The 72,089-nt window shown below is 43.0% G+C and overlaps 1 protein-coding gene and 2 long non-coding RNA genes across 3 annotated transcripts; 2 read left to right on the top strand and 1 right to left on the bottom strand.

The window, feature by feature from the left end:
• Positions 1 to 21,035: 21,035 nt before the first annotated feature.
• On the top strand, positions 21,036 to 23,154 carry LOC134444293 (uncharacterized). Its single transcript, XR_010033914.1, has 3 exons — positions 21,036 to 21,155; positions 22,397 to 22,466; positions 22,664 to 23,154. It is a non-coding gene; the product is annotated as an uncharacterized LOC134444293 (long non-coding RNA).
• Positions 23,155 to 23,225: 71 nt separating this feature from the next.
• Positions 23,226 to 24,709, top strand: LOC134444278 (uncharacterized). The gene is made up of 4 exons (XR_010033910.1): positions 23,226 to 23,296; positions 23,401 to 23,510; positions 23,832 to 23,936; positions 24,541 to 24,709. It is a non-coding gene; the product is annotated as an uncharacterized LOC134444278 (long non-coding RNA).
• Positions 24,710 to 42,485: 17,776 nt separating this feature from the next.
• LOC134444285 (verrucotoxin subunit beta-like) lies at positions 42,486 to 63,137 on the bottom strand. Its single transcript, XM_063193637.1, has 5 exons — positions 63,115 to 63,137; positions 62,541 to 62,577; positions 47,504 to 47,626; positions 45,776 to 47,366; positions 42,486 to 42,636 (listed from the first exon to the last, which is right to left on the bottom strand). Exons 3-5 carry the CDS (start codon positions 47,607 to 47,609, stop codon positions 42,486 to 42,488), a joined length of 1,848 nt encoding a protein of 615 aa, XP_063049707.1. The 5' UTR covers positions 47,610 to 47,626; positions 62,541 to 62,577; positions 63,115 to 63,137.
• Positions 63,138 to 72,089: the final 8,952 nt, after the last annotated feature.

The raw sequence follows: 72,089 nt of genomic DNA, 5'->3' as shown, positions 1-72,089 counted from the left end.
CAAGTGACCGGCGTATGAGGGAACACTGTTGCCTTTACTGTGGAAAGCCTGGACACTTCCGAAATGCCTGCCCTGAACTAATGGGAAAAGCCAAACCCCGTCCAGCACCAGGAGACCTGTGACGGGGGTGAACTCCTCTCCTGAGCTTCCAGTCTCTGGCTTTTTAACGCCTCTTACCATATCCTGGGGCCACAAGACACATTCGCTACAAGCCCTCATCGACTCCGGTGCTGCTGGCAACTTTATGGATATCTCTCTCGCACAACACTTGAAGATTCCAACATCTACTCTTGATCCTCCTCTTTCTGTTACCGCTCTGGATGGACGGCCTTGTTGAATTGACCACCTCTACTATTTGTCTGCAGATCGGTGAACACGAGGAGAATCTCTCATTCCACTTGATCCAGTCTCCTGAGTTTCCGGTAGTCCTGGGATTCCCCTGGCTCACTCTCCACAACCCACATCTCGATTGGAGTTCCTGCACTATCCGCGGATGGAGATCTACTTGTCACAAAACCTGCCTTGTCTCAAGCTCCTGCAGGTCATCTGTTCATCCTCCCAAGTCAACCCGGCCTCCACCCGAGCCAACCCATCGTCCACCCGAGCCAACCCATCGTCCACCCGAGCCAACCCATCGTCCACCCGAGCCAACCCATCGTCCACCCGAGCCAACCCATCGTCCACCCGAGTCAACCCGAGCTCCTCCCGAGTCAACCCGAGCTCCTCCCGAGTCAGCCCAAGCACTGCCCGAATTGTCCAGAGTACCACCAGAGTACCATCATCTGAAGGAGGTGTTCAGCAAAAAGAAAGCAGCAACTCTACCGCCTCACAGGTCTTATGACTGCACCATTGATCTGCTGCCAGGCACCTGTCCTCCAAGGGGGCGCATCTTTTCCCTCTCTGCGCCAGAACGCATTGCCATGGAGGAGTACATCAAAGAGGCACTGTCCACAGGTTTTATCCGACCCTCTTCTTCACCAGCAGGGGCAGGCTTCTTCTTCGTAGGCAAGAAGGATGGAGGGCTGAGGCCATGCATTGACTACAGGGGCCTCAACAAAATCACTGTGCGAAATCGTTACCCTCTACCCCTCATGTCATCAGCCTACGAACTTTTGCAGGATGCAACCATATTCACCAAACTGGATCTCCGTAATGCGTACCATCTTGTCCGTGTCCGTGAAGGAGACGAATGGAAAACTGCTTTCAACACCCCCAATGGCCACTACGAGTATCAGGTAATGCCATTTGGCCTCACAAACGCCCCAGCTGTTTTCCAAGCTCTCATCAATGACGTCCTTCGTGACATGCTGGACAGATTTGTTTTCGTATATTTAGACGATATTTTAATATTCTCCAAGAGCCTCCCGGAGCACATCCAACATGTCCAATTAGTTCTTAATCAACTCCTCAACAACAACCTTTTCGTTAAAGCCGAGAAGTGTGAATTTCATGTCCCTACAGTCTCTTTTCTTGGCTACATCATTTCCGAGGGCAGAATCATGATGGATCCTAAGAAGGTGGAAGCTGTCAAGGATTGGCCAGTACCCAGTTGCATCAAAGAGACACAGAGATTCCTGGGGTTTGCGAATTTCTATAGAAGATTCATACGCAATTTCAGTTCCATCGCTGCCCCCATTTCTGCTGCCACTCGAAAGGACAATTCCCCCTTCTCATGGTCCCCTGAGGCCAACCAAGCTTTCAAAAACCTCAAGCAGCGCTTCACTTCAGCTCCTATTCTCTGTCAACCAGATTCCACCCGAGCTTTCATTGTTGAAGTCGATGCCTCCAATGTTGGAGTTGGAGCGGTACTGTCCCAGAGGTCCCCTGATGGCAAAGTGCACCCTTGTGCATTCTTCTCAAAGAAGTTGTCTTCATCTGAAGAGAATTATGATATCGGCAACCGGGAACTCCTTGCTGTTAAACTGGCTTTGGAGGAGTGGCGGCACTGGCTCGAGGGGGCTCACCACCCTTTTGTCGTCTGGACAGACCATAAGAACTTGGAATATATCCAACAGGCTAAACGGTTAAACCCCCGGCAGGCACGATGGGCCCTCTTTTTCAACCGGTTCAGTTTCACAATCTCCTACCGGCCAGGTTCCAAGAATGTCAAACCTGATGCTCTGTCTCGCCAATTCCAGCCAGCCAACCAAGACAGCCCCCCAGAGACAATCATTCCAAGATCCCAACTTGTCGCACCAGTCCGCTGGGAAATCTCCTCTGTTGTCCAGCAAGCCCTAAACAACGATCCTGCCCCTCACACTGCCCCTGCAGGCCTCCTGTTTGTTCCTCTCGCTGCACGTGGACAAGTCATTCAATGGGGTCATGCCTCCCATCTCACTTCCCATCCTGGATCCTCTAGGACACTTGAGTTCATCGAACGTCGCTTCTGGTGGCCAACTATGAAAAAAGACATACAAACCTATGTGGCCAGCTGTCCAAACTGTGTCCAGGGAAAGGATCCACGTCAGAGACCCCAGGGTCTTCTTCACCCACTGTGCATTCCTCGTAGACCTTGGTCGCACATCTCTCTAGACTTCATCACTGGCCTACCAGCCTCAGAAGGTAACACCACTATTTTGGTCATAATTGATAGATTTTCTAAATCATGTCGTTTCCTGCCCTTGCCAAAATTACCTTCTGCCAGTGAGACTGCTAGACTTGTGTGTGACCATGTTTTTCGAGTTTTTGGTCTCCCCCAGGATGTTGTCTCTGACCGGGGGCCCCAATTCACCTCCTGCTTCTGGCGAGCCTTCTGCAAACTCCTGGGTGCTACTGTGAGCCTGTCCTCCGGCTTCCACCCTCAATCTAATGGGCAGACCGAGAGGCTGAACCAGGACCTGGAAGCTACCCTGAGATGTGTAGTATCTGCCAATCCATCCTCCTGGTGTTCCCAGCTTCCTTGGGCGGAATATGCTCACAACACCTTGAAGTGCTCTGCCATTGGTATGTCACCTTTTGAATGTCAATTAGGCTACCAACCATCTTTGTTTCCTGAGCAGGTGGTGGATGCAGGGGTCCCATCAGCCCAGCAGTTTGTGCGACGATGCCGGCGCACCTGGAAAGTGGCCAGGCGGGCCCTACTGAAGGCTTCCCAGCAGTATCAGCAGCAGTCCAATCGGCACCGGAGGTTGGTCACCTTCAGGCCCGGCCAAAGGGTCTGGCTCTCCACTCGAGATCTTCCGCTGAGGGTGGAGAATCGCAAACTGGCGCCCCGCTTCATCGGGCCTTTCAAGGTGATTCGCCGGATCAATCCTGTGGCCTACACCCTCCAACTTCCCCGCTCCATGAAGGTCCACCCGACCTTCCACGTCTCCCGCCTCCGTCCGGTGGTCACTTCGCCGCTGCTTCCTGCCCCCAGGCCGCCGCCTCCTCCTCGGCTCATCGACGGCCAGGCCACCTACACCGTCAATCGGCTCCTTGATTCACGCCGTGTCAGGGGGGGGCTTCAGTACCTCGTGGATTGGGAGGGGTACGGCCCTGAGGAGCGGTCTTGGGTGCCGTCCAGGGACGTACTTGACCGCGCTTTGGTAAGGGACTTTCATCGCCTGCACCCTGACCGCCCTGGGATCGTCAGGAGACGATCTTAGGCGGGGGGTACTGTGAAATCCTACTGACTTTTGTGCCTGCCCACAAGATGCCGCCATTCTGCCACTGTGTGCCTCTGAATTCCTTTTGTGCCTGCCATGTACTTACCTGCCCACAAGATGTCACTCTTCTGCCTTTGTGTGTTTTGTTAATTTGCCGAGGGTGATTGGATTGGGTAATTGGATGATTGGATTATTGTTGATGATGTACCAGCCTATTTAAGATCCTGATTTTTCCTTTGTCTTTGAGTTTTCCTGCGAGCCACAGTGTGAGTATCCTTTTTTCTGTGCTGCCAAATCTTGAACCCTGGTTTTGAATTTTGACTTCTGCCATCATTTTTTGAGAACTTTAAAAGCCTGTTTTTTTGTGCCGAAATACTTTTTGTTGGAACTTTGAATTTTGACTGAAGATTTTTGTTGCCATTGGACTGCTGGCTGTGAACCTTTTTGTTTTGACTCTGGGAACTTTCACTGAACTGAATTGAACTGAAGAACTGCCTTTTTGTATCCTGTGTTTTTTGAAAGTAAAGAAAACTTATCAGAACTCATTGCTTCTCTGCATGTCTGTCCAAGGTCAACCACCCAACAAAATTCCTGACAGAACCAATTCACAAAATATTATACAGACAAATATATTACCTCACCTCTCGATTAGAAATATGGTCACCAAAGCGTGTTTGAAGCCGCTGCCGTAGCCGACATCTGTGTCCAAGAGTGTCAGGTCCCATTTCCAATTTTCAGCCCGTGTTGGAGTCTGGACTTGCGAGTCCGATGACTATAATCCAAGGGAGTATGTTATCCTGACATGGTTAGTCCAGTGTTCCAAAAGCCAAAGTTCTTCCTGTAGCTCTGCAAAAGCCACCAAAGTTTCCAAGTAGCTCAGCCTGCTGCTAACTCTCGTTACCTTGCTACTAGCCGAGTGATGATGAGCCTTGTCGCGTGTGCATGAATGATGGGGGCGGGGTCGGTCAAGTTCACGAGTCGGTGAACGCGCAGGGAGGAGGGGTGAGTGCTGGCGGTTGATGGACGTGTCAGAAACCAATAGAAGTGATGAGTATTACTTCTATTGGTTGCCGTTTTCTTCTGACTACGCCCTCTACACTGGACCAAAAGATTTCGTTTTTTTTTTCAAACACTCTATTTCAATGGGTGCTATGGCGTCATGAGGAGTTTTTCAGATGATATGGTAAAAAATGTGCCAGAAAAACATCTATCCCACCTTTAAGCACCTTGATGCAAGTCACCTTGTATGCCGGATATTCAGGAGCTTTAGCCCAGTCCAGAAACAGCTAGGTAGAGGGGTCGTCATCCCTCTGCTGGTGTATTGCTGAAGCTTGAATCTTCGGTGAATGCTAGTCAAGTACTACTAGTTTGGTTAGCCGAGCTAGAAGAAGGCTAATTAGCGCTTCTAGCTGGCTAACACAGCTAGTGGTCTCGTTGTCTAGTCAGTGAGTAAGCAAAAAAAGTTTGGTAGCACGGTGGTGGTATTCCAACTAAAATAGAAAACAGGTATTAATACCGCATGAAGACTCAGAATATCAACTCTTTTGTCGAGATAGAGCTTGCAGAACCTGAACGCCTGGTGAACGCTTTTTACGACTGTTCTGGTAGACGGTTAAGTCGCAGGATCTGGCAAACGTCATGGGCGAAGAGAGGTCAGTATCAAGTATCAGTATGAGCATCAGGTGATGTGCAGAACATTTTCGACTGTTGGCAGGCCCGTCCACATCGCAGCTCATTGTCCTTACGCCGTGATTGAATATAGCTTCGGCAAATGGTCTGCACTGAGAGCGCACTTCCCATAGGAGATGTTGAGTGAGTTGAATGATAGAAAACTTAATAGTAATTGAATGTTGGATTTTCAAAAGAGTGAACAATATGCTGCCTTGTGCAAGTGCTTGTGCAGGTGTGTGTCAGGTGGTGGCTGGTGTTGACAGCACTGGGCCTGCAGCTCATTTCCCCATAAGGAATGCAACCTGCAGTCATTCCTCTCAACCCCTTACAGGAACATTCCGTTATTGTTTTGCAGAAATGTGTTAATTACTGTGTGGTTCATACCAGAGACTAAGCTCCTCATAGCTTTTAGCTGGCAGTGAGCCTTGTTTTGCAAAAACTTCCATGCTGCCTTGTGCAGGTGCGTGTCAGATGGGGGCTGGGGTTGACAGCATTAGGCCTGCAGCTCACTTCCCCGTGAGGAACGTAATTTTAATCCGATCCAGTCATAAAGCATCCTCATTCCTCTTCACCTCATGTCGGCAGCAATGGGACTGCAGACAAGAAATGCTTCCTCATACCCTTGTCACGTCTCAGAGGAACATTCTGTTATTGTTCTGTGGAAATGTTTTCATTGCCGTGTGGTTCACACACCCTTTTTCTGAGACCATTCCATTCAGGGCTTAAAGGGAATGCAATTATTCCAGTCATATTTCATTGGAAGTCGATGCGTTGACATCAGGGGCTGGCAGTGAGCCTTGTTTTGCAAAAAAATCCTTCTTCCTGCTCTAATTGGATCTTCAAAAGAGTGGACAAGCTGCCTTTGTGCAGGTGCGTGTCAGATGGGGGCTGGTGTTGACAGCATTAGGCCTGCAGCTCACTTCCCCGTGAGAAATGCAACCTGAATTCAGTCATAATGCATCCTCATTCCTCTAAACCTAGTGTTGGCAGCAATGGGACTTCAGACAAGAAATGCTTCCTCATACCCTCGTCTAGGCCTGGGAGATTCACACCCCCCCCAAAAAATCTTCGATTTTTTCATTGAAAAAACTTGATTCACGATTAGATTCAATGCCCCCCCCCCCCCCCAAAAAAAAAAAACCCCACAAAAAAACAAAACCATAGAAATAGTATGTAAGTAGCCAATTGGAGTCAATTTTGGTCCCCTAGGGGAAATTCTTTCTCTGCACTTTATCCCATTTGGCCTAGTGAATCACATTGAAGTACACACACTAGTCCGTAGCAGTGGGCTGCCTGCTGAGCGGCGCCCGGGGAGCAGTGTGGGGGTTAGGTGCCTTGCTCAAGGGCACTTCAGCCGTGGTCCAGTCGGGCATTGAACCGGGAACCCTTGGGTTGCCAATCCAGTGCTCTAACCACTGAGCCACGGCTGCCCAAATGATACAGCTCCAGGCCACTTTATTAGAATAGCATGAAAAAGTTGATTTATTTCCATAATTCCATCAATAATGTTAAACTGTCATGGATTATAGATTCATGGCCCAGTTCTTTAACTATTCCAATCATTCAAGTTTTTCTTTTTACATAATTTGGCCTTCCAGCTCAAAAAACCCATGAATTGGGAAATTCGCATTATTAGAATATTGTAATAAAATCACAATTTTCTTCATCAAAATTCGTTTCACATCAGTGCACATCAAATCAGTTGAAATTTGGTACTTTCTACATAACATGCAATGTTCAATACTTGGTTAGGACTCTCTCTGTCTCAACACCATTTTGGAGCCCCTATGTGGTTGTGGAAGAGAGAGAGAGTGAGTGAGTGAGTGAGTGAGTGAGAGTGAGAGAGAGAGAGAGAGAGAGAGAGAGAGAGAGAGAGAGAGAGAGAGAGAGAGAGAGAGAGAGAGAGAGAGAGAGAGAGAGAGAGAGAGAGAGAGAGAGAGAGAGAGAGATAGAAGGGGAGAAGGGGGCTTGGCTGGAATTTACCAGTAGGGGGGCTTTGTCATGGTAAATTTTGGAACTCGTGGCCTATAGCCTAATGTGATTTTATCTCAGAACATTGGTAATAGAAATCACAGATTGGGACAACATTAAAAACATTTCAGTGAAAGAACAAAAAGAGTGAGGGGTAGTTCTGTGCCATCCCCACAATATATTATTGATTTTCAAGCATTATATTACGGATCTATGGAGGATCTTGTACCTAATGAACAAATTAAGCAATTGACCTTTCCGCGGGCAAACCCCCAAAAACGGTAACTGACCAATCATAGCATAGCAACAGTTACTAAGCTTGGGACCTAGGTCAAGCCAGCCATTTTGATGAATGGAAGTCTATGGCTATGTCTCAAATTACGCACATTTGTCAGTGCACTGACAGTCAGTGCACAGTGCACACAGTGCACTGAGGTCTTTAGTGCATAGTGTCGTGGAAAAATTTGAGCACTATGCACTGTGCCCTCGCTGGAAGTGACGGCTGAGCATGGCATTAGCTCGCCAAAATATGAGTTGGCTACTGTTTACAATGCACAGCGTCTGGTGCTTGTATTTCCATGTCCTTCATCTCAAAGGTCAACAATCACACATACAATACTTTGGTTGGCATGAAAAGGTTGGTGTCCCATCAACATTACTTACAGAATTAGGAGACTGTTGACCAAACTCTTCTACTGAACTGAATGCCACATTTCCTCCGTGTCATTGTCAACATGGCCGCCGTTTAGTGCGTGCAGTGTCCATCATTCAAGCACTGCATTTTTCCGCCATTGTTAGGGGATCATCCTGGCACTTTCAGTGCACTGGCTCAACTGAAATTTTCAGCGTGAGCGCCCTAGGCACTGAAAAACAGTGCCCGAAGTGCACAAGTGCGGCATTTGAGACATGGCCTATGAGAGAGATCCCGAGTTTAGAAGATAAAATGAAATGTTGTGCGTTTGGCGTGTGTAATTCCGACAACGGATATCCAAAAAGGTCAGAGGGAGGGGTTACATTTCATCCCTTCCCAAAACCAAAGACCGAGATGGAGAAATGCCTGCTGTGGACTAAACAATGTGGACTACCCCACCACCAGCAGCATGTTAACAGAAGCCACTATGCAAGCTAAGGTAAGCAGCTATTGTTACGACCTGGGGACCATTCCATCATTGGCGCTGAATTCAGCGGAGTTTCAACTAACATCAGCTTAAACTTGAGGCAGACGCCGTTCCACCACTGAGGATCAGCTGCGTCTTGGCTAGTTTCACTTCAGCCGCGCTCATCAAAGCTGGCGTTGCGCTCGTGCACGTTGTACATGGGAAGTCCATATCGACGATTGTCGAAAATGCGATCATGTTGTAGACTCGGGCATGCCTTGTCAAATCAAGTCTTTATCAGAGATATTAGGCGACCATCTGTAGGTGAGCGGTAACGCAACCGCACCTTGATTGGGAGACCAGCGTTCAATCCCCACCATGCGTAATGACAGATCATAACTCGAAGGGAGAGTCTCGTCCGAACCTCGACTGCCATCATTTCAATGCGCAAAAATAAAATACTTGCATCATTTAAGGTGTTTTAATTTTATCTTTCAGAAGAATATATTTTATGATAAAAGGCATAGACTAGGTAAAACGTTAGGCAGAGATAATTGAATCATTGCAATGCAAACTCCAAGCGTAGGCATCTGCAAGGTGGTTGTGAATACGTTTTTTTCATTGCCTATGCTGAAAATAGCCTAGACATTTAAGGTAGGCCTATTGGTAGACCTATTGCTTGACAGCAAATGAAGCCAGCCACAAAGCGACATCAAAGGAGAGAATAGGCAATCGTATGTTATAAAGTTTTCATTTCTAACATGTCAACATTCAAGATAATGGAAAAAAGGAGGCGCACACAAGACCCGTGTGAAAAAGTGTACTGAAGCCGAAAATATACAACAGAAGTCGAAGGTTAACTGGAGAGACAGACGCTTCGGAGCTAAGCGTCTGTCNCTCCAGTTAACCCATTGAGGTCTAAGTGCCCTTGAGAGGGCAATTTGACATGTCTCTAAAAACAAATCTGTAACTCTGTGAGTTTTTGTCATTGAAACACATACGTTACACCATTAGAAACCTCAGACCTTCCAGATTTCAAATATATATATATTATAAATTATAAATTATAAAAAATATAAAAAATAAATGATATAGCTGGCCCAATTTAAAGAAAGTGAAAAGAAATCTTCGCATATTCTGTACTCTCTGCCTGTAGCAGCCACACCTATAGCTATTCACATGTAAAGTACCAGTGCTTGAGTGGCTATTCAGAGGTGACAACACGCCCCTTTCAGGTAGGGTAAACACAGCAGACGTAGAGTGACAGGGGGGTTGGGGCTATCAGAGCACATGGGGATTGACAGGGGGGTAGGGCCATTAGAGGTTTTTCACACCTATCTCATTAGTATTCAAATGAGACAGGCAGTGGCAGTGACATAGTCATTCTTTTTTGCATTTTGTATGAAAACAACAAAACATTTCTAAATGCCCTTTTCACTTTTATGCTGCCAACACATTTGTTTACAAGATTCAAACTTCAAAAGTCTTGGCTAGATATATTTATTGTGTGTTTTCTTGAACTTTTTGAAGACGTCTGAACCCTGTTTTTTTGTACAGTTGTGTTTATACTCAATTTAAATAAAACATGTTTGTATGACATCCATTTTTTCAGATTATTTCTTGTCAGGCTTTTCACAATACAACCATATATTCCACTTTTGCATAGATGCTTACTGTTAGCTGAAAATACTTGAAAATGTCAGGGTGGTGCAAGCAGCCTAAAAGCCTCTGAAAGGCCTTAGACCTCAGAGGGTTAACCTTAGACTTCTGTTGTATATTTTCGGCTTCAGTACACTTTTTCACACGGGTCTTGTGTGCGCCTCCTTTTTTCCATTATCTTGAGTGATTACTACTTTTTTGGGAGTGCTCACACCAAGCAATACACGGGCATTAAGTTCAAGGCGCAGACGCCGACCTTTGTTGGTCTTTTTGTCATTCACTGAGATTTTTGGAGGTCTTTGCTGCCACCACAATTCAAAAGTGGTTAAATATGTCTTCTTTCGCCGAAATAAGAAGTCTAACGGACGCGCAAGCGCGCACATTGACATATACAGAGACTGAAATTGAGAACATACTTCTTCCTGATACTGGATTATTGACAAACTTGCCACCGTCCACTGAGGACTTTACGAAGAAACTTAGACATCTTTGCGAGAAAGAGATCAGATTGAATTTGCACGGGGTCACTCTCAGCGAGTATGTGAGAGCCAAAAGAATCCCCCGAGGCCTACGTATCCAAAAGAAACCAACACTAGGCCGCAAAGACGAGGCATTCTGCACAAAATGGTGCGAAATTATGAATAAAGCCTCCCTCGATCTGATGGTGCTCGTTATTGAATATACGAAAACAGAACTGATAAAAACCAAGGAGAAGATTACCGAAGCCTACTGGAGACATTGAGAGTGGACTACCTCCGAAGCGTCTGTCTCTCCAGTTAACCTTAGACTTCTGTTGTATATTTTCGGCTTCAGTAAATCAACACTATAAATGTATTTTAAAATGTGCTGATTATCAGAAATCCCGCGAAATGAAAGACAATGGTAACTATTGTAGTTTTTGCTGGCATTATCACATCATAGACTATTAAAATAGAGTGACTGGTTCACTTTGTACATCTCGTAAAATGATGGCGGGAATCAAGCGGAACGTGCCCGTTGTGACAGCTGTTTCCTACAGGTTCATGTTTTGTGCAACACTGATTCATTTAGCCTGGTGTTAAACCTGGGAGCTACCAGGTTAACGTTGGAGCATAAATTGCCGTGGCAACTCAGCTGAGTTTCAGGTTAGCAAAGCTGATGGAACGGATCTCTGTCTAAAAATAGCTTAGTTTACCGACTTGAGCTCGGATTAGGGGTTACCGCCATTGATGGAATGGTCCCCTGGCTCGTGACAAAAGCCGCAACATAAAAATGGAGACAACACAAAGATTTGTCTATTTGACCTGTTAAAAAAAAAAGCAAAAAAAAAGCAAAACAACAAACAGTGCTTCGTTGGAAGGGTGTGACCCCAGCTGAAACACTCTTCCTAAATCACCAGAGACAACGCTATACCACAACCAACAAAAGAAGCTCACCTGAATGTAGGTCAGTCTATGGTCGTTTCACCACCTGCACCAAATTTCGGACGAGGCCCCAATTTATGTTACGACCTGGGGACCATTCCATCATTGGCGCTGAATTCAGCGGCGCTTACGCGCAAAAGCGGAGTTTCAACTAACAGCAGCTTAAACTTGAGGCAGACGCCGTTCCACCACTGAGGATCAGCTGCGTCTTGGCTAGTTTCACTTCAGCCGCGCTCATCAAAGCTGGCGTTGCGCTCGTGCACGTTGTACATGGGAAGTCCATATCGACGATTGTCGAAAATGCGATCATGTTGTAGACTCGGGCATGGCTTGTCAAATCAAGTCTTTATCAGAGACGTTAGGCGACCGTCTGTAGGCGAGCGGTAACGCAACCGCACTTTGATTAAGAGACCAGCGTTCAATTCCCACCATGCGTAATGACAGTAACTCTATTATCAAAGGGAGAGTCTCGTCCGAACCTTGATTGCCATCATTCCAATGCGCAAAAATAAAATGCTTGCATTATCTAATGTGTTTTAATGTTATCTTTCAGAAGAATTTATTTTATGATAAAAGCATAGATTAGGTAAAACGTTAGGCAGAGATAATTGAATCATTGCAATGCAAACTCCAAGTGTAGGCATCTGCAAAGTGGTTGTGAAGACGTTTTTTTTATTGCCTATGCTGAAAATAGCCTAAAGGTCTACATTTTAGGTAGGCCTATGGTAGACCTATTGCTTGACAGCAAATGAAGCCAGCCACAAAGCGACATCAAAGGAGAGAATAGGCAAACGTATGTTATAAAGTTTTCATTTCTAACATGTCGCCATGCAAGACTTGAACCCGGGACGTCCACTTAATACGCAGCGCACCTGCCCACTGTGCCATTCACGTCTTCAATATCATGGAATGAATTGTCCGATATCATCTTAGTAAATCAACACTATAAATGTTTTTAAAAATGTGCTGATTATCAGAAAACCCGCGAAATGAAAGACAATGGTAACTATTGTAGTTTTTACTGGCATTATCACATCATAGACTATTAAAATAGAGTGACTGGTTCGCTTTGATCTCGTAAAATGATGGCGGGAATCAAGCGGAACGTGCCCGTTGTGACAGCTGTTTCCTACAGGTTCATGTTTTGTGCAACACTGATTAATTTAGCCTGGTGTTAAACCTGGGAGCTACCAGGTTAACGTTGGAGCATAAATTACCGTGGCAACTCAGCTGAGTTTCAGGTTAGCAAGGCTGATGGAACGGATCTCTGTCTAAAAATAGCTTAGTTTACCGACTTGAGCTCGGATTTGGGGTTACCGCCGTTGATGGAATGGTCCCATGGCTCGTGACAAAAGCCGCAACATAAAAATGGAGACAACACAAAGATTTACAGGTCCAAAATAGTAATCTTTTATTTACAAGTTCAAACTTCAATTGTCTAGGGCCCCCATACTCAAATAGCTATTTTTGGCCCTCGAATAATTTTGAAAAAAAAAAAAATTAAAAAATGTTTTGGTCCGATCGCGCTGTCGGCTCTTATTTTCAAATCGCGCCACATACGCTATGAAGAAGCGTGCCGTGCCCCGCCCCCTCAGGCAGTTTCTCCCTTTGTGGTAGAGCGTGTTCCATTCTCCACCCTCTGCACTGTGTACTGTGATACAGTGCACTTTCCACCCTCAACTTAACGGCTAAATTTGAGGGTGAAGTGCAGGTCCAATTCACGTTCTGTCTGATACACTTCACGGAAATGACGGTTGTCGCGTGTCATCAGAGTTTACCAACCGCCAATATACAATTCATCACGGAAGACACTGTTCCTTATGTTGACAATTTTTAAAAGTTACCCCTTTCTCTTACACGGCTATTGTCTTTGGATCAAAGCTATGCTGTCATCACAGAGATTCGGCAGTTTGACCAATCTGACACTCAACCAGAGAGGAAACTACGTAACAAACATGGCGGCCGTTGAGTGCGAAAAGTGTACATAACTGCACACTAAAAACACAAAAAATGGCCGGTTTCAGGGCGTTATCCGGGTAGTTTACAGTACACTTCACCACCGCGATTAGAAATGGAACCGCCCTGCGTACCCATACACAGTGCGGGAAGGGCGGAAAGTACGAAGATTGGAACAGCCTATCAGTCACTGCAGGCTCCGGACAGAAGCACCTACGACGCTGGCATTAGAGGTTGTGAGGGAGACTACAAGGGAAGGACTGTATCAGAGCCTGTTAATAAATTATTCACAAAGTTCTCTATGCATCGTTTTTGAAAGTAATGGTCCACATTTAATTGCAAACAGTGTGTTAGGACTTCGAATTGGTTTAGCAGTAGCTGTAGCTAGTTGCTAACACAAATGAAGGCAAACTGTGTTTGAGCTCTGCTGGCAGCTAACTATTGGTAGCCTATTAAAAACGAATTGCTTAACAAACTTTTCACACTTTTAAACAGTCCCCAAATAGTTCGTTTGGAATACTAAGACCCTCATAAGATTGCAAACAAAGTTATGAGCAACTTGACAATTTATTATTGGCTTTTGCATTTAATCAACCACTGCATGAAAAGAGGAATTTGTGGATGAGTTTTGCACCTTAAATTGCCTCATACCTCAAGCCACAGCATTTGCGGCTCCCCCATGCCCCCCTCCCATCCCCTTCTTAGAAGAGCCTTCAATATGTAAATTCCAGTGATCAGGTCGGGAGCTGCCCCAGTCAATTTCAAGTGGGGTGGGGTGGGGTGAGGTCAGGTGGGTGGGAGGGAGTGGGGGGTCGGCAGGCCTGTTTCTAGGATTTTGGGGTCCCTAGGCAATGGGATTGTTGGGGGCCCTAGGGCATTTTTTGGCCTTTTACTAAAATGTGTGTGTGTGTGTGTGTGTGTGTCTGTGTGTGTGTAGGCTATGTTTTTTCACGCTGCCCAGTGGTGTTTTTCAGAATCACTAACCATTAAACCAGGGGTAGGGAACCTATATGTCTCGAGGGCCCTTGAGGCCGTTTTATCCGGCCCCTGATATCATTATAATGTTTTGCAACTTCACAGGAATCTTAGAAATTACATTTCCAATGCAATTAAGTTAGCCTATATTCAGGGGACCTAGAAAAGGTGGGGACTGTTTTAAAGGTGTCTACCTTTAAAGATGTCTATATGTCTATATAGGCCTAAAGGTGTCTATAGCCTACAGGCCTAAATTTTATGGGGAAATCCTGATTTGTGTTCATAGTACGGCCCCCGGAGGATTTTATGACCATGGTAGGAATTTGAAGTGGCCCCTCGAATGAAAAAGGTTCCCCACCCCTGCATTAAACATTTCTACTAGCCAGCTTTGCTGCCAGTACATTTTATTATGATACTATAAGCTCAGAAATTAAGTTGATCAAACAATTCGATCTGTGCTATAAACATTTAAATGAACCTACAGAATAGGCTATCAAAATAGAATCATCTGAATGATCTTTCTTGGACATACATTTTGAAGTGACCCTTCGAATTAAAAAGGTTCCTCAGCTGCTTTTGAGGAAAAACATCAATGTGCTTGGCCACTCTGGTTTTTAAATGGTATTCTGAACTAAAGCAAGGATTGTTCAAGTTAGTTGAAAATAGACCGTCTCTGGGTAGCCCCTTAATGCGCGCAGTACCTCCTGAGGCACGCTGTAATAGACATTGAAATGTAACTACCATAGCACTACAATACTATGACACAACACAGGCCCTTTAGTAATGCACCACGACTTGGTCATTACCATACTGGTAACAATGAATTTATAAAGCCGCGCCTTAAGGGGTTAAATAGTTCTTTTTCTAACTTCGCTCGGTGTTTCACTATGGGATACGCTTGGGCGTGACCATCTATGGAAGCTCCAATGACATTACGTCTGTCAAAGACAGACAGTCGACGCAGTCGGGCTCCGCCCGCTTGGGGTGTCTACCCCCGTCGACACGCTGAGTCCAGCATTCTCGCTTTCTTCCCGTGAAGATCTACTACAAGCTCCTCGCACCTGCCAAGGCTGTGCTCGCTTAACCGTTCACAGACGGACCGTCCAGGACCCCGTCGCCGAACGCGACCGCGGCCGGTAAGTGCTATATTGTTTGCCTTCGTCAAGAAGTGCATTGAAGGTTTGCAGTTAAGTCAGCTTACTTTCCAACTCTAGTGAAGTGTCCGCGTCGTGGCGAACTTCAAGTTTAGCATGGCGGGCTGCCTAACCCACTACCTAACTTCAGCTTAGCCTGATTTAGCTACCTCTACCTCCACCGAGCACTCGGCTGCCGGTGGTACTTTATTAATGGTAGGCTACACCTTACAACAGGGAGCGAGAACGCCTAGCTCGCTACTCTGACTATTTTCATCTGTTTTCTGTTTGTAACCCACCGCATGTGAATCCACTCGGCGGGAAAAAAGTTGCTAGCTTCGAATTGTAGCTACAAGTTTAGCATGGCGGGCTACCTAACCCACCTAGCTACCTAACTTCAGCTTAGCCTGATTTAGCTACCTCTACCTCCACCCAGCACTCGGGTGCCGGTGATAACTTATTAATGGTAAGCTACACCTTACAACAGGGAGCGAGAACGCCTCACTCGCTACTCTGACTATTTTCATCTGTTTTCTGTTTGTAACCCACCGCATGTGAATCCACTCGGCGGGAAAAAAGTTGCTAGCTTCGAATTGTAGCTACTCCGCACGTGCGGCTAATCTGCTAACACTGGTGTTAACTGAAGTAATCACTTGTTATGACGAGTTCTTCGAGTAACACTACTCTCCTCTCTCTTTTATTCTGAAAGATGCTTCAGGCATTTCCCCCGCCATGGGGAAGAGTGAAAACAAAGAGTGAAGAGCCCGTTGCCTCCCGTGCCGGCGTCACGCAGCCAACCATGGCGGGCGGAGAATCCCAGGTCTGCATGGAACCCTACCATGCACATGCAACGGTTGCAGGCCGCCATACCTGCACCACTGCGTGGACAATACCAGAGGGAATTCGGGAGCGGAGGCTGAATGTGGTGATCGTCACTAACAGCCCCCATGTATTAAAGTCAGACTCTGGATACCATGCCACCCGAGGACGACCCCAGCTTAGGCTACCCCCTCTCACAGGGAGCAGGAGGATACCCAAGCATAAAGCACAATATCAGGGACATCACGTCGCTGCCCCCTCGACCCCAACAGGGTGGGCGACCTATCCTGCAGTAATCAAGGCCCCCCAGTGACCATGCTGACTCGGCGGCCCTCTGCTCAGGATGCAGGAGACAAGGAAAGGGACCAGCAACACTGCCCCCAACCCCCCTCCCTCCTCAAGTCCAACCTGGCCACCCCTCCCAGCAGTCCTGGCCTGTCTGAGAGATGGCCCCCTGTCACTGGAAGCCTCACAAGTATTCCAAATGTGCCCTAACCGACGGGCTGTGTCGACTATGTCCAACATCGCTCTCCCCTGCAAGAGAGACTGATAGGTGGGCGAGCCGGTCCGATTGCTCTCTGATGCTGTCACCAGGTCCAGACGGACACGGCAAAACAGACACTCAGGCATCATCTACACGCTGCACCAAGGGCCCGGCGCTGTGCTGGTGAAGATGAGGGAGACAAGGTCTCGGCAGGCAGAAGGATGATGCTCTCTGGGCGAGCCTGACACACAAGCCGCCCCCAGGCCCCAACCTCCCAGACAGGTCAACACTGCCAAGGTAGTCATCCTATGGAGAGAGAGGCCATAGCCTGCACCCTAAGGGCTAGAACGGTCAGAAGCTCAAGGTGCTTCAACCCAGAACAGAGGCCCAAACTGTCCAAACGGCCTACAGGACCCAGTGGCGGACCTGACAGCCCAGGCTCACTTGTTCCCACGTCCTCGCCCACAGCGGAGAGGAAGATGGAGAAAAGGTTATGTCTTACAGGTGTTCAAAATCTGAAACTGCAGACAAAGTGTCACCAAGCACAAATCACACCCAATCTCAGTGTCCAGTAAATATACATTATTCGCACCTAGGCCGTGGGCCAAAGGCGAATCTGTTGATACAAAATAAACGCCAATGCTACACAGAGGGTAATTTCACCAAACTGTTCAGTATACCAAGGTGTTCAGTATACAAAGATCTTTATCTTCCTAGCAAGGGCCAGGAACGATTTGGTCAACACATAAGATGCACATAATGCATGAGAGCGGTCTCATCTCACTAAGGTGTTAAGTAGACTAAGGTCATTCGCACCAAGGCAGGGCCAAGGGCGAATTTTATTAACACAATATACACACACTGTCTCACCAGACTAAAGTGTTAAGTAAACAAAGGTCATTCGCATCTAGGTAGGGGCCTAGTGCGAATTGTCTTAACACATAACAATGTTAACATGTTATAAACATGCACACTTTGCATCTCACCAGACTAAAGTGTTCAGTAAACAAGGGTCTTTCGCATCTGGGCAAGAGCCAAGGGCGAAATTGTTACTACATAACTTACACAAGTAATGCAAAGCAGTAGCCTCTGTCTCACCAGACTAAACTGCTCAGTAAACAATTATCATTTGCATCCAGGCAGGGGCCAAGGGTGAAATTGTTAACATTATGCACACAGGGGATACTATCACAGTAGTCTCAGCAGTGTTAAGGGAACAAATATCCCTCGCACCCAGGCGAGGGCAGATTTGGTAACACAAAAGTGGCTCCCCTTGCAGCCTAGGGGTAGCCTCAACAGACCAGTGTGCTTTAAAATAAATAAAGAATGCCATCCCCATCCAGGCCTTGGGCCAAGGACGGAGTTGTTATTGAGAAGTCACACACGAGGTGTACAAGTACAATGTACTGACACCAGAAATCTCTCAAAAATAAATACGGTACATAAATAAAGAAAAGGGGTGCACCACTGTCATAACACCACCAGGGCGCACCATTTCCCCTTTATTGGCAGCGGAGACATAGCAGAGATCTCTCCGGTGACGCCACTATTGTGCGTCACGTCACGGCTGCGTGGGTAACGTGACTAGCGTCATATAAGAGCGACGGGTCATGCTCATCCATGACGCACAGTACACAAACGCAACACTACTTTATTCCACTGTAAGTGGATAAAGAACTTCTGTTGATCACAAAACCACCTAGGTTCAGTGGAACACTAATTTAAGGTCAGTAGACTGAGTTCTCGAGTTACGAACGAAGAGATCCCTTCTTTTCTACTCTAAGGAGCCGTCAATGGGCTCTGTTCAACATACTGCGCGATCTCAGCTGGAAAGCGCATTTTACAGACCGCCTTATAAAAACAGGTATGCCACAATCACATACATCTGACAACAAGGTGCTTTGTCAATCATATCATCGTCTCGATTTTGGGGTTGTCACAAGAGTTACAGCAGATGATCTTATCACAAGGCTGTAGCCTGTCTGAAATCAGAATGTGTATTATGAGTTTCGCCGCCACGGCAAAACATACAGCATTCTCGCTGTCTCAACCGGCGATTGAGGACGGCGTTAGCCCCTCTGACAGGCTTGGGATCAGAATACTGTAATTAAGACATTTTCCCCTATTGCTCCCTCTCGAAGGAGTCAGCATTAGATTCCAGGCGCTAAAGCATCGAGTGAATTTGGGTTCAACAAGTCACCGTTAGTAGTAGTCAGACAAGGTCTAGACTACAGTTGGTGTAATGGCATCCGCTATTACGGTAGCGAGAGGTGTCTCTCTATGATGAAGGGCTTTTACAGTAAAGCTTACAGTAAAGCTTACTGGCCACGTTGTTCATGCAGTGGTTTCACCATCGCACGTCCAGGGCGACCATATACATTAAGTGTTCTGGGCCCTGAAACATTTCCAAAACGATGTAGGTGGTTGAGGAAACTATTGCTGGGTCACAGTTTCTGTTAAGTCTGCAGAACAGGGCCAAGGGGAACATCCTCTCTACTCTCAAACATCGGCTTGTGTGGGGCAGGGGTTGGTGCAGGTTTTTGCTATCTCTACACCTTGTAAGGAAACACACAGTGCCCTCTATTCCTCCTTGGCATAAAAGATGCACTAGATTGCTATGGGCAAAACACCCTGCTCTATGCATTCACATCAATAAGCATAATAACCCCCACACTGGTCAGAGTCAGGCAACAGAGCCTGCTACTGATTTTGTTGGCCCAATTATGTCACCCTATGGGGTCACGATTGTGTAAGGGTGTTCGGAGGGCCCTCAGGGGCCCCACCTCTACTGAGAGATCCTCTCAGACAAGAAGCGATATTTATAATTCACACCTAGACAGGCTGGTCCGGTAGGCTCATTCTGTGAGAGGTAGAATTCAGACGCAGTCGCCCTCTCCCAGCAGTCACCGAGACTGTACTAGGGGCGACAGCAGCATACACACTTCAAACTTGGTCATAAATGGCGTGTGTTCAAGGTATGGGGCACACGGAGACACTTCTCCCTAACGCCCTGTTGTTCAGCTTCTTAGCTTCCTACGGGATCTTATACACAGGGTTAAAGTCTTTCCCAATAGGAAAGTTTACCTTGCTGCATTTTCAGCCAGCCACTGAAGTTTTGAGTACAAGCCAGCAGGGTAGTACTCCTTGGAGACTTAGTTCTGGTTAAGTTGAGCTACACGCTCACCCCTCCAAATCACTGGTTTGAAGTTTAGCTTGTCAAGACTGTTCTAATACAGCATTAACCACCATGAAATGAGTGAGTGAACTAAAAGCCTTCCTTGTGAGGCCCTCTTGGTTTACAATCTGACTCTGATTTGAAGAAGGTGCGTCTTCTCCCCATTACAGATTTGTGCCCAGAGCAGGACTTTCTTTAGATGTCGGAGAAAGGACCTGGATGCCCCGCACCCTGCCCCCTCACTCAGAGGAGGGTCAGGAGCTCAACTATGTGTGTCCTGTTAAAGCTCTGTGACTATACAGAATTTAGCAGAGTTCAACTTTTTGTGGCGGCCACACACCATAAAGGACTACCACTGCCACGTCAGGGGTTGTCTCATTGGATTGTGAAAGCTACAGCGGTTGCCTATCAGAATAATGTCTCGCCGGCCCCTTAGGGACCTAAGAGCTTATGCATTAACAGGAATGGCCAATTCCAGGGCACTGTCCACGGGGTTGCCAATGGTAGGCCTGTGCAATGTAGCGAACAGGGCCCCAGGGTACACGTTCGCCCACTTTCATGAGCTATAGGTATCTGGCCGACACTTATCTCACGCTGTACTAGGTTCTGACTCCCCAGCAGCGATCTATACATTCTGACCGATGCTACTGTAATAAGGGCTTTACATAGCGTGCATTCCGGGAGTGGGCTATATCTCCCATAGTGAAACACCGAGCGAAGTTAGAAAAAGAACGTTAGGTTATGGCTATAACCCTCGGTTCTTTGATAACAGAGTGAGGTGTTTCACCTATTTTTCCCTCCTTGCACTAGTTGTTAGGTGGGGAAGAAACCGTTAAGAATGCTGGACTCAGCGTGTCGACGGGGGTAGACACCCCAAGCGGGCGGAGCCCGACTGCGTCGACTGTCTGTCTTTGACAGACGTAATGTCATTGGAGCTTCCATAGATGGTCACGCCCAAGCGTATCCCATAGTGAAACACCTCACTCTGTTATCAAAGAACCGAGGGTTATAGCCATAACCTAACGTTCTATCACCACTTTAGGTGGCAGTAAAACGAATTGGCACAATGCGAATTCCACACACAAGCCAAAGAAGCCATCAGCCGCGGTCAACAGCACCTTCCTGATTGAAGAGAACCACGCGTTGTCTGTGTGGTTTACAAGTTTCTTGGCGATATGGGGGGAAAGTTCCTCACATACCAACGGAAAATGGGCTTCATATACATGTAAGTACATTTTACTCAACTGTGGTTTAAAGTTTCAGTACTCAAGAGCGATTGAATAGCTCCTCTGAACACAGATCCGCCATTGCTAAGTTATGGCACAGCCGCTTTACATAGCTGGTAGCTCAAGTCCCCTCAATGTGACTACACTAGTTGCTGCTGTACGCTAGGAAATTCTGATGACTTGCGAGCATCGTAATGACAAAATGCTGTGGTGAAACAGTGAATATGTTAACTATACTTGTTGATGGTAAATTGTTTGACATTGCTCGTTCTCAGTTGCCTTTCCCCTGCCTAAAGATAGACAAAGGCTACCGTTAGCATGCTATTGCGTTAGCTCATCAACTAGATGCTGGGCACTGCTCATTTTTCACGTCTGCCCGGCATTTCGCTGATGAACTAACGCTTAGACGCCTTGCCAATGTATTTTACAGCGGCAAAAATGCATCTAGGCGACGTTGGAAAGACTGGTGTGCCGTCTGGGTATGTTGGTTTTCAGTGCTGGGCAGTAGCGAAGCGACTAGTTTAATTACATTCTCTAGTAGCTTGGTCGTAGCGTCACCACTATGGTAAGGGGATGGAGACTCCCAACTGAGATCGCTCCCGGACGTGCGGTCCCAGGTGTTTCTATCACTCCCGGACGTGCGGTCCTACCCGATTATATTTCACGTATTATCATATACTGCCACATACAAGCAATTTAGGGTTAGGTTTAGGGTTAAGGTTAGGGTTAGAAACAAAAAACTAACATCAACAAGATAACTGGCTCCGTCATATGGCGGTGGTACCGATAGTCTGGCTAGTGGGAGCGTCCTGGGTTGGGAGCGTCAATCAGGGAATCATACGAGTAGCTAACATCCCTTGAAACACATTGCCCTTTCACCAAACCGACCGATTCTTCCTTGTTGCGTTCTGTATTATGAAAGCTAACCGTGAGTAGTTCTGGCGGCAGCTCTCAGTAACGCGAGCCCAATGTATCAGCGCGAGCTCAATATTGACCAGAGTAGCCATTTGCAACAGTAGGCAACCTGTCCTTTAAAAGTATGGGTCCTCAAAACAGCACTTGTTGCACAAATAAGTGTAGATGGCCTCTTCAAGAAATTGAAATTATGTATGGTCACTTTTTCTTATTGTTTCACGTGGAGGTCTACTGACCTTGTCTAAATAATGTAGGCTAGTTTATGTCCATGTATTATATTAGGACCCAAGGTTAATGGGTTATTCTATTTACCATGTTTTCACAGGCTGCTGTCTCATAATATGGCGAAGACGAGTCACCTGAAGGCCTAACTCGCCATAGAAGACTGAAAGAATGTAAGATTAACTTCTTTGAGACCAATATGACTTGCTTATTGATACATTTGCTATATCAATATGAGGTGCATGGCAAAATATTTAATTTATTTGTCTCGCTTCTAGGAGCTGTAGAAACAACAGGGTGTTCTTTTTCAGGGTATTCTTTTTTTATAGAACTGGACAGGTCATTTATTCGTTCCCCTTGTTTTTTGAAGTGTCCTGCAGGATGCTGTGTCCTGCAATCCTGTGTGCTGTGCTACAGACGCGTGTGGAGGTCAACCCAAAATGGGCACAGTCTCACCACAGAAGAGTGAAAGAGGGTAAGCTTAACCTATAGCCTACGTCAGGGTCGGGGAACGTTTCTCATTCGAAGGGCCGCTTCAAATTCATCCGAGGGGCCGTAAAAGTCCTCCAAGGGCCGTACTATGAACACAAACCAGGATTTTCCCTTTCACTTTAGGCCTATATTGAAGGCAGCCACATTTAAACAAACGCCACCTTCTTCAGGTTCCCTGAATATAACTTAATTGTATTGCAAATGTATTTTCTAAGGTTCCTTTACAAAATATGTCATATTTTATGTGAAGCTGAATAGCATTAAAATTATATCGGGGGGCCAGATAAAACTGCCTCAAGGGTCGCAAACGGCCCTAGAGACATAGGTTCCCCACCCCTGGCCTACATTGTCAATATGACTTGTGCTACTTTATAGATAAGTAATCAATGCTGTGCATTGCTATGTTTTGATTTATTTTCTTACATCCTACAGATCCTGGAAGGGAGATGGTAGTGTCCTGCAGAATGGTGATGGGCCAATCTTACAAGAGACCACAGAAAACTGATATAGTGTAAGATTATCCCTGTTGGGCTCAATAGGTCTTGCTTATTGACATATTTGCTATGTCAATATGAGGTGCATGGGAAAGTATTTATTTATTTGTCTCGCTTCTAGGAACTATAGAAACAACAGTGCCTGCTGCAGTATAACGAGGACACCCTGAGCAGAGAGCTCCAATAGACCCAGGTCCAGTGTCTTGGCAGGGTGAAATGGCACTGATATGGGTATGTACTAATGTCAGTTAAAATGAATTAATTAATTCTCATATCTGAATAATGTGAACACTGGATTTACCACACACACACACACACACACACACACACACACACACACACACACACACACACACACACACACACACACACACACACACACACACACACACACACACACACACACACACACACACACACACACACCCTAGGCCTAGATGATTTGGACCCAAGGTTACTTTTACCACAGCTCTGGCACATCAATTTTCATTTGTTTAATAACTGGTCAGGTAATTTATTCATTCCCCTTGTTTTTTTTGTTTTTTTTTGTAGTGTCCTGCAGGATGCTGTGTCCTGCAATCCTGTGTGCTGTGCTACAGACGCTTGTGGAGGTCAACCCAAAATGGGCACAGTCTCACCACAGAAGAGTGAAAGAGGGTAAGCTTAACCTATAGCCTACGTCAGTGGTGGGGAACCTTTCTCATTCGAAGGGCCAATTCAAATTCACCCGAGGGGCCGTAAAAGTTCTCCAAGGGCCGTACTATGAACACAAACCAGGATTTTCCCCTTTACTTTAGACCTATATTGAAGGCAGCCACATTTAAACAAACACCACCTTCTTCAGCTTCCCTGAATATAACTTAATTGTATTGCATATGTATTTTCTAAGGTTCCTTTACAAAATATGTCATACTCATATTTTATGTGAAGCTGAATAACATTAAAATTATATCGGGGACCAGATAAAACGGCCTCAAGGGTCGCAAACGGCCCTCAAGACATAGGTTCCCCACCCCTGGCCTACATTGGCAATATGACTTGTGCTACTTTATAGATAAGTTCTCAATGCTGTGCATTGCTATGTTTTGATTTATTTTCTTACATCCTACATATCCTGGCAGGAAGACATAGTGCATGAGACCATAGAAGACTGAAATAGGAGATTATCCCTGTTGGGCTCAATATGACTTGCTTATTGATATATTTGCTATGTCAATATGAGGTGCATGGTGAAGTATTAATTTATTTGTTGTTTCTACAGCTCCCAGAAGTGAGACTGAGTGCCTGTTGCAGTATGACGAGGACGCAGTGACCAGAGACCTTCAGTAGACCCTGCTGGCATGATTGGCGTCTGAAGAACATGAAATCAACAGCAATGTTTATAATGTTGTACATACCTGTATAGTCTGTATTAAAAGGCAGTACCTGTAGTATTTTTCCTCTTACTTTCATATTTACCACATATTTACTATGAATTGACAACTTTTACTCAAATCCATTTTTGTATGTGCCCTGACTAAAACTATCCTTAAACCTAACCTGTCAGAGATGTAACAACAACCTGCTCTTAGCAATGTGGCAGCAGTCTACTTGGATGCAGCGGGGAACATACAATGCTTTTTCAAAAAAGGGTTCTATGTTTCTGAGTTTTATGAATTGTGCCCTTCCCAAACATCATGCATAGGCTAAGCGTATCTATGACACGCTGATTTGAACTCACTATCGCGTGTGTCCAATACGCATTTTCAAGTTAAGTCGTGCTCCACAACGCCCTGTGACAGGTTAGGTTTAGGGATGGTTTTGGTTTAGGCACAATTTAGGTAGAAGTTCGCCTAATCTCGCTGTTCTTGGCAAAAGTAAAGCAGCAGAAACATTACTTCAGTGACAGGTTAGGTTTAGGGGTGGTTTTGGTTAGGGCACAGCAAAACATATTTGCGTTTAGTAACAGAAATGCGCTGTGACAAAACAAAATCGCCGACACGGCGGGAAAACTGCGCAAACCTCGTCACTAGTCAAAAGTGCATGAAAGCGCTTTACCGTTGCGTTGAGGAGCACGCTTTGAATTCAAAATGCGTCGCACCATGCACTAGCGTGCGATACGTACGCTAAAGCATGATGACAGCCTGCCCAAACTTAACTTGTCGGCAATGAAATGTTTCCTAGTTGTACATTTGTGACCTGAGTGCTGTGTACATCACTGCATATATAGTATATTGTTTGCAGGGTATGTGTGTAGTTGCATGGTTCTTGTCAAAGTGTGTGTACATTGTTTGGTGTGATATTAAAAGCGTTTTTAAAAAAAATCATTTTCATTTCATTCATTTTCATTTTATCAATAAATTCACATCATGCATGCTAAAGCCCCATCACAGTGCAGCCTATAATGATGTGAATATACAAAGTAAAATCAACCTAGGTATATTAATAATAATTTTTGCATAATTATACGGACCTACTGTATACGGTCTGCATAAATTAATCCAACGTGACCAATAGAAGGTCGTAGCTGCTAACCAATAGCGCAGCTCTTTTACTTTGAGTCACGTGTCTTTTTCGTCCAATAAGAGCGAGGCTAGTCCGCGTTCCGGGCTGGCTGTCATTGCCTTTCATGTGGTAATCGTTGGGCCATTAACACCCTGCTGTGAGACCTGTTCGCGGCTCGCGATTCGCTTCCGGGCGATTTAGGTGTCATCAAAATTGTTAGTTTTGATTCTCTCAAGCGCTCAAAATCAGACGAAAGTTAGGCAAGTCCGTGGACGATTAGGGACGAGTTCATTGTCACAAATCCCCCTTTTCGTGCTGTGAACATTGCATCAAATGTGCCATTTTCTTGTTGACAAAACCTCGTGTTCTCCTATCTATGTGTCCTCTTTTTTGAGTCCATTATTGCATCTGATTCTCATTATGCATGTGAGAGCTGCATAAACAAAGTCATAATAAGCAACATGTGTTTGAAAAGTTTTATCTTCAGGCTTATTGGTTTTCTCACTAAGAAATAAATCTTCATGAATGTAGTCTGCAAATACAGGCCAACAGATAATCTTCTGTCATTTAAAAAAATACTGAAGGGTGGGTGGCAATGAGAGCATTGCAGGCACCTCACCCCACAGTGCTCGGCCCGGCCCGGCCCGGAAAATCGATACGACCTGTACGGTACAGTTGCATCGATTTGCAAACGTCTGCATCGGTAAGAAACGCAAATAAAATCGAGATACATCGTATCTTGACTGTCCGCATCGGTACAAACCGGATAATATCTCTTAAAACTTTTTAGAAACTGTCAATTTCAGGATTTGTTCTCGTGCGCAACGCACATCACCTTGCTCTGATTCAGACCGCCTTTCCATCTCTATTGCGAGGTTTCCATCTCTATTGCGAGGAGGCGTGACCAAGCAAACAGAGTCAAAGCGGCAGGTTACCAGCAACGTGGGGCACATTTTGTTACATACAGCGAGTTTTCTAGTCATCCGGTGACTTTTTAAATGAAAGTTTCTAGTGACCATCTTCTGCGAGTCTCGCTTCACTATTTGAGTTGATAGGGTATTCTACCGTGCAGCACAAACAACAAGAGAAAGTTGTCTGCCAACATGTTGCCGTTTCCAGATGACAGCAGCATAAGCATAGTCAGCGCACGAGATTAAAACGTTACAGAGCCTGCATTCGTGTTAAGTTCATTGTTCATGCTGTAAAAAAGAAGTGAAGTCGCTAAGTTGGCATCATTGCTTAGGAGCCTGTTATATTTAGCTCTCGTGATGGACACACACAGTCTGATTTGCTGCTCGTGCAGATTGTTCATGAAGTTTAAAAAGTCCTGTTGAAAAGTACACTATTCCAACACAGTACACACGTTAACCCCCTTCTGATATTAACCCTATTCCCAACATCTACTTACTAGATTGTTCTAATTTGGATCAATTGTAGTTGATAAGTTGTTCAGAGCTTAGGCTACCTGTAAATGTGGTTATTACATGTCCAGGTCAATATTCCAACATGAGCAGAAGCTCTGTGTTTTTCCCATTTCTATTTAAAAAAAGAGATATCATTTCACGTGNAATCAGACACTTTGGGACCCGACCGACCCGGATTTCAATCATACTTGGTGTACCTTTTTAGTAGAAAGGTAGCACCCCAGAACTGCATTGGTTTGAATCTGACACTAATATTAAGGGAGAAACAGACTAGGAAAGGTTCACATGTGAGGGTAGGACACTATACATTCAGCCTTGAATATATCAGTCAGTGTTAGTCACAAAAAGATGCCTGTGGTGTTGTTTGAACGCTCTTTTCTGGCTCTACATATTACACAATCACCTTGGAATACAACTCTCAGAATATGAATTATGATAAATTGAAAAATTAAAAATTGAATATCTAAAAAAAGCTATATTTTAAAATGGCCAGTTCCTTGTCCAAACGTAGCCGGCAATGTCATGAGCAACACCTCAAATGCTGGTGTTTGGTTCGTTATTCATTTCAGAGAGAATTTGACTCACAAATATGGCATCATACAGACCACTTACTAATAATATGGTAATACCATAGTAGCATCACATAAAAAAACAAAAACAAAACAAAAATAGTCAGTGTCCATGGTCCCAGGTTTCAGAAACTAAGGCAGATGTCCATTTATACACACCAAATGATGATATGTGAATGTTCTCTGTGTAACTGTGCCATCTTCCCTTTACCGTACTTTAAAGAGATAATCAATGGCTACACTTTCATTTTGCACTCTACCAGTGCATTTGAAGCAGCAGCTGTGTCTTTTGTAGATAACGTATAAGTACGTCCCGTTGCAGTTACAGGTTCCACTACCAGAAGCACATCCTGATGATCCATGACAAGTCTATCTGGTCTGAAGGGAAAAGTGAAGGATAGAGATGGTCCATGAGGATGCAGGAAGTTCAGTTTCACGTCTCCAGTGCTCGGCATACATTCCTCAAAACATGCTAGCCATTAGTTGCCATCATATACAGCTACAACATACCCTTTGATGCTTGAAAATGTAGCGCATTCCTTTACTGAGCTCTTTCAATTTTTCAACTTTCAACTCTGCCTTCTCTGAATGCTGAAAATGGCCTAACTTCCACTGTGTCCATTGACAATGGACAGAAGCTGTGTAGTTTTTGAGTACCTGTAATAGTGTTTGCCGATTCAAACCTTTTCGACAGGTTCTCAGCTTCATGATGGTACATCTCTGTTTTGGCAAACTAGCAATGGATGTTCTTGACATTATCCTTGACAGAACGTCCAAAGAAGATCATATATTTTTCTGATGGCTGTGCTGCACAATATAAGAACCTTAAAAACATAACAAATTTGTGCCACCACGAGGCAGATTTTCACATACCTGCAGAGTGGCACTTTTTTGCCACATCACATGGCAAAGGTCCATGTGATGGCGTTGGAGGGACAGTTAAATGGCTTGCTGCACGAGCAAGTCTGCAACGTCCTATTGACAATTAAATTGTAACGCCATACCAACGGTTTGAATTTGTCAAGGATAAAATTTTAAGATAAAAGGTGGAAATGCCCTCAAAGTTGCAATGAAACATAACTTATTGTTACAAGTTATTGTAAATAAAGCCTGGGTTATCACTTAACTTGATTTGTTCAGAATATCCCTGAAGCACACAGATACTTAGGATACCTATACACAAATATGGCTGCATAAAGCCTATGTGATATTTAGCATCCAACTTGCATCTTTGAGTTTATGAATTTAGGGTCATGAGTACCAGCTTTTTTTCAGTCAGTCCGTCATTTTATTCACAACTTTAAAACTTTATATCTGGAATAAAGTAAATCAATAATAATAATAATAATAATAATAATAATAAAAATAATAATAATAATAATAATGATGATGATGAATGGGAAACATCATTTTTCCCTGCATTCAAAAAGCAAACAGAAGACCATAGGGCTAACACTTAATAATCCACTCTACAATAACTATGACAGATGCAAAAACAGTCAGTGGTCAGTCTTAGAAATTGCATGTGCACTTGCACAGATGTGTGCACTTTAACTCTGCCTCCATGCACTTGCACCGAGATCTGGCAGGTCTATTTGTACAAGTACTAGTACAGCTGCACTTCACCTCTAGTTGGAATACATCTTTGGAAACTGCATCTTTGGTAGTGTAGTCCAAATCTGGGAACTGTTCATTTGTTACCAAATTGGCAGGCATTTCTGGCAAATGCAGATACCTACGCTGGTAACCAATGGACAGTTCCCAGATGACAGAGATGTCCTCATAACAGAAGATGATTGTGTCCGTATGAAATAGTCCTATAGTATTATTTAGTATGCTTGCCAAAGGCCTCTGCTTGCCCCCAGCAAGCATACTAATTGTTCTCCAACAGTTTATTTAGTATGCTTGCGGGAAAGCATACTAATTGTTCATCAAGAGTTTATTATTATTCTACATTTTTCCATTCACCTCGGCCTATGGGAATCGCCATTCATTAGTATGGCGGCTTTGAATCGTTGCAGCGTTCGAGATAGAGACACGGTTCAAGTGCCAAAACGAACGGCTCGAAAAGGGCCCAGGGTGGTGTATTTTTCGCTGGCCTACCCCCTTTCATTTGTTCACCAGACTTGTTTTTCCTCAGTTTTCTCTCTGTTTTCCCCCTCATTGAAATGAATGGTAGAATGGTCAAGATGATGTCACAAACTGTGGCAGTTAGAGTGAGAGGTGACCTGTCCTGGGGTTTTTAAGGTAAAGGCATTGTCAGAGAGGTCTTGGCTCTGAATACAAACTGTGTGAAGATCATAAGCCAACTCTTAAAAATGTTTCAGAGAGAACAGTTTTAAAATCCCTATGATGTGACCTTATTCACTTAGAAAAAAATCAGCTCAGCGCATAGGCCTGAATACGGTATGTCATTTTTTTTGACTGAACCATTTGGCCTAGAAAAGTGATCTCAGCTTTGACATGAAGAGCAGGGTTGTGCCATTTGTGTGTCAATATCATCTAACAACTTGCAAAACTTTTGGAGATATGACAGCGTAAAAATAAGGCTGCACATATTACTCAGCTATTGACTGCCAAACTGTCACCTTTAGAATCTTCATTCACACACACACACACACACACACACACACACACACACACACACACACACACACACACACACACACACACACACACATGCAGCCTTGTAGAACTTTAGACCTCTGCTGTCACCTGGGCAACCGTGGCCTAATATGCTGCTGTGGCCACTCTATACAGTAAGTGGCAGTGGCCTACTGGGTAGGGTGTTGGTCTGTCAGAGGGTTGCAGGTTCGAATCCCACCCTTACCTCTCCCTACCCACCCATTGCTGAAAGGCACCTGAAGCATATCCATACACGCACACACCTCTCTCTCTCTCTCTCTCTCTCTCTCTCTCGCACACACAGACAAACACACACGCGCAAACACACACACACACACACACACTCAGACCTCTATCTCTTTCCCTCGTGTTTCTGTGTGTGTATACAACAGCTCTGTGTGTGTGTGTGTGTGTGCATAAGCCGCAAGCATACTAATAGCATTGTCTCTCCGGAAATGCAGTCTTATTATTATTATTGATTTATTTTCTTCCAGAAATAACTTCTTTTGTGATTTTATGAGTGAACAGAATATGGCTTGATTGAAAAAAAGTCGCTAGAAGTTGCCAGATGATGTCACAGCATCACGCATGCAGCGCAAATCTCTAGAAAAGATGTGTGCACGGCTACGCAGAGCTGCAGTTCTGTTGAAAAACAATGATTTTGTCACTTAAATGAAGAGTTTTTCAAAGTAGCCAGATTCACCAAAAAGTCGCCAAAGTCGCCAGATGTGTTTTTTTGTCGCCAGGTCCAAAAGTCGCTAAATCTAGCGACAAAGTCGCCAAATTGGCAACACTGTATTTGAGTCCAGGAACATGAATACATACTTACAAATCCCTAGTACCTTAGAATAGGATACACCAAGCCTAACATAAATCATCATGCCTCGCTTTCTTAAATCAGCACAGTTCACACAAATGCGTCAATTGTTGCACCCTATATCTTTGTAATATCTTTAGTTAGAGACTTATATTGCCTTTAAATGAAATTATTGGGCCACAAAACCTATATTTTGACACCAAGATCATGCTCATATAACAACCAGATCCAAAGTTATGGCTCAAAACAAATACAGGTTTTTGCGATGGCGGCCATCTTGGATTTCGTGTTTTTGAAGTAGATCCCTTCGTTTGCGAGCGTGGAGCCGCTTCTAATTGGAATCAGCATCCCCAAAACCCCCTATATACCAATTTTCGTGCTTTCTTCCGGAAGTGAACATCTTTTTGGTCAGTGGTCCTGGGAGATTTCAACCACGGAAATCTCAAAACAGTACTTCCAAAATTTCATCAACATGTCAACTTCCCAACAAGAGAACAAGAGAACAAAACACCCTGGACCTCGTTTACACAAATCAGAAGAGAGCATACAAGGCAAAGCCCATCCCCCACATTGGATCATCAGACCACACAACGATTCTGCTACTGCCAGCTTACAGACAAAAGGCAAAACTCACCAAACCAGTTCAGAAGGAGGTGAGAAAATGGCCTGAGGGAGCCATCTCACGACTGCAGGACTGCTTTGATACCACAGACTGGGACATCTTCAAAACAGCTGCCTAACTAGGGTGACCACCTGTCCGGACTTCGGCCGGACAACCCCGCCCCTTAACTATCTAACCTAGCGTCCTTGCGCAGTACCCGTGGCTTCAACTGGCTGACTCTCCGCCTTCGTGTCACTCCCAGACTTCGTGTCATTCTAAACAGCAGGCTGGAATGAGGAAGCTGCGCTGCCATCTTACCTCGACTAACTCGGCTACCAAAAACAGTTTTAGTTCTAAAACAAGATGTTTTGGGAAGGATTTTCGCATTTCATTACACCTACATCCCCACTCCGATAAAGGACTCATCAGAACAACTAATTTAACGTTGTATCAGAGACAGTAGAGTAGGCTATACGATAGACAATCCCTCCGTTGATGTAGTCTGTACTTATTTCTGCTTTTTTCATGCATGCATGATGTGCATAGCCTACAATTTATTTGAAGTACTTTACTGAAAGTAAATGTCAGGAGTGTGTTGATCAGCTGTGTTTTAAAACGAGAGGCAGCCGCTTCTGTCAGCATTTTTTTTCCTGCAGACGCTTGGATAACCATAGCAACAGCACGAGCTCAAAATACAGAGAGCGCCCGTGCAGAAAGACGCTTTCTTTGCCCTGGTTGAAAAGTTATGAGAGCCCTCGTTGTAAATGCATTTAGCGGACAAACTTGCTTGCACTATGCGTTGCCAGTACAGCAATACAGTTAATTTGTTGTGCGGGGTCTGTAGTAAAATCTGGAGTAACATGGCGGACGCAGATATCGGAAACACGACCGTCTGTCAATCTAGTTTGTGTCAATGACGTTGCCTCGTATATCGAGGCCATAAGCACAAGGCGAGGAGGAGAGGAAAGACAAAGAGAGGGACACACGAACGTCGTAAACAGGTCGTAAAAACGGACCGATGGCCACCCTAGCTGCCACCCACAGCAATCACATTGACATTGAGGAGTACACAGACACCGTGACCTCCTACATCACAAAATGCATCGATGATGTTACAGAAATAAAACACATCACCACCAGGGCCAACCAGAAGCCATGGTTCACAGGAGACGTTCACCGACTGCTGAGGGCCCGAGACAAAGCCTTCAGAGCAGGAGACGTAGCTGGCCTAAAGACAGCAAGGGCAAACCTGTCCCAGGGCATCAGGAAAGCAAAAAAGGAATACTCAGACAAAATAACAACACACTTCAAAGACAGCAGAGATGCACAGAGCCTGTGGCAGGGCATACAGGCCATCACGGACTATAAGCCTGCACCACGAAGCTGTGACAACAACACCTCTCTGCTAAACGACCTGAACAGTTTCTTTGCCCGCTTTGAAGCACAAAATGACACTCACCCACAGAAAACTCCCCCTCCCCCCCATGATCAACCCCTTTACCTGTCCTCTGCCAGTGTTAAGAGGACACTGGCCACCATCAACCCACGAAAAGCAGCTGGCCCAGACAACATACCAGGCCGAGTGTTGAAGGATTGTGCAGAAGAGCTGAAGGATGTCTTCACAGACATCTTTAACATCTCTCTGGAGCAAGCAGTCATCCCATCACTTTTCAAAGCTGCTACCATCATACCTGTGCCGAAGAAATCATCACCATCATGCTTCAATGACTACCGTCCTGTAGCACTGACGCCCATAATCATGAAGTGCTTCGAACGGCTAGTCCTGTCACACATCAAAGCCACCCTACCCCCCACCCTAGACCCCTACCAGTTCGCATACCGAGCCAAGCGATCCACGGAGGATGCAATTTGCTCTGCCCTCCATCCAGCCCTCACCCACTTGGACAATAAAGACTCATATGTGAGAATGCTGTTCATTGACTTCAGTTCAGCATTCAATACCATAATACCACAACAACTCATCAGAAAACTGGACAAACTAGGTTTCAGCACCTCCCTCTGCAACTGGCTGCTGGACTTCCTGATGCAAAGACCACAAGCAGTACGGGTAGGGAACAACACCTCAAGCACCCTGACCCTGAGCACGGGGGCTCCGCAAGGTTGTGTTCTCAGCCCCCTGCTGTTCACGCTGCTGACACACGACTGCACAACGACCCACAGCACTAACCATCTAGTGAAGTTTGCGGATGATACAACACTGGTGGGCCTCATCACCAAGGGCGATGAGACTCACTACAGAGAAGAAGTAGACCTGCTGGCCAGATGGTGCAAAGACAACAACCTCCTGCTGAATGTCAACAAGACCAAGGAGATTGTTGTCAACTTCCAAAGGGTCCAAAAACAACTGCCACCACTGACCATCGACGGCGATGCTGTGGAGAGAGTGAGCAGCACCAAGTTCCTTGGAGTGCACATCAGCGACGACCTCTCTTGGACCACCAACACTACATCACTGGCGAAGAAGGCCCATCAGCGTCTCTACTTCCTGCGCAAACTAAAGAAGGCAAGTGCTACACCCTCCATCATGACAACATTAATAATAATAATAATAATAATAATAAACTTTATTGCAGACACATGTCCATATCATACACCATACAGTATTCAATACTCAATACAAACATTATAAATAGTAAAAAAAGAAAAACAAGAACAAAAAAGAAAAGAGAAAAAAGAAGGACATATTTAAAAAATATACAGACTATTGCACCAATGCCTCCTTAGCCTAGAGGTAAATCTGTAGCTACTTTTGGTGGGATTAACTAGAGCCTGAATTATGCTATTCTCTGACCTATCCAGGCGATACATAAAACTGGACATCAGCTGTCTTAAGAGTGCCTCAAAGGTTGGCACTCTATTGGACACAAACAGCTGACTAGCACTGTGCCACCTAGGGACCCTAAGCAACAGCCTCATTGCATCATTGTATGCTACCTTGAGTCTATGCATACTTGTTTGCTTAAAGCAAGACCATAATTGAGCAGTGTATAATGGAGTAATGTAGGCTCTAAACAGGGAACACTTCACAGAATCAGAGCACATAGAAAACTTACGTAAAAGCATGTTTGCTTGAGCATACATTTTACAGCGCTGTCTATAAATATCTTTGTCATCTGTCCAGTTATCAGATATGACATGTCCAAGATACTTTATTTCTTCACATACAGCAAGTGGACTATCTGACATTCTACAGAGGAACCATAGAGAGCGTCGTGTCCAACTGCATCACAGTGTGGGGAGGAAGCTGCACGGAGAAAAACAGCAGCGTGTTGTGAACACAGCGAAGAAGATCATTGGAGTACCACTCCCCTCCCTGCAGGACATTTACACCACACGCCTCACCCGGAAAGCACTGATGATCATCAAGGACACAAGCCACCCTGCACACAAATGAGCGAGCAGCACAATGCACCAAGCGATCAAGATGCTGAACACTCAACCCACTTTCCCTCCACTGTCAGCCTCTAGCCAGCAAGGCCACTGACAACCCCCCCCCATCCCCCACCACCATATCTGCGACTGAACATTCCACCTGCACTACTATACTTGTGACTGAACTTTCAACCTGCACTAACTCAAAACATGCACACACACACACACACACACACACACACACACACACACACACAAGCACACTGCACTTTCTGCACTAAACCCAAACATACACACACTGACACACACACACACACACACACACACACAGACACACGAACACACACACAGACGCACACCGCACCTTCTACCTGCACTAAACACATACACACACATACACACACACACACACACACACACACACACACACACACACACACACACACACACACACACACACACACTGCTGCTGGTGTACTTGACAGACCTTTTTAAATATTTATTTTTCTTCAAAATGCTACTATTACCATGTCAGAACGCTATAGAGGACTTTTTTAGGAAAAGCACAAAAGCACAACAATACCTCTTAATGTATGTCCTCTACAAGTCTTCTGTTGTCCAGTCTTGCACTTTAAATGTCTGTATGAGCACTGTCTATGTCCATACTGTCTGAAGTCCATGTATAAGTACTGTCTATGTCTATACTGTCTATGTCCTTACCTAGATTAGTCTATGTCTGTATGGGAAAGCAAGAAATGTAATTTCAAATTCTTTGTATGACCAGTGCATGTAAAGAAATTGACAATAAAACCTACTTGACTTGACTTTTCGACATATCCTCTAGACTATTATACAGAGTACATACAAAGCCAGATGAAAATTAAGCTTTTTGTCAAAATGTTGATAGCCTAACTGTTAGGGCAGCTCTACAGGTATAGTAATTTGAACAGAAAGCTTGTTCCATCATTTGGCAGCATAATGGTTAAATGCAACAAGTACAGAAGACACTGAAGAACTAAGACTCCTAATTGGATGATATTACTGTATATCTGCAATATATTTATTTAGGGCTAGGCCGTTGAGTGACTTAAATATAGTCAGAAAGGTTTTCTATCTCATGTGCGCTCCTTGCACCAAATCACAGTTCCACAGCTCAACAGATAAATATTCATATTACTTTTTAAAATCTGACATCTCCTTCTCAAGCAAACATAAAAATAACAATTAAAACATCCCCTGCCCGAAGTCATGCCGATGATGGGAATCTCGCAACAAGGTGCACGCTCCCTGTCACACATGTAAATGGACAGTAGAAACCGCGCAGGCAATGTCACTCCTCATTCCGAGCCAGTAGGTTCCAATAACAATTACAGTAAACTTCACACAGTTCCCAATCATTAAAATCAGGAGAAGTTAGAGAGCCCACATTCTCACATCACAATTACAGCATCACCAAAATATGGATAAACCTCCCCTACATATGGGCGAACCTCGACTATCAATGTAATGGTGACTCGCCGTAATATAATTTTCAGCCGAGATTTGCCTGCTGTTCGCTATTCCAAGGCTGAAGCATGTTTCATTCCCTCGAGTCACAACTTCTAAACGCTGCCAGGCAGATATATAATTTTGACTGTCCTGATGGTAGCGTAGGCTATTAGTAGTAACAACCCCTATTTAGCACTATGTCCTCATCATTTGTACTCTGATTTTTTTTCTGATACATTTGCAAAGAAATGGCATGGTTTCCACAGTAGGCCTAGGTTGATTACGCATTGTATTCCATCTGTATTTGACTCCCCTTTCCGTTATCTTGCTACCTCAAGCTTTTGTGATTCTGACTGACTCACCTTGCATGAAGTGGTCAACAGAGAGCCCCATAACACTGGCGAAAGTGAAAGTATTGTGCGTCGCAAGGCACCACCTGACAAAATCTTAGCCACCGCTACCTATGTTAAGCATGTTTCACGGATATCCACAACCTAATAATGGACGATTTTAATGGTCTTTCATTGCAACACTTTTTTTTACCAACATTTACCAAACAAAATTATGTCAGTTATGATGACAATCAATGCTATCATATTCTGCACATAGCACAACAGTAGCCTACACCACTTTATTGTGTGCAGTGTGCATCATAACTTCTCATCACAAGAATATGCGTGGATTTGGGTTCTGCCTAGGCTGCATGATAAATCCAGAAACTACTTTCACAAAAATCATAACTAAACACAACTCTGGCGGCACACAGTTGCATGTAGACGCAAACCAATCAGAAGAGGTGTAGCAGACCTGTCACAAGACCTTTCTTGAAGTTCATACACTGGTTTGCCAGACGGGGCAGTCGCAGCAGAATATTGCGCAGGGGCAAAGCGACTGTGCAATTGCATTAATTTCCAATACAATTCACAACTAATATTTTAAAAGGCTCCTGAGCTAGTGGGGCCGAGCCAAGTCATGGTGGGGCCGTGGCCCCACTAAAAATAGCCTGAACTCGCCCCTGGTGCTGAAGGACTTCGAATTGGCTGAACAATAGCTGTAGCTAGCTGCTAACACTCTGACTAATGGCTTTAATCTCTGCTGGCAGCTACGTAACTAGTGCTATTCCTAAAACGAACTATTTTATGAATATTGCATACTTTTAAACCCCCCAATAGTTCGTTTTGAATCCTACATCCATTTTAAGACTACAAACAAGTTTTGAGCAACTTGAAGAGTTATTATTATTATTGGCTGTTGCATATGATCAACAGAGCATCAAATGTGCTGTTTCCTTGTTGACCAAAAGAGGCGTAGTTTCCTCCCCTACGTCCACTACACTTGTAATTTCTCATTATGAATGACATAAGTAGGCTAAAGTTCTAGCTTTGTTTGAAAGTGTTATCCCCAGGCTTATTTTTTTTCTTTATTATTTTCTCACTAAGAAATAAATCTTTATGAATGCAGTAGTCTGCATATAGGCTATCAGATTTTATAATGTCATTAAGCCTAAACAAATGCTCACACTCAATCTCACACTGATCCAGGAAAATGTAGCCCTGCTGTATGAAGCACATTTCTCCCCTCCTGTCACTGGAAACTAAATAGGCCTCTGTGTGTGTGTCTTTTGTGCATAGGCCTCTTTATGTTTTAGTTATGATTTTTCTCCCCCTTGTTTTTTTTTTTTTTAATGTCATATGACATATGCCATTAGGGCAGATGTCAGTGTCTAACACTTGTTTTCAATTAAAAAATATATATATATATTTGCACAAACCTAGCCATTTTCTACATCAGTAGAAGTATTACAATAATTTTCTATTAGACACAATTATGCGATTAAAATGTGATTAATCACGAGTTAACTATGGTATTTATGCAATTAATCGCGATTTAATATTTTAATCATTTGACAGCACTAATATTTACTGTACTTAAAATAAAGGAATGCATGATTAACCATTTGCTCTTATCATAACCATCATTGTTATTATTACTAGGCCTACTGTATTATTACTTTTATTATTTCGTACATCTTTCTCTGGGGACTCTCCCTCTAAAAGATTGTCACTTTCAGTGCTGTTTGTGAATGAATGAATCGTACTGATAACAAGCAGCCCAGATGAGCAAACTGATTGCTTGTGATGGTCGAGAACTGACTGCTAGTGAAGGTATGTTTCTACTGCAGCTCAGTTTATTCATCTACGGAGGATTCAAAGAACAGGTCATGAACTTGGCTAACTTAACCTACAGGTAGGCTAGTGGTATACCTGACAATTGATAGCTCACGTGTCATTTAGTTAAGAAAACAGGAACTCCAGACTCTTCTATTAGATGATTTACCACTAGCCTACCTGAAGGTTAACTTAAAGTGGAAATGAAGCACTGACAACTATTATCATTTTTTGGCGGCTTATTTATTTTCATAAACGAATGGATGTTCGTTGAACTGCACTTTTAAGTAGTTTTGCTGAAAAATGACATGTTATTACCGAGTTTCGCCACAAGGGCGCAGCCATGTTCGCCGCCTACGTAACGCGAATGGTAGAACTTGGTGGCTAATGTAGCCTTCCATTCACTTAACGTTAGCGTGTGCTAACTACAGCGCTAACTGACTCTAATCGTGGCAGTAAAATTGAAGAAGGACGAGGGGTTCATTTTACATTGTCCCTGGGTTTTCTATGTTATATACCTACTATCAGATGAAAGAGAAATGCCAAGTGTCATTATCACTTTGTGTCAAAAAGCCTTTGCTACGAGCATGGTGGGATAGCTGCAGCCATCCACCCATTGCATCCACCATAGGACAGGAGTCAGGACTGGGGCTGCTCGATCTCATAGGTTTGTAGTGACAGACCGTCACCAATAACGTCTTTTTTCCTGCATTGTTGGACGCTAATCTGAAAGCCCATGTCTTTAAGTTGGCTATGTGGTTCAATTCAGTAATAGAAAATAACTTGCAAAATTGGCGGAAGTTTGGAAAGCTTTGTGAAGGGAAGGGACGCAGCCTGTGTGTGTGGCTATCCCATCCCCTCTCTCGTCTCGCTCTCGGAGTTGGAGGAGCTTTGGGGATTTGAAGTTGATGCCACGGGAAATGACACGTTAAACTATCATGGCCTACATTAAGTTATGGCATGCTTAAAGTAGCTGCATCTATTGTAGTAAACTATTATGTTATTGAAGTCGCGGATGCATCCTCAAACCGGCTGGAATAGCGTTGTTGCCTTGGATTATTGTTGACTGGATAACACCGATAAACGTGGGCACGGAGATGTCAAAGTAGCCTAATTCAGGTGCTTGGAAAATGTTGGCGAAATCATCGGAAGATGAAGGTAGGGAACTGCAACATTGCACGACATCGCACGATTATGAATAGTGATCATGTTGGCTCATACCAAAATGTGTTAGCGACTTGTCACCTTAGCAAAAAAAAAGCTGCTTGTTTACCTGTGGTTCATGTGATGGGATGTCTTGTCTGCCTTCATGCCTCATATTTGTTCTGTCCCACCCAAACACGTATTCTTGCTTCATTTGGGTTAAGCAAATAAGCTCATAATCAGCCACGCAAGTCCCAAATGTTTAATTCACTACTATCATAACAGCATTAGAATAGGAGACTACCATTCGCGTGACGTCACCCGCTGTTGGCTGGAAACGTTAACAGAAACGTTACTTGTTTGTGCTTTATTTTTTTTATTAACGGCTTAAATTTCAGACTTCAAAAAAATATATATTTGCTGACTTATCTTACTGGTGTTATAGACCCCTATATTAGGTCACTGCTTCATTTCCACTTTAACCTGGTTTATTATTGAGCCAGGTGATTGTAATACTCCCCTGTGCTGCTGATTTACGATGATTCCAATGTTTGGTGTATGCCCATTCCACATAATGAAATGTAAGCCGCTTTGGACAAAAGCATTTCCCAAATGTAATGTGATGCATCAGAGCTAATTGTCACTGTCAAAATATTGTTGGTAATGAAATGAATTATGAAAAAAATGCTGTACAAAGACCGCATTTTCTCAACCCATTGTCAAAGCAGAATAAACCACAACTGTTATGTCAAATCAAATCGTTTTTATTCAGAAATCACATGGTAGCCTAAATTTAATACAGCACAGCATTGCAGTACAGAGAGCAGACTGTAATCAGCCTGAAGGTCTCTGAATCTATATGGGCTTAAAACATTACACAACAACAAAAAGCATGTTCACAAAGTAAAAGAAAGGATTGTGTCCCTGATTCATAAAGAAAAAGGTAAAAAAAAAAAAAAAAAAAAAAAAAAAAAAACTATGCAACATAAGACAGCTCTCTGGATCTAGATGAAGTGCCATCTATATTGAAAACAATTCCCAAACAGGTTTCCTTATGAGGACTATAGTCATCTTTATGTTCAATATGATGGTCTTACCATCTCAACTAGAGCTTGTGTACGTTGTGTTATGTAGATATTTTCAAAATAAAGTCAGAAAATACAAAAAAAAAAAACAAACAAAAAGAAATAATCTTATGTAAGTGTCTACCAAGTTCAGTTAAAATACATTTTTTGGAATGTTTGCCAGGAATAAAACAAGCATTTATTATGTTCGATATATCATCATACCACCAATCAACAGCTACCTTTATAAAACAAAACAAATGTCAAAATTAATTCAAAATGGGCCTGTCAGAAGTGGAAGATGAGGACCCAAGAGCACAAATAAATCGATTGAGATTTATTTAATTCTGGGGGGAAAGGTGTTGGGAGAGTGGGTGCGTGAGCGTATGTGTCCCAGTGGCTGAGAGGCACCTTGTGTTGGTGATGGTCTGGACTCACTTGCCAAGAGGCTGGAAGTCCTGGGGGGAACACACACACACACACACAGACTCACTCACACACAGACTCACTCACATTCACACACACACACACACACACACACACACACACACACACACACACACACACACACACACACACACACACACACACACACACACACACACACACACACACACACACACAAAACAGGAGCAGAGGAACAGGGCAGAAGTTCCAAGGCAGCAGTCAAGTCAAGTCAAGTCAGCTTTTATTGTCAGTTTCTTCATATGCACAGTACAGTCTAGGGCTCGGCGGAATTTGCGGTATTAAGGTCAAATGCAGGTCAAGTTTACTGGGGCAGGAGATCAGACAAGTAGTAATGCAGGTCCAGGTCTCCGGTAGGAGTCAAAGTGGAGTGCAGACAGGCAGGCTATGGATGCAGGCTTTGCAGTCGATCTGGTTAAGGTGGACTGAAAAACAGGGCTTTATTTATATATAGAGGATAGTGGGCAGGAGATGCAGTGCAGGTGGCTGGTTAACGAGAGTGCGGGAGCAGAGACAAGTGCAGGTACAGGTACAGAGGGAGAGTGCAGAGGGAGAGCTCAGGAGTCTGTCAAAGCATCTTTGTCAGGATAGTTTATAGTTCGCTTGGGAAAGACATTTGTACCAGCAATCACAGTTGCACTTGTACTTTTTAATCAGCAAAGGTGTCAGTGCAAAGAACAGCCTGCAATAAATATGAGTATGAGTATGAAGGTTCTGCAGGTTCTATATTACTATTGCTGTTGTTTGACGATCTTCAGAAAAAGCAAACCCCCTTCACCAGACCTTAATTCCTGAAGTTTTGTTTGATAGTTTTTCTTCACTAACATATATTTTTTTAGAACAGCTCCTCCTCTCACCTCCTGTAACTCTTGGATGCGCTCCTCAAATCCAGGCTTGGACTGCTGTTTCTCTGCCTCTATCATCAAGTCAATGTAGTCTCTCTTTAAGACATCTTGGGCATTTCATCAGTTTCCATCTTTTCCACAACCTTTCTCTGCACACTTGGCGATACTCCTCTTGCCAATATTTGCTCTTCGTTCATCTTCTCTCCAACTGCTCTCCCACCGGCTCTTCAGCTCATCATACTGCATCACCTTCACACGTGTTATTTCCCATCTGTAGGCCATGTGGTGAACACGCCATGTACATTTCCATTCCATTCCATTTCCCTTCATTCACTTTTCTGCTCTCGAGTGCTTGGTGTACAATAAGCATGTCGGTCATGTTAGCTGACCTAGGTCCTGGGATGCTTAAGCGGAGAGCATGTGCGACAAGATCCGTGTCTATACCCTATTAGGATGGAGGAACTGTAGATGGGTGCTCTAGTGAAATAGAGGAGTAACGGGAGGTGGTGGAATGATTTGGGAAGCCTTCATGCGTAGCCGAAGAAAGAGGGAAGGAGGGATTTAAACCTCTGTCGCATTCATGGCAAGGGTTAAGTTTGTCTTTTGTTTCGACATGTAAAAGTTCTATCCTTTACCTGACATGTTTCAACAATCTTTTGGTGGAAACAGACTTAAATCTCTCAGATTTGGGTCACTTGTGTCAAAGGTTTTTGGACTTTTGAACAGTTTGGTGTGGAGGCAGGATGGTTTGTTTTTAATTACATTGGCATCTGAAAACCTAACTTTGTACATCTGATACAGTACCTACATACAGTGTATAATGAGTTCCCATGAATAGTGATTGCAGACTTTAGGTTTATTGTTTTAGGTTGCTTGATTTTTATTTTTTCGAACTTTTGGGTGTTCCTGGCACCCCAAGATATGGCGGCTGTCTAATCTGCCTATGCCTATTACCGGCCCTGGCTATCATCAACACACTATCCAATACATTCTCACCTGTCAATCAAACAGTCTATGTGCTAACTCGGTATAGGCATGTTGTATTGTGCCTGTTTGACACTTTTGTCTGTATGTAGGGCTAAGGTTACTTTGTCTTTAGTGGTGGTGATTAATTGTTTTCATGTCAGGAGTTATATATCGGAAGAAGATCGGCGACGCTGCGTTTGCCTGCTATGCGCCCAAGAGATGGAACGCCCTCCCCATCGAGATCCGATCAGCCACCTCCGTCGACTCCTTCAAGAAGCAGCTGAAGACCCACCTCTTCATCCTTGCCAACTCCTAGCTGCCAAGGCGTCATAGTGTCCCAGCTGCCGCAGCCCCCTTACTACTCGCAACCAGCCCTGGCAGAGGGCTCCCCTAGATGGCCGCTGGTCTCTGCCTGAGGTTTCTTCCTGACTATAGGGGGTCTTTTTTCTCAGACCTCACTGAGCTTTTTTTTTCCCCTTACAAACTATGAATCAAGCGAAAGGGAGTTTTTCCTCACCCCTGATGCCACCAGGGGCCGCACCTGAGCGCCCAATCTCTGTGTGACTATCTATGACTTATGATAGGCCCAGCCACTATGGACCTTACACATCTAAGAATCCTGGTCCTAACCTACGTTGACCTTATGACTCTACATTCTCTGTCTATCTCTTCTTCCTCTGCCTTCCTGCTTTTTCTGCCTCTCCTCTATACCTCTCCTTTTAAATCTATCTCTAACAATGTTTTTTTTCCCATTTGTTAAGCACTTTGAGTTACATGCCTTGTATGACACAGTGCTATACAAATACAATTATTATTATTATTATTATTATTATATATGTTTTATTATAGGCGTATAAATAGGCTGTGTAATGTCCTGGGCAGTGTTGGGTATCCTTACTTTTGAAAGTAGTTACAATACAATGTTACTATCCATTACAAGTAATCCATTACGTTCCTATATTACCCATTAATAAAAGTAACCCGTTTATATGCTTTGTGTGGGCTTGATCTTAAGCGTTAATTAGATATATTCCTGACCCCCTTCCAATGGATATGTGGACCTTTTAAAGCTCTTGATTCATGTCATACCACGGTGCTCTGTAATCAAGGTGCTGTTGTTGTGCTGCCTGTGGTCAGGGGGAAGCATCGGCCATTACTTTTTTCCCTTTCTTTTGCAGCCGGGGTGCAAACACACTTACACACACAGGCGTGCGCGCACACACACAAACACACAGGCAACAGGGCACAGACGCATCAGCTACAACGCCGTGTCTCGCGGACACATCTGCAAGCAGCTGCATCTGACTAAATGCAAAAAAGCTGGGACTTCACTTTCCTTATCGAAGGAAATTCTTAAAGTAATGGAGTAACGAGTGCTAATTTTGGAAAGTAACGCAGTTACTGATTACAGAATTTGCAAAACTAACGCATTAGATTACTCGTGACTGAAAGATTTCAATATTTTATTGAAATTAAATTACTTCAGATTTTGTCAACTGAAACAAGACTAAAACTAAAATGATTCAGAGGACTAAGTTGTGACTAAAACGGAAATTACATTTTCATCAAGACACTAAGCTAAATGTAAAAATTCTGTCAAAATTAATATGACATGGATGTTGATGTGAAGAATCTGAAGAAGACTGTTGAGGTCGAAACGTTATCCTGCCATGGAAAAATGAAATACATCAAAAAGGATTCTACAAAAGACTTCACACTCTGAAAACTACAGTTGACCTTCGTCCTGCACCTTTCCCTGGGATGTGCACAATCCTCTCCTTCAAATGGATGTTGATGTGTGTCATACTTTACAACAGAAGCTGACTTTAAACCATGTCACACATTAACATCGATGCGACCAACTGATGAAGATGGAAGTTACACCATCGAAACACGTCAGGTAAAAGATGACACTTTTACATGTCTGAAACGAAAAAAGAACTTAGATTTGATTAAAGGTAATGAACGCAATTCATGCATTCATGGAAGTTGGTGATGAAAGTGCCAAATGGTATATCAATGTTGTGAGATTTCTCCAGATTTCATATTTTTCCTTGTTTTTCCTTATTTTCCATTTTTCTGCTCTCAGGAGACCTTTGTCAGGGTTCGATCCTTCAAACTGAATTTCCCACTTTACAAAAAACATGTCAAGCCTTCATTCATACATTTGCCCAGCACAATCCAGGAGATTGTTGTGGTGGGAATGGGACAGGACCTAATTTGATATGCCAATGTAGTGTGCATCGCTTGTGGGGGTCAGACATTATGAAAGGTGGCAATGGTTGTTGAACTGACTGCTGTTGGACTGCTATTTCATGTATTTTTAACTACTTAAAGTAGCATGTTTAGTGGAATCACTGCTGACAGAATAGCCAATTCTACCCACAGCTGTTGCTCTGATCTCATAGTCAGTTCTTGGTTTCAGTCCTGACAGAGTCACTAACCCCGGGCTTGTCTGCTCAGATAGACGTTCCCATTCTCCTTCGTGGGGTTTGACTTCCACCACGTACTTAACAGTGGCAGAGTCTGCTTTTGATGCCTGCAGTATAAATCCATCCGTGAGAGCTTTATGGACAACTGGAGTGTCAGGTTTGGATGGAGCATTGAAGGGAACAAAGTCATCAGACCCCTCTTCCCATACGTATATACAGACCCCAGGGTTACTGGCATCATATTGTGATCCAACAATGAATTTCGCCTCATCCCCCAGTAACATCTTCAACTTCTTAAACAGGTTTAACTGTTTCCTGATTTTTCGTTTCCTTTTATGGCTGAGGTAACCTGTGCTCATCTTCTGTTCCTCTTCCTTTCCTGTTTCTTCCTTTTCTTTGGGCTCCTGCTGGCATCTCAATGTCGTGCTGAGAAAGTTTGACAGTGTCTCAAGGAAATCATCTGTCTGGGCGACAGAGGTAAATGAGAAGCTCACAATCTTTTTGCTATTTAAATCAACCAAAAGTTCGTCCAGGTTGGCATCCATGTCTACGTCCATTTCCTTTAGTCGCCCGAGTATTATGGACTGCGTATGTGATTCATTTTCCTTCTGGGTTAGCCACTGATCCAGATCTTTGCTGTTGAAAGGCGATTTCTCATGTTTTTCAAGGATGTCAGTAAGGACAATCTCCTCTTGTCCACCACCTCGGATAGATGGAAGTACTGATCCAAGCTTCTCTGTAAACTGCAGCTTGTAGACAGAGCAGTTTTTCATGAAAATCTGAATCTTCTTCTCCATTTCAGGAAGTATTGGATTTATGCTTTTCAGGTCGTTGCATCTCATCTCTGTCTTTTTAAATTCCTCTATGACTGCAGTTGTCCTTATCACGAGGTTGTCACTAATTTGTCCTTCAAGTTTTGCAGCTTCTGAGTTCAGCTTCGTCAGAGGGTACATCCACACCCTGACTGGAATGGCATGCTCTCCATTCTCTCCCAACAGTGATGGTAGTGTTTTGTAAGCGTTAACAGCCTGCTCGAAAGTAACTGGGTTGTTGGGTAGGTTGAAGTCCCCATGAAAAGTACACCTGAAGGTGTCCACGGCAGACTTTTCTTCATTAGTCAATGTAAGTGCTACCTCTGCATCAGCTGAGAAACCTTTGATCTTATCCAGCATGACATTGACTTGCCCCTCTCCATCTGTGTCTTTGTAACTTTCATATGACTGTCTGACAAAGACAAAGTAAGCTCCTGCCCCATATTCGATCGCAGTGACAACGTGTGTGGCAAGGCCATTTCCTGAAACATCCTGATAGGTTATATTTTTATGTGCCAGTTGAGACATTGTTAGGCGCTTGACCTTTGTTGTGGTTGTGTACTGAAGAGTGAGCCGTTCTTGTTTCAAAGATGTTTTTGTGTTGTTGAGGTAGTTGGCTGATCCACTAATATTAACCTTTCCTCCAAGAATACACAGTTTAAGAGATCCTGATATATTGAAGGAATCTGCCTTCTGAGTAATTGAGTCAGATTTAATGACATTATATTCAGAATTTGGTTGGTCCTCCACAATATGATCTTTTAGCTCCTCTGGATTCCACAATGTTACACCTGTTTAAAAAATAAAATTGATGTAGGGTTGAAATTCAACCGAAAAAAATATTAGGTGTTCTTATAATGGAATTAGCATGCCTTCTAAGGTAGTAAAAGTGTTTCATGATGTATGTTTCTAAGCCTTAAGACGTCACCTGGAATAAGAGTTTCACTTCGGCAATCGTACAGCATCCCAAGACAGAACGGTCTTCCCAGGGCAGCAGTCTCGATGACGTCAGCAGTCTTATCAGATGATGCCATGTCTACTGTCCAGTTACCTACAACATGACAATGGTGGAACAACTTGTGTGTTTACCTGATGGTTTTAAATCTGATTTAACTCAATTTACTCCACATTACCCTTTGACCACTCGTTAGCTAGTCGGGTAAGCTAACGTTAGCATTGTAAACGATCCAGGGCCATAGGGCCATGTGCTAAGGTTTGAGCAGCTGAGGCAAATATTTTGGGGCTGAAGATGACCAGTATCTAGGTGGTACTGGAGTTTGCCGACCACGCCCCCACCCCATATTTGGTTCGCTCAGCATGTGTGTCCTCAGTCCAATCGCAATGCTTTGTTTTCCCCAGATGTTTATTCAGATTTAAGTGAAAGTGCCATGTGGGTCATTCTCCCAGAAACGTACATTTTCACTTCCAAAAATCTTTATCTCAGCAAGTTTTCTTGTTTAAATCAAATGCATTTTAAAGCAAATGTCGCTCTTAGCAAACTTCTACAAATGTGATGTCCTTGAAAATATATTTTAAAACTTTTTTATTTTCGTCATGTGCCCTTTGTTGTATTTAATCATTTCTAGTAATATCCACATTATTACCAATTTTACAGATGATAACAAACATAACTACATCATATCCTTTCAACAGTCACTCAATTCTCAAAAACACCATTTACCAGCAACATATTAAAGGAACAGACCACCCTTTTTTGATTTTCACATAATTGCAGTATTTCCAAGCATTATTCATGAATGTGCATATAATTTTCGTCTATGTGTTTGCATTGCCCTGTTTGACAGTATACCCAAATTAGTCATAGTAATGTAAGTCTATGGTACAAAATAAAACATCATCAAATGTACTTATAAACCACTTTAAAATGAATGTAACTTTCACCAGAGTGTAAAACAGCAATTTAATTCGGTCCAGTGATCACTTATGGCTTGATGCTAAAGATACCAGTTACTTTCAGTGATTATGCTAAGCTATGCTAATAATTCTGATCCAATAAATCTAAGTACTGAAAACAAAGAGAAGAAAATGATATGCACATTCATGAACAATGCTGGGAAATACTGCAAATATGTGAAAATCAAAAAAGGGTGGTCTGTTCCTTTAAGTATTTTTTGTTGTTGAAGTATCTCCATATCTTACATATTTAACCAGAATGATTCTTTAAAAAGTGATAGTCATTTGGGTGACAAGACTGACACCCATGCGTGACAAGGCTGACAGTGTTGACAGCTGGCTTGCCATTTTTGTTTTTACTTTTTAAAAGAACAGTACATTTGTATAGTATTCCTGATTAAATTCATCATTCATTTTTGTTCATTCATTCATTCATTTTTTTATTTTTTATACAAGACCCTGGTAGCAGAGTATTTCAACAACCCACAGATATGCTTCTCCGTACAAGACTTCACTATTGGGTGGCAACAGCTTGGGATGGGATCGCAATGGGATGTGTGATTCCTCCCGTACTATTTGTAGCAGAATTTGAGATCATTCTCATTAGCGCAAGACAAATGGTCCGAGGGATCAAACTCCCAAATGGTCAGAGGCTAAGGAGCTACATGGATGACGTCACCTCCCTCCTTCAGACAGCAGCTTGTACAGCAAGACTGCTGAAGCGGTTGGACGAGCTGATGCTGTGGGCCCGAATGAAGATCAAGCCATCCAAGTCTCGCAGCCTGTCATTAGCAAAGGAGTCAGGAACGACTGCACCACCTTTCTGGTCGGAGGGGAGAAGATACCACTCCTTGCCGAGCAAACCATCAGAAGCCTGGGGAGGCAGTACACTGCAGAACTATCTGATAAACAGTAGGGAGGGGTGTTATTTGATGAAAATGTTCAGATTCAACTTTAGCCCAGATTTTCTAATGCTACCATGTCTTAGGAATACATTGATGTAATTTTTTTTGGTCGCCCCCCCTACCCCAGAAATTACTTTTTCACCCCAAAAAACGCCTGTTTTTGTGCTAATCGTCTATAGTTCCCAATGTTTTATGAGGTACAGAGTAAAAATATGTCCATGCTGGATCATCTAATGGCATTTCATGTGGCATGCCATGCTGGAGGTGTACTTTGAGCAAAAAAAAGTCAAATGTCAAGGTCATATTCAAGGTCAAAGGTCATCAATATGGTCTTAAATGCCTATTTTTTGCCATTCTGCCTATTTTCCCCATCTTTTATGGAGTGCAGAATAGAAATATGTTCATGCTGAGCTATTGAATAATATTTCATGTACCATGCCATACTGTAAGTGAGCAGCAAAATGTGTAGTGTCAGTCCTACTTAAGGTCAAAGGTCACAAAAATGGTTTAAAATGCCTATTTTTGATGTTTCAGTGTAGAAAGTTAACTAAGGGCACTTAAATTGCTACTTATGTGGTATGCCAATATTTTACACAATGCAACATTTTATTTCTAGGTTATATTGAGGGTTAAAGTAATCAAAATTGCTTAAAAATCATGTGAACTGATCATGGAATATACGGTAGCCTCTTTGTACAGATGCGCCCACCTACATTCCATGATCAGTTCAGACCCAATCAGACTTTGTTGTTTGTTATGATGTAGTTGAGTCATTCCATCATTGATATGAGAGCCTTAGATAAGAGATTAAGACTTGGCCATTACAATTTTGAGGACAATAAGGTTAAAACATAGGCTCTGTGCAAAGGGGTAAACACATTGTCTCTTTTATGTCACAATGATCAGTGTGAATCACTTTTGTGATATCAGCCTGTCCAGTTAGGAAGCAACACTGCGAGTTGCAACATTTGACTACTGTTGTGCAAATTTAACAAATAGTGGGTAGAAATGGTAGTTATAAACAAGCCCCAAAACAGAGTTATCCTGTAGGTGGTGGCACAGCCTATCTCTCTTTTTATTTTATTTTATTTTTATTTATTTGTTACAAGGATGGCCCCTTGAGATGTGCCATCTCATTTTCGAGGGGGTCCTACTGACAGTACAGTACAAAAACAGAAAACAAAACAGTAGACATAGACGCACACACTCACTCATTCACTCACTGGCGTTGCTCTCCAAACTACCCCACCACCCAACATGCTACAATAGTATGGTTTACAAGATGCCATTAGTTGTTAAAGAAATCATATGAATGAAAAGAAAAATGAAAAAGAATGAGAAGGAAGAGGGCAAAACAAGACAACAGAAAACCCAAAAAAAACCAAAACAAAACAGACCATATCCAGAAACAAACAAACAAAAACCCGACCCAGCAACTAAGGCCTTTCAGAAACAAGAGCAGGATGTTTCAAAGTAAGTGATTAAAGATGATCTAAAAATATAAAGGGAAGTGATGGACCTAAATGAAGAGGGAAGGCTATTCCAAACTGATGGAGCTTTGAATTTAAATGCTCGGCGACCGATTTCCTTTCTAATTCTGGGTGTCACTAAGAACAGATGGTCAATGTTACGTAGGCTATAGTCAGAGCTTAGGGGGGTTAGTAGCTCTTTCAGGTAAGGAGGGGACTGTGTGTGTATACATTTAAAAATGAGAATTGACCAGTGGAGCTTTCTTCTATTCTTGGGTGCAGGCCAGTTCAAGGCTTCATACATTGTACAGTGATGTGTCCTATACGGACATCTAAGTACAAATCTACAAAGACTGTTGTACAGTACATTGAGAGGATGAAGATGAGTTTCAGGAGTATTACCATATACAACATCTGCATAGTCAAGAATTGGAAAAGTTAACTGAGTTACAATTCTTTTACGGACCTCCTGTGAAAAGCAGTCAACTGAACGATAAAGAGATTTTAAACAACCAGTTATTTTCTTGGAAATTGCGTTAATATGATGTCTAAAGGAGAGCTGAGAGTCCAGCCAGACACCCAGGTATTTAAACTCCTCCACTCTTTCTAGTAGTGTTCCATCAAGAAGAGTAACTGACCAGTTAGTAGATGGCAGAGAGCTGGTTCGAGTACAAAACAGCATGCTATATGATTTTTCCTTGTTCAGGAGAAGCTTATTTGAGAGAAACCACTGTTGCACTTTGTTGAAGTCAGATTGGAGAGTATGTTGAATATGAGAAATATTAGCAGAGGAATAGTACAATACAGTATCGTCAGCATATAAGTGAATTTGACTATCAGAGCACATTTGTGGCAAATCATTGATGAAAATAGAAAACAACAGAGGGCCCAACGATGAACCTTGAGGAACGCCCTTATCAATTAATTTAAATTTAGATTCCCTACCCTGAAAGAAGACGCTTTGAGTTCTGTTATGAAGAAATTAATTGAAAAATAGTAAAGCTGTACGGGACAGGCCAATAGCATGTAACTTATCTAATAAAAGGTAATGGTCAACTAAGCCAAATGCCTTAGAGAGGTCAATAAATATAGCACCTGAGGGCATGTTGCTGTCTGCAGATGACATTACATCATTGGTAAATTTTAAGAGAGCAGTTGTGGTTGAGTAACCGGGTCGGAATCCTGATTGATGCTGAGATAATATGTTGTGGTCCGTAAGATATGTGGACAATTGGTTAAATATGAGCTTTTCAAATATTTTTGTAAATTTGTAATTTTTCCATCATTTCTGGCTGTTTTTTTGGTCACATGCATGTTTTCAATGTCCCACCCCTGGAGTTACCATGGATTGGTGTCTATCACCCACTAAATTTGCTCAGCTGTTATTCATCCAAGATACCACATCAATGTGTGCTGTGGCAAGAAGCAGAGTGTCCAGAGCATGGACGAGATGCCAAGAGACATGCCGTTACACCAGGGGACGTATAGGAGACTAGAACAGTTTTAAAACTTAGAAGCCGGATCACCGTCTCCTTCCTTGGGACAGGTGGCACAGGAAAAGCATTGCCAGAGCCCTGAAAAATTAGGTTTGCAGGGTAATGGTGTGTATGTTTCTGCTCAACTGGTCAGAAATAGTCTTCATGAAGTCTGTTTGAGGGCCTGGTATCCACAAGTGAAGCCTATGCTTACAAAGAGGCAAAGAGCAATTTGCATGAACCAAAAAAACATCAAGAAAGGCACATTCACCATTGGTAACATTGATGCTGTTGTTGTTCATTTTTCTTCACATGTGAAACTTCAAGGGTATTGGCCCTGAATAATAAACCCACATTACAATTTTCTAAGCATAGTAGCAACATGTAGATCTGATTTGAAATTGGTGCCATGCACATAAAGTTAACTGATTTATCGTTTTCACTTGGGTCATCCAACTTGCTTGACCTTTGTCTCTTAGGTCCCTTTTGTTCTTTACACCACATTATTGTGACACATTAGCAATATTTATGATTAGAAAAGTCAGGAGCTAGATCAAAAGTGTGTTAATATTACAGGCTTATTCATTTTCACATTTGTTTTTTCGTGAAAAACAATTTGAAAATAGCACCCCCATCAATATTTTGTAACCTTTGACCTGTATTATGACCTTGAACCATAGTACTTGCATAGTTCAAAGACTTACCATTATGGACCATTATGAACATAATCTTTGTGTTGTACTGAATATAAAGATCACCAAAAAACCAGAACATACATTGTTTTTAGATATGTCCCAGCATCTCTATAAGAGGGTCTGTCTGTCCGTCCGTCCGTCCGTCCGTCTGAAAAGCATTCCTTCAATTGTCTGAAACGCATTCCTTCAATTGTTCCTTCCTGTGGCCACAAGGCGGCAGACTTGCCATTTTGGACCGGAGCGAATGCGTGCAAGCCAGAACGTATGCTATGTGTTCCTGTGGCCACAAGGCGGCAGAGTTGCCATTTTGAACCGGAGCGAATGCGTGCAAGCCAGAACGTATGCTATGTTACCAAACAGGCAAGACTAACTGACGAAGCATTGAGAGACAACTGAGGGGGGCATTCAATTTTCGCCATTGTTTTGCGTTTGGACAATGGGAGGGAACTTTATTTTGGTTCGTCAGAAACTAGCGGAAATTAACTATTTAGAAGTAGGCAGGCAGTTTTTGACACAGATGTTTGTGCTCGGATAGAGGGGCGTTTGCATTGCACAACGCTCCACGAGATGGAACCGTAATTAGTTGACAGGCGACCCGCAGCGCATAGCCTACAGCTCTTCCTCTAAAGGTGGACCTGTAACATTTGGTTAGCGTTCTCCTTTCATAACATTCACATTTTCCTTTGTGCTTGGATAGACTGGCGTTTGCATGTATAACGCTCCACGACATGGAACTGTAATTAGTTGACAGGCGACCCGCAGCGCAGCTCTTCCTCTAAACGTGGACCTGTAACATTTGGTTAACTTTTTCTTTCTTTCATAACATTCACATTTTCCTCCGCTTTTCCCCAGTCCACAAACTCGGGCTCAGACGTCTGTATGTAGCCTACGAGCCCCCCTTTTAATATTCCCAGCAAGTTTAGGCTACTTAGTTCTGCCTTTTCACTCGAACAACAAGTAGACAGCTGGGCCATTTGACATACGGTGTGTTACTCGTAGCCTACATAGGGAGGTTTTTTCGTTGGCAGGCTCGTACCCCACAGGTGCTTTTCGTTGCGCTCAGAGAGAGTACAGGAGAGAACGCGTCTTTCGTAATTGCTTTGCAGTCCTGTGCATTTGATAAACTCTGGCACGGAAGTTCACTGCTTTGTGCCTTGACGGTGAAGCTGGTATTGAAAAAAGTCCATAATTCACCTAAAGGGTGAACCCATAAGCGCATGATTCACCCAAACGGTTTTATTTATTTATTATTTGTCGATGTTTAGATTCTTTCCCACATGCACATAATGCTGAAATGGCGTGATACTAAAGGTTGTTAGGCCTAATAAATGTCTGGTAATTTGTAATGTAGCCTACTTCATCTAGGCTATGTGAAATTTCAAATCATAGCCTATGGTTCTTTTCCAAATCCAAGAATGATGATAAGCTTATTATACCCTAAACTGCAAAAAATAAAGCCATGTCTCGCCATTTTGCTGCCTTGCTGCCTGCCACAATATTTGGAGTGTCCACTGTCCATGATGACCAATAAACAAAAAGTACATCCTCAGGGAGGCGTTGACAGGTTAGGAGGAAGCCAGGGGGGCGTCTGGGGGGGAAAATGGCATAGTTGGAACTGGCATAGAGGGACGCATCTGTTGTCCGCCTGTCGGCCTTGTTTACCTTCATATTTGACCTTAAAGGTCAAGTTCCCTGTTGTCAACCAGGTGATTCTGAAACCTTAGTCCATGCTGATAACTTCTAGCATGGTTACCATTTTTTGAAAAAGATTTCCATGAACACAGTCCTCCAAAATGTCTAACCTTAAAATGCATAGTGTTTGACCTTTTAACCTTTGAATTTGACCCTAAAGGTCAAGTTCCGTGTCAGCAACAAGTTGACTCTGAATCCTTAGTCCATGCTGATGACTTCTGGCATGGTTGCCAACGTTTAAAAGGATCCCCGGCTTTTTAGACTTTTATTTCTTAAAAGATACATATTAGTGTCAGTTATAATAAAATTCTATTAAAAACCTTGTTGATGTCTTCGTTTTCTAAAATTATAAAAAAAATAATTAAACACGCAAGTCGCCATTTTTCGCGATGCTGGACAATGACGTCGTGAAGTTGTACCAGCCGGCTTCGAACCTTTGTTCTGGTAATGGCTTAGCGACATGCACTTGCTTGCTGCATGGCATCTGCCCAGCCGTTTTAATTTGAGAGAAACATTACAGCTTTTGTGTGTAAAATATGAAATGGGGATATACTGCCATCTATTGGTGGGTTGGTGCACTGTCAGCAGCCAACATCATCACCCTTCAGCCAGAGACGGTTTCTCTGCTTCAGCAACGTCCATGTCACATTCATCAGGTATCCGAAAGCCAAACACGAGTGGAGGATGCCATCTTCTTGCTAGCATTGCAACGAAGATAAACCTGGTGGTGGCTACTAATAAGGCAGACGAACCAAATCTCCACCATTATTTGTTGGAGACACTTACTCAGGTATGTAGGAAATGTTTGGAGGGTTGCCAATGCCTTTAACTTTACAAAACGTATGAGCTAGCCTGCTTGCTAACGTCAGACTATTTGAATAGTCTAGTTATTGTATGGGTACGAAGCTACAGTAAACAATCACATGATCTAATTAAATGGGAACAGGTGTAATTACTGTAAGCTTGCCATCTTTCCTTATGTGACAGAATCAAATATTTCTTGGCTAACCAAGAGTTAGCAATTTTACCGAGATGGCAAGCTTGCACTGAGTAAGCTTATGAATTGTCAATGTTTGTTATCAGTGTTCATTTATCAGTTGCTACGCATTACAAAAGTAATTAATTACTGTAGTGCATTAGGCCTACTATTTTGCAGTATGCTAATGTAAGGCATTACAGGGCAAAAAATCTGTAACATTTACTTATTTACAATGCTAAATAACTTAAGTTACAAATAAATGCATTACAATGACCTGGATATAGTGGTATTCAGTGTGGTGGGTCAGAAAGAGATCTATCCCTGAACCTGGTAGTTCTTAGTCTGCATGCTGCCAAAAACACCTCCTGGATGAGAGTTGTGAAATTCATTTACACCATAATACATCGCCAGATCCATATTTAGGCCTACAGTTAGCCTATTTTTGCGAAAGTAACTTAAGTAATGCAAAAGTAATGCCTTGCATTTTAAATATAGTATTGTTGTAGTGTAAGTGATTCTTTTGAAAAGACAGCAACATGCAATCAGTAATGCATTAACTGCCCAACACTGTTTATTATGCAGGTGACCAGAAAAAACCCTGACCTTGCTCACAGCGCCTTGGTCCAGTGACATCTGTCAAGAAAGTAGCAGACAAACTGGGTCCATATCCTGGAGTAGATTATGGAGCAGCAGCACCCAGACCCAAAACAAAGGTACATTCCCCTCACTCCAACTAGCATACAGTTAAGCCTACACTGCAGTTCACTTTACAAAAATGTCTCATCCATGGAACTCCGATACACTTGTGACGTTGCACTAAAATAATTCTGAAAAAGACCTTTCCCCCCCCCTGCTCTCCCAGTTTTGATGAAGGGGAAGATGTATGAAAATGTTCCCTTGTTTGGCTAGTGACACATTTTTCAGAGTGGGACGGATAAACATAGCTTAACTAAGCAAGATCACAAGCATCTATGCTACTTTATATCAGCCTACCTGTAGTTTCTGTATCATTAAGTGCCTGTGCTACAGTACTTCAAATTACCTTCATTTATCAACTGATTCAATGTGTTTTCCTTCACATTTTCTTTTCCCAATATCAATGGCCTAGCTTAGATGGGGAACCTATGAGTGCTTTCCAATATGCGACCTTGCGTCCTCCACTTGTGCTTGTGACCTCGCTTCGCCTCCTGGCCCCTCCTCAGTGGAGAAAACAAACTTTCCAGCCGTCAGCCTTGCCAAAACAATTTTTGTGGCACTTTTTTTCATTCACCATCCCAATTGCAAATGATAAAATGACATGCAGTAACTGAGCCAACACTGTCGGCATACGGTAATAGGGCCATTATTGGGCCACGGACAAAGCCAGAATCGGGCCGACTGTTTTCACTCGCGAAAAAAGGATCGGGCCAACAATGGGCCAGATAAACTTTGCTACCTGGGAGGTCACATATTGGAACGCACCCCATGTCTTAAGGGCCGTTTGCACATAAGGTTGTTTTATCGGGCCCCCGATGTAATTTTAATGTTGTGCAGCTTGATATGAAATATGACATATTTTGTAATGGAATCTTAGAAAATACATTTGAAATACAATTAAGCTAAATTCAGGGGTCGGACCCCTCGAAAGGAAAAGGTTCCCCACCCCTGGCCTAGGCAGTATGTATCAACCTAAATTTCCTGTAACTCTCTGCAGGAGATGACACAGGAGGACCAGGTCTGGTCTTTGATGGCCTGCTAGAGTAGCGGAACAGGCATGGTGTCCCATCTCCAGCAGGAACACCTCAGACATGCCGACCAGGAGAGGAAGTGCTGCGGTCCGGACCCACCAGCTCACTTTTTTAAACAAAGTCATTACTTGTAAATAGATGTAAAGCTTACACATTCAATTGGTTTAGGCACAGAGTTTTACGTTTTTTTTTTTACATGTTTCAGTATGTCAAGTGCAAATTCTTCCTTTGTTTAGTAATACAAATAAAAAATACTGAAAACAGAATCAGCACTGTATTTTTATATCAAGAATAGAAAGATTCTCACAACAACAAAGTTAAAAGTAACATTAAAGGGACACTGTGCAGGAAATGGTCAAAAAAGGTACTGCAACTATGCTGCTTACTGAAATTGGGCTGCCTATTGCCAAATTTGATTTTAACATGAAAGTTTAAGTATTAAACAAATATTTTCGAGTATGGTCCAAGTACAGTCATTTTTGGAAATTCAAAATGGCGGACAATGGAGAAGATCCCCCTTTTCATGTTTGAAAAGTGCAATTTTTCCAGTCATAATGAATACTTAATTTGATGCTGGTGGTAAGTATTCATGAAAAAGGTAACATTAGTGAATGGGCAGCATGAATTCTGGAAATAAACAACTAAAAATCTCACATAGAGTCCCTTTAAAGAAATGTACCCTGAAGAAGGCTTGCGCCGAAACGCGTGGGTCTCTGCTCCCATGTTTTTAAAACTTTCAGCCATGTTTCAATAAAGGCTTTTTAATATTTTTCCACAAGAAGAGTGCCTTGGACTCCCTTTTTGAAAAGAAATGTACATGTTTGTCACTACAGCCCAATAATTTATTGTCTTCAGGGTGTAGGTGATCATGAGGTGCAGCCATCACGGTCTATCAGCAGCTGCTTGGAACCCCGATCCTGTAGAACGAGAGCACATTTCCAGATGTATGCACATAGTGCTATTACATTATATGGTCAACAATACAATAAGTGTTATTGTAGATGATGGCGCGCAAAGTTGCACATGTGAAATATAAGCAACTGTCTCACATAACATGAAATCTTAATTGAGAAAAATGGAACCGGTTGAAAAATATTGTGCGTCACAGTATAAATTGGATACGATTTAGGTTTGAGGTACTTTGGTAGACACACAGCTGTCCAAATATTCTTCATTTTGGTTCTAATTGATGTAATCAACTTCCAGTCAACAAAAAGACATACCGGTATGTAAGTCAAGTAAGATCTAACAAATCAGCTAAAGAAGGCTTTGAGTCAACATACACAACCAACGTACCCTTAAACTAGGAACCTACTGACCTTTGCCCAAGACCTTTGTCTCTTTACTCAGTGCACTTACTGAATTCAAAGATGGCAAAAGTATGAAATCAAGGCACAATTTCAACATGCAACTGTACTGATCATGATACCCTGCACTTGTCAGTACCTAATGATGCAGCATGTGTTCATTCAGCCTTTTTCTAAGATCCTGGGCATTCTAATAAGGACATGGATTTGTATACATATTGTAACGACCTGTTGTTTAGGGTTATGTTTGGCTGCACTGTTTTATGCTCTTGCTGTGTCAGGAGATAAATAAACCCCCCTGAGGAATATCACCCTCTGTCCTTGTCACTCTGAGTGCCGTTCTGCTCCAATGTATTTTAAGAGTATTAACATGCTCCAAATACCATGATCTCCTAAGTTATTGTTGTACGGTGTCTATTGATGTTGCATAACTTGAAGACATGGCATTTTGTGTTGGTTTAGATCTTTGAAAAAGCCCAATAGAATATCATCTCAGAAAGGGCCACACAAAAGTAGGCCTACATGTTGTTAATGTATTTACAAGTTAAGGGTAGCATGAGAAAAACTGCATATTGAAATTGGCAATAGTTGTCTTCCATAAATATAGTAAATAACACACATTGTGGTCGCATAATAGCACATGAGAACTGATACTCACCATCAGAGCTCTAGTTTCTGTTCAAGACTGACGTTCAGATTCATCATCACTGAAAAGAAACAAACGGCAGGGAGGAGGGAGTGAGAAAGACACACGCAAACGCACACACCATCGGTGCCAGGTAAGGTAAACGATTTTAAAATAAAGACTAGGTTATGTTTCACCTTCTATTATACAAGTCAGTGGTACCACTACATTAGTCTCAGTAGCCAACTCGGTGCACGTTGCCACAAATGCTAGTGATATTTCGAAATAGGTTACATTTTTTCTCACATCAGCTGGCCACTGTACCGCGGCATTTGAACTAAGTAAAACCGTCCAAGTAGCCGCAAATACAATTTTTGGATTGACAACACATAGAAGTAGTGTTAACAACACTTACTGTGGTGTGGAGTAAGGTGGTCTTCCTCTGTGATGAGTGGCGACGAGTCTGATTTGCCTGATGTTACCGTAGCATAGTCGTCTTCTCAGGAGAGCACACACCACACAGCATCTTATCTGTCACGTTTTTAACGCACATTTCACTCGCTTCCCTGGACTTTTTAGACTCCGTATGGGGGGTGATCGTCGGGCAAGCATCTGGTTTTAGCTTAGGCTTATAGCCAATCGCTCCCGGTGAGGTCTTCCATCAGTGGCAGTCGACTAAATCCATTGAGGAGAAAATGCTGGGCACAGCGCCACTTTTAGGAAGCTATCATAGCTAGCTAGCTGTACTCCGTCCATGGCATCCTCCCACTTTTTCTCCCCTTCTTGTCCTTAGGAAATATAAATACCCAGTGCTGTGCCTGTTACTTCCTGTTGTGGGCATGCTGGGATTGGGATGTTGTTCTACTGTTTATGTCTTTAAAATGTGTCTGGGGATATTAAATGTACCCAGGGATGTTGTGTTATTGTGTGTTATTGTGTTATTGTGTTATTGTTTGCATCTTTTATGTTGAGATGTACGAGTTATTTTATGTTGGTGCTGAAGTTGCCACCTTGTTGTGAGAACTGGGTCAGGAATACTATGGGCTGTTAGCCAATGGCTTCGTTATTCATGAATGAATGCTATACATTGCATGTCTGTCCGTACGCTTGATGGATCAATAAAGACTGGCTCTTGGTTTTGTCGCTAAATAGTGACACCACTCCCTTTGTTGCCTCTCGATTGGAAATTACACCCGAAAGTAGCACGATGTGGCGTTTTACCATAGCCTTTCTACCTATAGCCGTCCCACAGGCTATTCGCCCCATTATACAAAATTTGGCCGCAGTTCAATGGATTTGCATTAGGGGCGCTGTTCAGACAGAGCAGATTGGGGTTCCCCTATTGGGCTGGGGCTAATGGCCCACAATAAGTCCTCCCTAGCAACTGAAACCTGGACATATTACGGTCGTCTCTGACTGCAAATTAAACATTAAAATTTAAAACACAGTAACCTAGGAGTTATATCCGTCTAGTTTCTTACAGCTTCGACATTTGTGAGTCAGTCTTCACTAGCTTCTAGCTAAGGAAATGACGACATCCAATTGGTGAATGGGGAACTAAACCGGATGCTAACGTCGGCGAGACGTAGCCTAGCCACAAGCTAACTGACAAACGTGAGGCCAACAACTCGGCCGATCGTGATGTACGCCACAAATAGACCAATCGACCTCATATTTAGACACTACAATGTTGATTTCTGCCTTCGATTTTCATCAGTTAAGAAATCTAGCGTCGGATTAACACATTTTTAAGGTAGTAAAAGCGAGTTGGCGCCATGTTTGTTTTCCAGAAATACCCGGGTAGAGAGCTCACGTGCAGCATTCTGGGTAATTGAGTTTCACGTGATTCATGCACAAAATGCGTGTTTTTTAAAAAATGCAATTACTTTAAAAAATCAAACCAAATGCCATTTGGAAGGGCAATTTACACTTCCTTTAGGAAAAATAAAATGAAAACCGGTGACCTTCCATATCGGACACATCAGTTGCGTCTATTGTGGAGCTTCATAGGACCCCCATTCATTCTGACGGCTCTCCTCTGCTTGAACATCGCCGCCCCGTGGACAGTACCACCCGGAAGAAGCTGCCAGTTTGGCCTCTCCTCTATAAATCCTCTCTGGTTTTACTACCAAACCTGCGACAGCTGCTAAAACAAGAGAATAGTGTGCTATCGTAGTTTCCGGACTCCTGCAACTTCGTTACGTCATCGCCCCCAGAATGCACTGCGTGGCGAAAACATCCGTTGGTCACCGAAAAATATAATTTTTAAGGGCATGGCAGTATTTTATGATTTTTTTTAAACTAAATATTTTCGTCAAAAATAATAAGTGTGGTCTATCAGCCCATATTCTTCATAGCCGGGGATCCTTTTAACATCTTTTTAACAATTTTTAACTAAATAACACTGTTATTTGACCGTGTTTGACCTTTTGACCTTCATATTTGACCCTAAAGGTCAAGTTCCATGTTGGCAACCAGGTGATTCTGAAACATAGAGGTAGAAAATAACACTAGAGGTGACCCCGCCCCCCTTTTTACGGCAGTCTGTAGCGGCCATTATCTGTAGGTAGATCAGAGAAATGGAAATTAACGGAGAACGAGGCTCACCTCTGTCAAAAATGGCTTAATCATGTGAAAATGTCCATCAACACACTATACAAGAACAATAGTTGAAGTGTGTTGCTAACTATGTTCATAAAAGATATTATTTGATTTTTAAATGTATTTTATCGACTCATATGATTTCAGTAGATATTTAGCCTGACATTTCAAATCTGGTCTTTGATTAATATGTTACTTCATGTTCACACAGTTTTAGTCAATTTTTTGACAGGGGTGGGCGTGTTCTCCATTGACTTGCATTGCCTGAAGGTACCTACACTACCTACGGAAGTTGGGAAGCTCCATCTGCCATTTCCCAGTGCTGTCGCAAATTGCTGTGTCCTCTCTAGTGTTATTTTCTACCTCTATGTTCTGAAACCTTAGCCCATGCTGACAACTTCTGGCATGGTTGCCAACTTTTGAAAAAGAATTCCATGAATATTCAGTTCCCAACAAAGACAAGCAAAGGAAATAAACTGTTTTTGACCTTTTGGCCTTAACAATCTGCCATGCTGTTACAATGCATTTGGAAGGGACTTCACATCCTCAAACCCTGCACCAAAAAAACTTACTTACATGAGCAGGTACCTGCAAATTGTTCTGGTCTGTGTGCCTGAAAGCAAATAAATAATAATAATAATAATAATAATAATAATAATAATAATAATAATAATAATAAAGATTAGAAACAACTAAGACTGGAGACTGAAGAGTAGCAGATAACCTAAATAAAATGAAGTTGAAAGTTGGTTTACTGTTTCATATATTAGTGTTAAAAAGTCAGAGCATCTTTATTATTATCATGCACGGGACAAAGAATCTATTTTACATTTCTCACTGTCCCATACATAGACAGGGCAACATCTATTCAGAAAAGTATAGCAATATTAATTAGCATTATGCAACTTGTTTCATACAAATCAAACATCACGCATATTCACTCTGATACCAGCAGTCTGTGATATTTGACAATGCTTCCTACCAAATTGTTTAGATGGACTGTATGTACTCTGCAGGTATTTTATCAATTTATATGTAATACAGTAAAATGCAGTATATGTTTACTGTAAATGTCGATGTGAAAACAAGTTTTAACACTGTTACTTTTACCATTAAAATATTACAGATTACCCCCGTTTCTATAACTTACAGTGTGCAGCTGTCTGTGTTGAACTGCCGTTCAGTCTAGTTGTCTGGAGTGCAGGTGTGTAGGACAGAACGCAGGCTGCTGATTTTATAGTGGCTTTCAGAAATGCAGGTGTGGCTTTCACAAGCGCAGTCAATGACAAGCAGTGAGAGAAGGCTTGTAGCCTGAGGGATTCCTGTTTGCTTCTTGACGCCACTCAGTGGGTGGGTGGTAAAGCCATTAGCCTATCCCTCCCTATCCTGCATGACTTTTTGGGACTTTCACCAAAAGATGTCCTCATTTTGCACGTTATGATTGGTTTTGCAGCTAAAAATGTCTATTTCTGGAAATTCAAAATGTAACCAAGTGGTAAGGACAGGAGAGTTTTAAACTCTAAATTTCACAGTTTTTCTTACTTCAAAATAGCCTACGCCACCCTGGGATAAGAATGGGAACTACAGCCCAAGGACTGTATGAAAACCTTAAATCTGACCCCCACACAAGTTCTGTTGCATTAATGAGGAAACGTGGATTCCGTAACAAAATAATCTCTTTATTGACAATTTCACATATAAATATAAAACATTTTAAATATTTCCCACCACAATGCACACACACACTCACGCTCACATGCACACTTACACAAATCAGTACAGAAAAGGAGGGTTCTCAACTACAGGGCAGATGCACCCGAGAGGGGGGGGATTATACTAAGCCCCCTGTATAGGCCTTGAATAAGTACACACAAACACGCATGCTCATGCACACACTAAGTGAAGGTGAATTATGGCATTCACACACAGGTAACACTGTACTGCATTTCACTGCCCACCACGTGACCGGACCCACCACCAGGCTGGAAGAGGACCTCCCTCCGGGATTACCTGCACCTGTTAACAAAAGAGAAAGGGGTAAATGAAGGGGAAAATCAAGGGCCTGCCACTTGCCCAGCAAATAAAGACAAACAAAATGAAATAAACTGAATTACAGAGCCCACTAGCTAAATCCAACTCGCCACAGACCCAAAGAGGTTGCTACAGGCGAGAGCAGGACTGATGGAAATCAGTAACAACAATCAGGCCAGGGGCATTAGTGTACAAGCCGTGCACACTGTTACGACCCCAGGTCGTTTTAGGGGCGCAACATGAAAAGGAGACCACACAAAGATTGAAAATTCAATGATATTTTTTTTGAACCACGATAATAAATTCAAACAGGTGTCTAGGGGATGAATGAATGGGTGTATGAGAGTGAATGGTGTATGCAATGGATGTGTCAGTATCACTATGTGAGCTGTAAAGGAAGAATCAAAAAGGGTGAGGGTAAAGAAGTGAGAGGTGAGCAAGAAATGAAAGTAGCCAGTGGTGAGGTCGAGGCCAGAGTGCCTGCCATCGGAACAGGAGAGGAGGACTTTATACCTCCCCCACAGGTGCAACCACTAAATGATTTAATTAGGGTACCCCCATCTAGGGCTGGGCGATATGACGAGACATATCGTGAGGACGAGAGAAACGTGCCAATCGTGACCTTTCTCCTCTATCGTTTATATCGTGATAAAAAAATATTTTCATTATTACAGCTAATACACATTTTAATATAATTTCACCTCATAATATAGCCATTTTATGATTGTAAACATGTGCAAAAAATAATTTTAAAACTACTTGTGGGCCAAACTAGGCTATTTTATTTTTTTACTCCCATGATTTATTTCTGGTCGTATGCTGTCGAGAGAGCGCACGCAGCCTATTCAGTCTGTTTGACTCAAACTTTGAGTCTGCAGTCACTCCTCGGTTGGCGCCCCCTAGAGTGCAGTACCCGGAAAAGTGTCTTTGCCACTGCCTTGCCAGCTAACGTGACGAGCACCGGGCAGCAAGCGTGCGAATCATGGCTGGAAAAAGGCGTTGGACAACTTACCAAAAATGAGCCAACTAGATGCTGCGGTGAAGTTTGGCATTCCTACCTGCGCTGTTTTGTAGATTCTGAGCACGAGACTTCCCCCCCGAGCCCCCCTCCCCCTTGCGCTTCTGTGAAGCGCATCTCTCCTAGTACACAAAATCTGCTTTGCAATGGATCTCGAAAGTAATGGAATTGACACGTTCCGTACGACGCACTATGGGCTACACATTTTGGCCGGTGATGAAAACAGTTATAAAGCCCTTCGTGCACTTTCACTGGGACTTCTCGTGAGCACATCATTCTCTGAAATGTTTAACTTGACCCTCTGTAGCCTACTTGGAAATCCACCACCATTTTTCAGCAGAGGTAGGCTAAAAGTTAAAGTGACTCGATGCTATGAAGCTGCGCATGCCATTGAGTCCCAAACAGTTAGGTTTGACTTCTGGGCATGAAACGGTTTTGCAAATGCAATGCCCTTTGTTGTGTTCACTGATATATTGGTAAAAATACAACAAACAGAATTGTTCCTCGACAGCAACCAGCGTGAGTCAAGTGATTATTGGGAAGCATAACGTGGTTGGGGACAACGCTGGTGGGGACGAGAGCAAGCAATGCTATTGCGTGCTGTTTATAACAAGTTCTTACATAGGCAATTTACAAATATTTTCAGCTTTGTTCAGTTTCATATTAGGCCTACTGGTATTTTGTAACATTAAGTAGGCCTATTTAAAATGCGCCAATATAATTTACTGACTAATTACAGTCATTTTTGTCAGACATTTTGTTCAGTCACATTTTATTTTGCCGGTCATTCATGCCAATGTCCGGCCACAGTTGGCTAACGTGAACCTTGCTGTTTATGGCCGCAATTTGCGCATCTGTGGTGGTCTTGGTTCGTGGGACTCTCACATTGGGAAACGAGATGACTGGTGAACACAGGCGATGAAAGATTTTTTTCGACCCTGTCCGTCAAACTGGTTGACTGTTTTTTTGTTGTTGTTTTTTTAAGGCTATATCGTGATACATATCGCTATCGTGATAAAAAATAATCCATATCGTGATATACATTTTTGTCCATATCGCCCAGGCCTACCCCCATCAAGCATACAGTAGTCATGCCCGTGCACTGGCACACGCTAGCCTGAAGGGGGCACAGGAGGACGTCACACCTCCCACCGTAAAAAGAGGTTGACCACAACCTCAACAACACAAAGTAATGAGAAACACCACACCTCCAACCAATGTCCTGGATCCAAGGGAAAACTGGAGGAGAGAATGAAAAACAAAAAAGTGAAACACACATCAAAACCACAATCCTATATATAAACTACACACGAGACAAGGCATCGACGACGATATTATCCTTGCCTTGAATGTGTTTTATCCTTAAGTGATACTGCTGGAGGAGAATACTCCACTGCATAATGCGTTGATTCTTATTCCGCATTTTGTCAAAAAAGACCAAAGGATTATTATCTGTATAAACATCAGTGGGGCTAGAGGAAGACCCCACATAGACCTCAAAATCTCTAGCCAAAATCAAAGCTAGAGCCTCCCTTTCCACAGTAGAATAGGCCCGTTGATGACGATTGAACTTTTTGGAATAATAGCACACGGGGTGCTCGACACCATCACAGTCCAGTTGAAGTAAAACAGCGCCAGCGCCACTCTCACTGGCGTCCACTGCAACACAAAAGGGACGGTCAAAATTCGGGGCAGACAAAACAGGAGAGGTAGCAAGCAAAGCTTTGACATGTTCAAAGGCCTCTTGACAATTTGGTGACCATTCAAATGGAACTTTAGGACTAAGGAGACCGGTAAGAGGTGTAACCACGGTGGCAAAATTATTGCAGAATGCCCTGTAGTAGCCAGCCATCCCAAGGAATCGCCGGAGCTTTTGGCGGGTTCCTGGTACAGGGTAATTGCAGATGGCCTCAATTTTCGCTTCCACAGGACGGACCTGCCCACCACCCACTACCTTGCCCAGATAAGTGACACTAGCCTTCCCAAATTCACATTTAGCTAAGTTGATTGTTAAGTTAGCTTTGGAGAGACGGGTGAACAGTTCTCTGATCTGTTCTAGGTGATCGGCCCAAGTAGAGCTGTACAAGACCAAATCATCCAAATAAGCATCGCAGCTACGCATGCCCACCAAAATCTGATTGATAAGCCTCTGGAATGTGGCTGGAGCATTTCTCACTCCGAATGGCATTACCTGGTATTGTAAGAAGGAGTCAGGGGTAACGAAAGCGGACACCTCCTTTGCCCTGGCAGTCAACCGAACCTGCCAGTATCCCTTCAAGAGATCGAATTTACTGACGAAGACGGCAGAGCCCACACGGTCAACACAATCGTCACACCTTGGCAAAGGCTGCAACATTTCCCTCTTGAAAGGATTGACACGATAAGCATGTTGTTTCATAGGCGGGGCCCCACCGACGTCAATATCATGTTCAATCACTGAGGTACGTGTTGGAACATCAGGAAAGAGAGATGGAAATGAATGGATAAGGTCAGCAATATCCGTTTGCTCTGAGTCAGACAGGTGAGAGAGTTGTAAGGGCAACTCTGCAAGATACTCAGAAATTGAGACGACCCTCTACAACCGCCCGTGATGGACACTTCACCCCCTCATCATAAACGTCAGAACCCAAACCAGATTCACAATCCCCAGCAGCAACACTAGGCATAGTGGTGCCCTCTGCAGGTAATGATGCAATGAGACTGTGGTAACTTTTTATAATTAATAAGACTTTATTGGGCTATAGAATAACCACCCGCCATCTGACTCGTGTAAGTTTACCATTTACCAATTAATACCCAAGTATTTATATTATTGTTATCACTATTACATACTTAGTTATTATTTAGTTCATTGGACCCAATCAGCCATAAGCATACATTACCCATCTTTGTGCAGGAGAACAGTGAAGAGAAACCAGAAGCCAGGAAATCACAGGAGAAGACGAATGCCATTGCCATCAAGAAAGTTACATTTATTGATACATTGCAAGTGAGAAGAGCAATTCAGTTAACCCTTAGAATACCATAATGTAGCATAGTGCCTTTAGCATCAGGGCTTTAGCGCCCATCCGCCAAGCGCTTCCCCAGTCGTCCCCAGCTCTTCTGCGCTAGCGTAGCAAGTCAGCTCTTTTAAACACCAAAGTATGACATCATTACATCACATTGCATCCTCAAAAGGTAACTGTTCACCCTGCTAAGCACAATGACACTAGTACAAGAATAAGTCACCAAGCATGGTCAATTCAGAATCTTCTCTACCGATTGGCTCTTTGGGCGGAGCATACCATATTCAATAGCTAGTGTCCATGAACTCAGCTCGTAGGCTCAGACCTTGAGCCTACAGGCCCAGCTATCCAGCCTTTGGCCATGTCAGTGTGGACTGACCCTCAGCTATACTTGGTCTTGAGCCACTGAAAGAGCAGGAACTCTTGACACCTTGACTGATTTACGATAGGACAGCTGACAGTCTTCAGGCACACAGAATGTCTCCATTGGCAGAGAAGCATATTTGAAGGCAAAACATCTCTAAAATGAAGATATTCTACATGTGAAGATATTATGTTAATTTCCAATAAATAATTGTAAATATTAATGAAGAAATGTTGTCTCAAAACTACGACATAACGCCCCTTTTTAAATTCAAACCGAATTTTAAACCTTAAAAAACATTTTTTCATTAATATTCTGCATGAAACCTTTTGAGCACTAAAATGTACAACAGTCAGTCAATAAAATATGAAACTTCCTTCAAAGTTGACACTCTCGTTAACCCAAACTTTTCCCAAAAGAAAATTAATAAAGAATGGCCCCTTTATTGAACCACCCACTGTTTGCAAACCCATGTGAATTTTTCTCATTTTGAGTGTGTGGCCTGACGGCCTTTAATGAATTCACTCCTGTAAAATCAGTATGTACCTCACTAAATGTTGAATGCAACTGTATGCAATAAACTTCAAAACCTGAAATCAGAAAATTTCTGACAATAATGAAATAATCAGCAAATGAAAAAAATGTGAAATCAATGAAACAATTAGAAAAGATGAAATCAATGAAATAATCAAATCAGTATGAAATAATGAAATTAATGGAAAAGATGAACTCAGTGAAACAATTAGGTGTGCAGTATACCCCTAACCTGCCTTACTTGTAGAAGTGGTCAACTAACTAATGTCCATAATGTCCATGACGCCTTGTTGTTGCCATACCAGTCTCTCTCTCTCTCTTGCCCATCACTCTGTGTCTCTCCGGAACCCTGTTGAAAACAGCAACTCACTCAGTCCTCGCTACCCTCATGGGCAGCTGTCGTTGCTCCTGTAGATCCAGTCTTTGCATGTGTCCATAGCATACCCCTCCAGGTGAAGACCATCCGAGCCTTGGAAACACTCGGCCGAGCCCCTTGAGGAGAGGGTATCACGAGACACCCCCTACAAATCCAGTACCGTTCAACTCAGTCTTTCAGCAATCTTTCGACGATCTCTGGTACATTTCTTTGGCACCAGTCCGTGGATGCTGGCATCAGCTCCTTGCCTGCATGGCACTGTGGCAAACTTTCAGCGACTCTTTGCACTCCTCCAGCCTTTCTCTAGCTGGCAAGATTCAGTCCTGGCATTCTTGCCCACAACTGCCATCAGGTCCAACTGACCTCAGCTCCTTGAACTCTGTCCATCGAAACTCCTGGAACGTCTCCTGACGCCCCTTTGTCACTTGAAACAAACTCAGTCCACTTTCAATCAGAAAGAAACCCTTAGTCCATTAATCCACAAAACTTTCAAAACGACAGTCGTTGATCCTCCGGAAACAGCAACAGATCATCTCAGCAGAGACAACCCTTTTGATGACATCAGTCCAACTGTCCATGTTGAACTTTTCCCTCACTTGAGAGACAGCTCAGTCCTTGAGAGAGATTCCCAGAGAGGCAGAGAGATCGTCCACTGGCAACCTTCCATGATGAATTTTCTCTTCGACCACTCCTCATTAGTTCCACCTGTAACTACAAATAAATGTTAGCACACACCTAAATTATTTCACCACTTTCAACACTCAGTGTATACACTTCTCCTCAACCTATATGATGTTGTATGCATGTATGGTGCATTCTAGTGAACTTGTTCATGACCTATAACACTTCTTTTGGCAAAATAATTTAAAATTCTACACTCTACCCCCCTTCCACAGAGAATAGAATTATTTTCTGTGGAACAGGTCAACTTCTCATATCTGAGAGGTACTTAGTGCCTAATGCAATCTCACGAATGCTTTGCACGCTTACAGTATTAAAACTCCCACGTTAACGTTAACCAAAATAAATAATAAATAAATAAATAAGTTCCCCAAAATAAAGTAAAACCCCAAAAGAAATAAAAATAAACTTAAAGTAAAACCAAAAATGAAATGAAAATATCTGCAAATAAAATCCTTAAGTGTGTTGTACTGTATGTGATCAGCAATGTCAGATATGACTACATGTCCACTAACTTTAGTCTTTATGCTTGACATGCAACTTTGACTTAAGTATACGTATGTGCAAATGTATCTAATTTCACGTCGTCAGTTCTAAGTGATCAAATAAACCAATTACCCTTGTGGGCAAAATAACTCAAAACCCCCAAAATAAATAAACAAACTGTGCAAAATGAAATTGAAATAAAATAAAAATGAAAAAGGAAATGAAACTAGAAATGAGTGAGTCACCGCTTTAAGAAGCGTTACCTTAAACTCTCCTACCATATCAAGGTGTATGTGCCTTTCATTCACTCTCTGTCTCACCCACTCTGTATGACCAGTCACTCCATGCCCCTGCAAGCAGTGTCCTTTTACGACAGGTCGTAAAGCGCCTTCTTTAGCTACTGAAAGAGAGAGACACACACACATCTCTGGTTATAACATGTGTTATTACAAATGCTAAAAAGACTCCACTTAGTAATGCTAAGAGAATAATTACAGCTATCAATAGCAGTGACTCAAAAATAAAACCCCAAACATCAAAGGTGATGTTCCAAACTGAAATTAAACTTTCAAGAAATAAAACAAACCAAAATCCCCCACAGGAAATAAACTAAAAGTTAAATAGACTCAATGTGTTCAGTCTATGTGTTACTGTATTTCTCCATTACCATTTTTCCTCAGATTTTCCTAATTTTAAGTTACTTAACAAACAACAGACAGTTACACTCACCACAATGGAAGACTCCACACCACCTTGGCTCTTCCATTGCCTTCTTTCAACAAGCATTCACTAGTCTTTCTCTATAGGGCTCACTCACTCACTCAAACTTACCAACAGCAAGTGACAAGACAAGACACTCACTCAAGCACCCTCAGTCATCATGGCCCAGGCATCCTGTACAAGATTGATCACTTCATTGCACAAGATGAGAGAAAGATCACAAACACTGAAATAGCCGCACATGACAGGCCGGAGTTCCTATATTTCACCGAGGTTTTGCGAATCGCTCTCAACCCAACTTTCATTCACTTGTCGTCTTAGTCAGTTATTCTTTTCGCTTCATGGAGATTGCAACCATGTATTATTCCCTTTTATCTTCTCACTTTTCTATCCCCATTCACATCCACGAGGCCTTTCAAATGACACAGAGGAAAATGAAGTTCAAACAACTCTTGGCATTATTTCCCTAAGTTGCCCACACAAATAACTAATTTAATTACTTGTACTTAAAATCATGCCGAATTATAAGACACTCTGATTTTCCTCTGTATCAAATAAAATCCTCAGAGAAGCACCCCGCTTTCATACAGCCGCAATGGTATTTATTTTAGAACCTTTTTTTTTCTTTTTTGTTTTTATTTTTATTTTTTTTTAATTTATTTTTTTATAACTGACTTTCCTTTTTCTTCTTTTCTCTTTTCATATAGAACCGTCCACCCATACATGTGGCCTGCATATACACGTAGCTTGTAGGTCTATATTTGTCTCAGAGCGTTGTCTCAGAGCTTCTCTGTATATCTCTGTATATAAAGAAATCTTCTGAGATTCTACTCTGTCTGTATTCTTTATCTTCTTCTATTCTTTAAATTTACCTATCCTTTATTTTATCAGAACCTGCGGTGCTCCAGGT

The sequence above is a fragment of the Engraulis encrasicolus genome, unplaced genomic scaffold (genome assembly GCF_034702125.1).
Source record: "Engraulis encrasicolus isolate BLACKSEA-1 unplaced genomic scaffold, IST_EnEncr_1.0 scaffold_49_np1212, whole genome shotgun sequence".
NCBI classification, from domain to species: domain Eukaryota; kingdom Metazoa; phylum Chordata; class Actinopteri; order Clupeiformes; family Engraulidae; genus Engraulis; species Engraulis encrasicolus.
Note: the sequence above shows the minus strand (reverse complement) of the source record. Positions and strands in the feature narration are given on the sequence as shown.

Bases quoted from the DNA above. Each gene is read 5' to 3' on its own strand.
- LOC134444285 (XM_063193637.1), bottom strand. From the start codon at position 47,609: ATGGCATCATCTGATAAGACTGCTGACGTCATCGAGACTGCTGCCCTG. The intron at 47,367-47,503 runs GTGACGTCTTAA...TTTTTTAAACAG, and splicing joins AAGTGAAACTCTTATTCCAG to GTGTAACATTGTGGAATCCA. The intron at 42,637-45,775 runs GTTAGTGACTCT...CATGGCCTACAG, and splicing joins TCTGAGCAGACAAGCCCGGG to ATGGGAAATAACACGTGTGA.